General features: G+C 45.2%; 4 protein-coding genes across 4 annotated transcripts; 3 read left to right on the top strand and 1 right to left on the bottom strand.

Moving 5' to 3' along the window:
* The first annotated feature begins 15,983 nt into the window (after positions 1-15,983).
* On the top strand, positions 15,984-24,349 carry LOC125539568 (villin-4-like). Its single transcript, XM_048703058.1, has 23 exons — positions 15,984-16,221; positions 16,520-16,624; positions 17,330-17,429; positions 17,758-17,826; positions 17,929-18,171; positions 18,245-18,422; positions 18,499-18,631; positions 18,776-18,938; positions 19,486-19,636; positions 19,728-19,828; positions 20,116-20,271; positions 20,516-20,584; positions 20,651-20,719; positions 20,803-20,940; positions 21,020-21,148; positions 21,574-21,721; positions 21,832-21,845; positions 21,934-22,074; positions 22,162-22,287; positions 22,478-22,543; positions 23,248-23,551; positions 23,649-23,800; positions 23,889-24,349. Exons 2-23 carry the CDS (start codon positions 16,569-16,571, stop codon positions 24,000-24,002), a joined length of 2,820 nt encoding a protein of 939 aa, XP_048559015.1. The 5' UTR covers positions 15,984-16,221; positions 16,520-16,568; the 3' UTR covers positions 24,003-24,349.
* A 3,295-nt stretch (positions 24,350-27,644) lies between these two features.
* LOC125533955 lies at positions 27,645-29,210 on the top strand. The gene is made up of 3 exons (XM_048697273.1): positions 27,645-27,842; positions 27,906-28,403; positions 28,481-29,210. The coding sequence occupies exons 1-3, from the start codon at positions 27,764-27,766 to the stop codon at positions 29,023-29,025; spliced, it is 1,122 nt and encodes a 373-aa protein (XP_048553230.1). The 5' UTR covers positions 27,645-27,763; the 3' UTR covers positions 29,026-29,210.
* Positions 29,211-35,348: 6,138 nt separating this feature from the next.
* Positions 35,349-36,434, bottom strand: LOC125533956 (WD repeat-containing protein 87-like). Its single transcript, XM_048697274.1, has 2 exons — positions 36,303-36,434; positions 35,349-36,040 (listed from the first exon to the last, which is right to left on the bottom strand). The coding sequence occupies exons 1-2, from the start codon at positions 36,372-36,374 to the stop codon at positions 35,447-35,449; spliced, it is 666 nt and encodes a 221-aa protein (XP_048553231.1). The 5' UTR covers positions 36,375-36,434; the 3' UTR covers positions 35,349-35,446.
* A 1,640-nt stretch (positions 36,435-38,074) lies between these two features.
* LOC125537742 (probable plastid-lipid-associated protein 12, chloroplastic) lies at positions 38,075-48,015 on the top strand. The gene is made up of 12 exons (XM_048701061.1): positions 38,075-38,166; positions 42,756-43,179; positions 43,301-43,354; positions 43,942-44,016; positions 44,155-44,274; positions 45,423-45,614; positions 45,799-45,882; positions 45,959-46,048; positions 46,746-46,805; positions 46,900-46,979; positions 47,548-47,658; positions 47,795-48,015. The coding sequence occupies exons 1-12, from the start codon at positions 38,075-38,077 to the stop codon at positions 47,871-47,873; spliced, it is 1,461 nt and encodes a 486-aa protein (XP_048557018.1). The 3' UTR covers positions 47,874-48,015.
* The last annotated feature ends 18,729 nt before the right edge of the window (positions 48,016-66,744 follow it).

Consider the following 66,744-nt stretch of genomic DNA (forward strand, 5'->3'; position numbering starts at 1 on the left):
TCGGTTATTGTATGCGGATGAGTTGGTTGTATGCATCTCCGATGCAGAGACGTGGCAACGAAAGCTTCCATTCACGAAATGAAAACGACGTCTTGCAACTTCTGGGAGTTGTGCCCCTTTTCCAAGAAAATGGGAGTAAAAACATCATTTTCTTTTGAAAATGGATGATCCTCAGCCCCCGCGCCATTTTGGTGCACACCGTCATTCATATTTAAATGGTAAATATCAAAGGCCTAATCACAACCGCCCGATAATAGAATCACTGGCTTATCAACCAGACCGATTGATATATCACGTGTTACCGTCTCCCAACATCCGGTAGCAATAGATAGCACGGATGTGACCCGCAGAAGATAATCTCCAAAAGAATTACAGTTGCTGTTTGTAGTAAAATGTAATCCATACGGTAATTCCAAATTTGGACAAACTTCAGCCAACCAACTCCAAACATATTTGGTGTTCTAGTTGCTGATCAGCATAGATTAAAAGCTCCATGAACAACCGGCCAGTGAGTTTAGTGATTGGCGTGGGGGAAGACAAAAGAATGTTGATTTGTTTCCTCCTAGTCACAGAAACACCACTTCTTACTGCTTGCGCTTTGCAAGTCATCATTCATGAGTACAACACCATGATCTAGAAACCGCATGATCGTTTTTATCTTATGTGGGAGTTTTGTCTTTCAAATGCGGTTATTTTGGAGGGCTGGTCCAACGTTCATCTAGGTTGCACCGATATAGATATATGTGTCAGTATCGAGTTGATGTGTATAAAAATGCATTTTTGAAGCATTAAAATGAGGATATGTTTGACTACTTTTGAGTATGTATTTAGTTTGTGTGGTCCATTCTCTTATATCATTGTACTCTGAATTTCAACAAAAGTCAATAAGGCTGGTCATAGTGGGAGTAACTTAGCAAGTAACATAGCGCATTCCAAGACAAGTTTGCTTATGTGGCATATAGTTAATGAGGAGAGAGGTGTTTGGAGTAACATAATATGTTACTGTAACATAACGTAAACCAAAGCAAAATGAGTCTATAATGTAATAAATGCAATCATCTATGATACTACTTGTATGTTACTTTGCACTATGAAGGTAGTAACAAAGACTAGTGTCATATGCATGACACTAGTCTAAGTTACTCCCCACTATGACCAGCCTAAGGCTAACCATAGTAGGGGTAACTTAGGTAGTAACTTAACACATCCCAAAACAATTTTGCTTATGTAGCAAGTATTTAATGAGAAAAGAGGTGTTTGTGGTATATGTTACTGTAACATAGCGCTTTCCAAGGCAAAATGAGTCTATGAGCTAATAAATGAAGCAATTTATGACACTACTATTATGTTACTTTGCACTATGAAGATAGTAACTTAGGAGTAGACTAGTGTCATATGCATGACACTGGTATAAGTTACTCCTCACTATGACCAACCTAACTAACAGCCAAACCGCAACATCAAATTTGACTGAGCTAGGTCGTATCAAGGAAGGATCAAAGGAGTATTGAAAACGCATCCACATTAATTTTATTGCATATATTCATCGCTACTTTATTGCTACGTATCAAGGAAATATCGAACTAATAATATTGATATCGGATATAAATACGATGGTTGTTGATTATGGGTGGTTCTGAGGTGTTCATGAGATTCACATACATGAATTTAACCAAGAAATAAACTACAAGTGTTCTGCCAACGGAATACATTTGAACCTCTAGTTAGGTTGACCGTCATCCACATGCTTACCAGGTGGAGCCAAACAACTCAAAACTAAGCTTTCTATTCGGCAAGTGCTCTGAACTTGTAGTAGTCTGAATTTTGATAAGGTCCCTAAATTGCCGCAAAGAAAAATATAAGATCCCTAAATACAACCTACCACCGACAGATTGAGTTCTGTCAAATTTTGATCTTGCCAATCAGAAATTTGCCATTTGGAACGCCCAAGTGGATAAATATAGCTTGTGTCCACATTAAATTCTGTCATATTTTGATCTCACCAATGCATGAAAGAGCAAGGGTCATGCATGTGGCATTGACATGCTCGTTATTGATGTGAAGCACGGCAAACAGGAAAGGAGTGAGTCGTATTGCAAGTCAGGCAACTACTAGCAGCAAAGTTTGCATGAGGAATCCAATATCTCCTACTACAATCTGCAAGGTGCCTATGAATCCGACTAACATCCGTGCAAAATCAGGCACCCATGCCACCACGGGATGCTCAGCTCCGGCGCGCGGGGCACGTGCACGCCCCGACGCCGCTCCTCCGGTACGGATGATGGCAGCGGGACCGCGACGACGTGCGCGACCCAGCGTCAGCTGGCACCGGCGGCGACGGAGGAGACGCGCAGGGGGCGCGGTCAGGATATGCCGCCGCGCGCTGGGGACGCGTCGGGGGCGTGTGCTGCGGGGACGCCGCGCGCCGCCACGGAGCAGTCGGCACGTACTCCGGCGAGGCCGCGCGCCGCGAGGAGGCCGACGGGGAGTAATCCGGTGACGGCGAGCGCCGCAGAGGAGATGTCGACGCGGCGTAGTCCGGCGAAGGAGGTCGCTGCTCCAGAGGTGTCGACGGGGTGTCGTCGGCGGGGAACACCGCCAGCGCGCGCCTCCAGTGGTCAGCCAGCGGCATATATTCCGGCGACGCCACGCGGCACGGCGAGGTAGGAGGGGAGTAATCCGGCGACGACGAGCTCTGCCGCCCAGGCGCCGACAACCGGGTGTGCTGGCTGGCCGCCGCGCGCCCGCGCCACCAGGGAGTCGACGGGACGTACTCCGGGGACTCCGCGCGCCACGGGGAGGTCGACGGCGCGTAATCCGGTGACGCCGCGCGCCTCCAGTGGTCAGCCGACGGCATATACTCCGGAGACGCCACGCGGCACGGCGAGGTGGACGGGAAGTAATCCGGCGACGACGAGGACGAGCTCTGCCGCCCACCTGCCGACGACCGGGTGCGGTGGCTGGCCGTGACCGTCACGCGCCCGCGCCACCAGGGAGTCGACGGGACGTACTCCGGGGACTCCGCGCGCCACAGGGAGGTCGGAGGCGCGAGGTCAACCGACGCCGCTCGCGACTGATGGCACGACGGCACGTACTCCGGCGACCCCGGGCGGGGCGGGTAGTCCGGCGACGACGCGGATCTCTCGCGGCCGAAGACGGGGAATGGATCCATCGGGGAAGGGGTGGGTAGTCTGGGGAGCAAGAGACGCCGCAGAAGTCGCCGGCGGGCGCCGGATCCAGAGAGGGTTGCGTGAGAGCGTGGCGGTCAAGAATCCGAGACGGCGGAGGCCACTCGCGAGAATTTCTAGGGGCGATGTCGCGTGGATAGCAAGTCCGCGGCTCTGCGCTGGCCTCGAGTTTAAAAGCTTGCTCGAATTGGCTTCGGCTGTAGCTAGTGCTCAGATCGGTTCATCTGCGAGTGGGCCAGACTGGCATACCGTCCACTCACCCGTTCCTCTGAGCGTGGGCCAGGCTGCCGTACGGGTCCACTCACCCGTTCCTCTGAGTGTGGGCCAGGCTGCCGTACGGGTCCAAAGACCAGGCTCGCTGTATAAATCATGAGGGCACTTTCTTTTTATCAAATGGTAAGTGCCACACGTGTGACACGAAGTAACACCCCGTCATTTTTCTACGCGGTACATGCTTAGATGAGATGCTAAGTGCTAAATACACGAAAGGGCTTAGTACCAATTTGTAATTTTTTAATGTATATATACGTGCTTAGCCTTTTGTAACTAAGCTTCCTTCATTTAAATTGTTTAGCAATTAAACTATTTCATGCATAAGTGTTTGTGTAGGCGGAAGTACTCTTCTAGTCCCACGCTTGAATGAGCTCGGTGAACAGTAAAATAAAAAAAAGCATAAAATTCTTTGAGCTTGGGACATTTGTAGAGTTCATGGCGACACAATGAACTTTTTTTTTGCGGAAAGCGACACAATGAAACTTGCAAGCGTAAATTTTTTTTGTCAATGTTTGTCACAATTTTATTCAGAATTGTTTGATTTTTTTTCATTTTTACTGTTCAACGACCTCGTATGAGCTCGAGCTAAGAAACTTCATGTCCTTATGTAGGTACCATTGTTTCTGCTTTGAGTCATTAAAATGTTCTCTCTTCTTAATTACTTTATCACATTAGTTTTTCACCTACGTGCTATCCTTCACAACTTTACATCTTCCCATTCCTCTGAGCATCTGACCGTAGGCCATACTAGTGTACTGGTTAGAGGAGATGCTAAGTGCATGAAAAGATTTATCAACTCAACTTTTAAATGCATAAGTGCTTATCTTCTTATTGCTAAGCTTTCTATTTAATTATTTAACAACTAAAGTCTTTCATGCATAGTTGTTCTGCATAAGTCGATGTGCTTAGCATGGTTTCTTCTTCGAATCACCAAAGTGCTCTATGCTTTGTCACGTCATTTTTTTTGTATGTGTGACATCCTTAGAGCATGTACACACTGAGAAGGGCCAAAAAAGGCGTAGAACCATGCTAGTACGTTCAAATAAAACATAAAACATGGTTAAATCTAAGGCCAGACTGCCATCAAGGCGTATTAATGATGCTGTTGTTGCCAAAATGGTAGAAATGACCCCGTGATTTTATTGGATTTTTTACTCCATTTATTAATTACTAAAAAAATAATGAGTTTAATTGCATTTCAAAACTAGGGGAAACGGAGGAGGATAGTTTAATCTCTATGTATTAAGTGACCCAGATGGTTTAGAACCCATGACACAATTGGTTCCCTCACATTATCATCTTTGCTAGATGATTAGTGGCATGATCGAGGTTCCATGAAAAAGCCAAGCGGTTCTTTTGTTCTATATTTCCCTATATACATGCATGTTGAGCAACATCATCGCTTTCATTTGGTGATTAGTGTTGCTAGCCATGTGGACCCATCAACTTCACATCAAGTTCTCATTTTCCATTGATTTATGTCAAGTTTAATAATCCCTAACCAGCCCCTAACAATGATGTTGAAATGTTGCAACTGGAATTAGCCCATGATTATGATGTTGAAATGTTGCAAATGGACTTGGTTGGAATGATCAATTGGAAACAATGGAGGTGAGTGTATTTGGTGGAAGACCATCTCAAGGCGATGGTGTTTTAAAAATATATTCAAAGTTAGGTATTTTTAAAGTTCTTAATGTGACATGTTGGCAGAATTTGAGTATCTAGCTTGAAGGAGCTAGATGCTGTTGGAAATATGCCCTAGAGGCAATAATAAAAGGATTATTATTATATTTCCTTGTTCATGATAATTGTCTTTTATTCATGCTATAATTGTGTTATCCGGAAATCATAATACATGTGTGAATACATAGGCACCAACATGTCCCTAATAAGCCTCTAGTTGACTAGCTCGTTGATCAACAGATAGTCATGGTTTCCTGACTATGGACATTGGATGTCATTGATAATGAGATCACATCATTAGGAGAATGATGTGATGGACAAGGCCCAATCCTAAACATAGCACAAGATCGTATAGTTCGTTTGCTAGAGTTTTTCCAATGTCAAGTATCTTTTCCTTAGACCATGAGATCGTGTAACTCCCGGATACCGTAGGAGTGCTTTAGGTGTACCAAACGTCGCAACGTAACTGGGTGACTATAAAGGTATACTACGGGTATCTCCGAAAGTGTCTGTTGGGTTGACACGGATCAAGACTGGGATTTGTCACTCCGTATGACGGAGAGGTATCTCTGGGCCCACTCGGTAATGCATCATCATAATGAGCTCAAAGTGACCAAGTGTCTGGTCACGGGATCATGCATTACGGTACGAGTAAAGTGACTTGTCGGTAACGAGATTGAACGAGGTATTGGGATACCGACGATCGAATCTCGGGCAAGTAACGTACCGATTAACAAAGGGAATTGTATACGGGGTTGCTTGAATCCTCGACATTGTGGTTCATCCGATGAGATCATCGAGGAGCATGTGGGAGACAACATGGGTATCCAGATCCCGCTGTTGGTTATTGACCAGAGAGCCATCTCGATCATATCTACATGTCTCCCGAACCCGTAGGGTCTACACACTTAAGGTTCGGTGACGCTAGGGTTGTAGAGATATGTATATGCAGTAACCGGAAAGTTGTTCGGAGTCCCGGATGAGATCCCGGACATCACGAGGAGTTCCGGAATGGTCCGGAGGTAAAGAATTATATATAGGAAGTGCTATTTCGGCCATCGGGACAAGTTTCGGGGTCACCGGGACCACCGGAAGGGTCCCGGGGGTCCACCGGGTGGGGCCACCTATCCCGGAGGGCCCCATGGGCTGAAGTGGGAGGGGAACCAGCCCCTAGTGGGCTGGTGCGCCCCCCTTGGGCCTTCCCCCTGCGCCTAGGGTTGGGAACCCTAGGGTGGGGGTGCCCCACTTGCCTTGAGGGCACTCCACCCCCACTTGGCCGCCGCCCCCTTGGGAGATTGGATCTCCAGGGCCGGCGCCCCCCTTGGGGACCCTATATATAGAGGGGGGAGGGAGGGCAGCCGCACCCCATGCCCCTGGCGCCTCTCTCTCCCCTCCAAGACCTCCTCCTCCTCCGTAGAGAACGGCGAAGCCCTGCTGCGGTGACTGCTGCATCCACCACCACGCCGTCGTGCTGCTGGATCTTCATCAACCTCTCCTTCCCCTTGCTGGATCAAGAAGGAGGAGACGTCACGCTGACCGTACGTGTGTTGAACGCGGAGGTGCCGTCCGTTCGGCGCTAGGATCTCCGGTGATTTGGATCACGTCGAGTACGACTTCCTCATCCCCGTTCTTTGAACGCTTCCACGCGTGATCTACAAAGGTATGTAGATGCAATCCGATCACTCGTTTCTAGATGAACTCATAGATGGATCTTGGTGAAATCATAGGAAAATTTTTGTTTTCTGCAACGTTCCCCAACAGTGGCATCATGAGGTAGGTCTATGCGTAGTTCTCTTTGCACGAGTAGAACACAATTTGTTGTGGGCGTAGATGTTGTCAACTTTCTTGCCGCTACTAGTCTTATTTTGCTTCAGCGGTATTGTGGGATGAAGCGGCCCGGACCGACCTTACACGTACGCTTACGTGAGACTGGTTCCACCGACTGACATGCACTAGTTGCATAAGGTGGCTAGCGGGTGTCTGTCTCTCCCACTTTAGTTGGAGCGGATTCGATGAAAAGGGTCCTTATGAAGGGTAAATAGAAGTTGACAAATCACGTTGTGGCTTTTACGTAGGTAAGAAAACGTTCTTGCTAGAACCCTATTGCAGCCATGTAAAACTTGCAACAACAATTAGAGGACGTCTAACTTGTTTTTGCAGCAAGTGCTTTGTGATGTGATATGGTCAAAGTTGTGATGAATGATGAATGATATATATGTGATGTATGAGATCATGTTCTTGTAATAGGAATCACGACTTGCATGTCGATGAGTATGACAACCGGCAGGAGCCATAGGAGTTGTCTTTATTTTTTGTATGACCTGCGTGTCATTGAGAAACGCCATGTAAATTACTTTACTTTATTGCTAAACGTGTTAGCTATAGTAGTAGAAGTAATAGTTGGCGAGCAACTTCATGGAGACACGATGATGGAGATCATGATGATGGAGATCATGGTGTCATGCCGGTGACAAGATGATCATGGAGCCCCGAGATGGAGATCAAAGGAGCTATGTGATATTGGCCATATCATGTCACTATTATTATTTGATTGCATGTGATGTTTATCATGTTTTTGCATCTTGTTTACTTAGAACGACGGTAGTAAATAAGATAATCCCTCATAATAATTTCAAGAAAGTGTTTCTCCTAACTGTGCACCGTTGCGACAGTTCGTTGTTTCGAAGCACCACGTGATGATCGGGTGTGATAGATTCCAACGTTCACATACAACGGGTGTAAGACAGATTTACACATGCAAACACTTAGGTTGACTTGACGAGCCTAGCATGTACAGACATGGCCTTGGGACACAGAAGACCGAAAGGTCGAGCATGAGTCGTATAGAAGATACGATCAACATGAAGATGTTCACCGATGTTGACTAGTCCGTCTCACGTGATGATCGGACACGACCTAGTTAACTCGGATCATGTTATACTTAGATGACTGGAGGGATGTCTATCTGAGTGGGAGTTCATTATATAATTTGATTAGATGAACTTAATTATCATGAACTTAGTCTAAAATCTTTACAATATGTCTTGTAGATCAAATGGCCCACGTTGTCCTCAACTTCAACGCGTTCCTAGAGAAAACCAAGCTGAAAGACGATGGAAGCAATTATACGGACTGGGTCCGGAACCTGAGGATCATCCTCATAGCTGCCAAGAAAGATTATGTCCTAGAAGCACCGCTAGGTGACGCACCCGTCCCACAGAACCAAGACGTTATGAACGCTTGGCAGACACGTGCTGATGACTACTCCCTCGTTCAGTGCGGCATGCTTTACAGCTTAGAACCGAGGCTCCAAAAGCGTTTTGAGAGACATGGAGCATATGAGATGTTCGAAGAGCTGAAAATGGTTTTTCAAGCTCATGCCCGGGTCGAGAGATATGAAGAAAAATAGTTCTGTCAGTGAGCACATACTCAGTATGTCTGGATTACATAACCGCTTAACTCAACTGGGAGTTAATCTCCCGGATGACGCGGTCATTGACAGAATCCTTCAGTCGCTTCCACCGAGCTACAAGAGCTTTGTGATGAACTTCAATATGCAGGGGATGGAAAAGACCATTCCTGAGGTATTTTCAATGCTGAAATCGGCAGAGGTAGAAGTCAAAAAGGAACATCAAGTGTTGATGGTCAATAAAACCACCAAGTTCAAGAAAGGCAAGGGTAAAAAGAACTTCAAGAAGGACGGCAAGGGAGTTGCCGCGCCCGGTAAGCAAGCTGCCGGGAAGAAGCCAAAGAATGGACCCAAGCCCGAGACTGAGTGCTTTTATTGCAAGGGAAGTGGTCACTGGAAGCGGAACTGCCCCAAATACTTAGCGGACAAGAAGGCCGGCAACACAAAAGGTATATGTGATATACATGTAATTGATGTGTACCTTACCAGTATTCGTAGTAGCTCCTGGGTATTTGATACCGGTGCGGTTGCTCACATTTGTAATTCAAAGCAGGAGCTGTGGAATAAACGGAGACTGGCGAAGAACGAGGTGACAATGCGCGTCGGGAATGGTTCCAAGGTCGATGTGATCGCCGTCGGCACGCTACCTCTACATTTACCCACGGGATTAGTTTTAAATCTCAATAATTGTTATTTAGTACCAGCTTTGAGCATGAATATTGTATCAGGATCTCGTTTAATTCGAGATGGCTACTCATTTAAATCCGAGAATAATGGTTATTCTATTTATATGAGAGATATGTTTTATGGTCATGCTCCTATGGTGAATGGTTTATTCTTAATGAATCTCGAACGTAATGCTACACATATTCATAGTGTGAATACCAAAAGATGTAAGGTTGATAATGATAGTCCCACATACTTGTGGCACTGCCGCCTTGGTCACATAGGTGTCAAACGCATGAAGAAGCTCCATGTAGATGGACTTTTAGAGTCTCTTGATTATGAATCATTTGACACGTGCGAACCATGCCTCATGGGTAAGATGACCAAGACTCCGTTCTCAGGAACAATGGAGCGAGCAACCAACCTATTAGAAATCATACATACTGATGTGTACGGTCCAATGAGTGTTGAGGCTCGTGGTGGCTATCGTTATGTTCTCACCCTCACTGATGACTTGAGTAGATATGGGTATGTCTACTTAATTAAACACAAGTCTAAAACCTTTGAAAAGTTCAAGGAATTTCAGAGTGAGGTTGAGAATCAACGTGACAGAAAAATCAAGTTTTTGCGATCAGATCGTGGAGAAGAATACTTGAGTCACGAATTTGGCACACACTTAAGAAAATGTGGAATAGTTTCACAACTCACGCCGCCTGGAACACCTCAGCGTAATGGTGTGTCTGAACGTCGTAATCGCACTCTATTGGATATGGTGCGATCTATGATGTCTCTTACCGATTTACCGCTGTCATTTTGGGGCTATGCTTTAGAGACTGCCGCATTCACTTTAAATAGGGCTCCGTCGAAATTCGTTGAGACGATACCGTATGAATTATGGTTTGGGAAGAAGCCTACGCTGTCGTTTCTAAAAGTTTGGGGATGCGATGCTTATGTCAAGAAACTTCAACCTGAAAAGCTCGAACCCAAGTCGGAAAAATGCGTCTTCATAGGATGCCCTAAAGAAACTATTGGGTATACCTTCTACCTTAGATCCGAAGGCAAGATCTTTGTTGCCAAGAATGGATCCTTTCTAGAGAAAGAGTTTCTCTCGAAAGAAGTAAGTGGGAGGAAAGTAGAGCTTGATGAAGTACTGCCTCTTGAAGCAGAGAGTAGCGCAGCTCAGGAAAATGTTCCTGTGGTGCATGCACCAATTAGAGAGGAAGTTAATGATGATGATCAAGATATTTCTGATCAAGCTCCTACTGAACTTCGAAGGTCCACAAGGACACATTCCACACGAGAGTGGTACGGCAACCCTGTCTTGAAAATCATGTTGTTAGACAACGGTGAACCTTCGAACTATGAAGAAGCGATGGCGGGCCCAGATTCTGACAAATGGCTGGAAGCCATGAAATCCGAGATAGGATCCATGTATGAAAACGAAGTATGGACTTTGACTGACTTGCCCGATGATCAGCGAGCCATAGAAAATAAATGGACCTTTAAGAAGAAGACAGACGCGGATGGAAATGTGACCATCTATAAAGCTAGGCTTGTCGCTAAGGGTTATCGACAAGTTCAAAGGGTTGACTACGATGAGACATTCTCTCCCGTGGCAAAGCTGAAGTCCGTCCGAATCATGTTAGCAATTGGCGCATACTATGATTATGAGATATGGCAAATGGACGTCAAAACGGCATTCCTTAACGGCTTTCTTAAGGAAGAATTGTATATGATGCAGCCGGAAGGTTTTGTCGATCCTAAGAATGCTGACAAGGTGTGCAAGCTCCAACGCTCGATTTATGGGCTGGTGCAAGCATCTCGGAGTTGGAAAATTCGCTTTGATGAGATGATCAAAGCGTTTGGGTTTATGCAGACTTATGGAGAAGCCTGCGTTTACAAGAAAGTGAGTGGGAGCTCTGTAGCATTTCTCATATTATATGTAGATGACATACTTTTGATGGAAAATGATATAGAGCTTTTGGACATCATTAAGGCCTACTTGAATAAGAGTTTTTCAATGAAGGACCTTGGAGAAACTGCTTATATATTAGGCATCAAGATCTATAGAGATAGATCAAGACGCCTCATAGGTCTTTCACAAAGCACATACCTTGATAAGATATTGAAGAAGTTCAATATGGATCAGTCTAGGAAAGGGTTCTTGCCTGTGTTGCAAGGTGTGAAATTGAGCTCAGCTTAATGTCCGACCACGGCAGAAGATATAGAAGAGATGAGTGTCATCCCCTAAGCCTCAGCCATAGGTTCTATTATGTATGCCATGCTGTGTACCAGACCTGATGTAAACCTTGCCGTAAGTTTGGTAGGTAGGTACCAAAATAATCCCGGCATGGAACACTGGACAACGGTCAAGAATATCCTGAAGTACCTGAAAAGGACTAAGGAAATGTTTCTCGTTTATGGAGGTGACGAAGAGCTCGTCGTAAAGGGTTACGTCGACGCTAGCTTCGACACAGATCTGGATGACTCTAAGTCACAAACCGGATACGTGTATATTTTGAATGGTGGGGCAGTAAGCTGGTGCAGTTGCAAGCAAAGCGTTGTGGCGGGATCTACATGTGAAGCGGAGTACATGGCAGCCTCGGAGGCAGCACACGAAGCAGTCTGGGTGAAGGAGTTCATTACCGACCTAGGAGTCATACCCAATGCGTCGGGCCCGATGACTCTCTTCTGTGACAACACTGGAGCTATTGCCCTTGCCAAGGAACCCGGGTTTCACAGGAAGACCAGGCATATCAAGCGTCGCTTCAACTCCATTCGTGAAAGTGTTTAAAATGGAGACATAGAGATTTGTAAAGTACATACGGACCTGAATGTAGCAGATCCGTTGACTAAACCTCTCCCTAGAGCAAAACATGATCAACACCAGAATTCCATGGGTGTTCGATTCATCACAATGTAACTAGATTATTGACTCTAGTGCAAGTGGGAGACTGTTGGAAATATGCCCTGGAGGCAATAATAAAATGATTATTATTATATTTCCTTGTTCATGATAATTGTCTTTTATTCATGCTATAATTGTGTTATCCGGAAATCGTAATACATGTGTGAATACATAGACACCAACATGTCCCTAATAAGCCTCTAGTTGACTAGCTCGTTGATCAACAGATAGTCATGGTTTCCTGACTATGGACATTGGATGTCATTGATAACGAGATCACATCATTAGGAGAATGATGTGATGGATAAGACCCAATCCTAAACATAACACAAGATCGTATAGTTCGTTTGCTAGAGTTTTTCCAATGTCAAGTATCTTTTCCTTAGACCATGAGATCGTGTAACTCCCGGATACCGTAGGAGTGCTTTGGGTGTACCAAACGTCGCAACGTAACTGGTGACTATAAAGGTATACTACGGGTATCTCCGAAAGTGTCTGTTGGGTTGACACGGATCAAGACTGGGATTTGTCACTCCGTATGACGGAGAGGTATCTCTGGGCCCACTCGGTAATGCATCATCATAATGAGCTCAAAGTGACCAAGTGTCTGGTCACAGGATCATGCATTACGGTACGAGTAAAGTGACTTGCCGGTAACGAGATTGAACGAGGTATTGGGATACCGACGATCGAATCTCGGGCAAGTAACGTACCGATTGACAAAGGGAATTGTATACGGGGTTGCTTGAATCCTCGACATTGTGGTTCATCCGATGAGATCATCGAGGAGCATGTGGGAGCCAACATGGGTATCCAGATCCCGCTGTTGGTTATTGACCGGAGAGTCATCTCGGTCATGTCTACATGTCTCCCGAACCCGTAGGGTCTACACACTTAAGGTTCGGTGACGCTAGGGTTGTAGAGATATGTATATGCAGTAACCCAAAAGTTGTTCGGAGTCCCGGATGAGATCCCGGACGTCACGAGGAGTTCCGGAATGGTCCGAAGGTAAAGAATTATATATAGGAAGTGCTATTTCGGCCATCGGGACAAGTTTCGGGGTCACCGGTATTGTACCGGGACCACCGGAAGGGTCCCGGGGGTCCACCGGGTGGGGCCACCTTTCCCGAAGGGCCCCATGGGCTGAAGTGGGAGGGGAACCAGCCCCTAGTGGGCTGGTGCGCCCCCCTTGGGCCTCCCCCCTGCGCCTAGGGTTGGGAACCCTAGGGTGGGAGGCGCCCCACTTGCCTTGGGGGGCACTCCACCCCACTTGGCCGCCGCCCCCTTGGGAGATTGGATCTCCAGGGCCGGCGCCCCCCCTTGGGGACCCTATATATAGAGGGGGGGAGGGAGGGCAGCCGCACCCCATGCCCCTGGCGCCTCCCTCTCCCCTCCAAGACCTCCTCCTCCGTAGAGAACGGCGAAGCCCTGCTGCGGTGACTGCTGCATCCACCACCACACCGTCGTGCTGCTGGATCTTCATCAACCTCTCCTTCCCCTTGCTGGATCAAGAAGGAGGAGACGTCACGCTGACCGTACGTGTGTTGAACGCGGAGGTGCCGTCCGTTCGGCGCTAGGATCTCCGGTGATTTGGATCACGTCGAGTACGACTTCCTCATCCCCGTTCTTTGAACGCTTCCGCGCGTGATCTACAAAGGTATGTAGATGCAATCCGATCACTCGTTGCTAGATGAACTCATAGATGGATCTTGGTGAAATGTAGGAAATTTTTTGTTTTCTGCAATGTTCCCCAACAGATGCCATATTTGAAAATACTCATGTCGGTGGGGAAACAACCTCCATTTATGCAGCAGTGAGGTATAAGAAAACGATGATTTGGAAGCTCATGCAAAATCATTGAAGATACAGAGGGGAAAACATTGGGTAAATACAAGGCTAAATCCAACATAAAAGTTGAAGAGGACAAGCACCAATTTCTATGTACGTAGCAGCAAAGCTTGGGTAACATAAACTAAAGAGTGAGTGGTGAAGCATCAACCAACCATGTCCCCAAGATGATTGCTCCTGCCATGGACAAAGTATTTAATTTGTTAGTGGAGTGTGGAACTACGGAAATGACCTTGTCATTCCACACCGCCACCAAGATCCTGATGAAGCCGGAGTATGGTGAGTTGTTCATGTTGATCAAAGACAAGGAGAACATGTTTCATTGGGTACCGAAAGACCATGAAGCAATAAGCAAGCATTATGTTGTAATCCACGCATTAATTATTGTTGTCATTTTGGAGTTATCTATATTTTTATGTATGAACTTTGATACGAAGTTTACTCCCATTGTTATCAGATGGACAGATTCACACATGACACAAGGATTTTCAATTATACCTTGGTGAAGTGTACACGTAAGTTTCAAAAGTATCTGATTTAGACACAACATAGAAGTATCGGAAGTCCCTTTCTACACCGAGCTCAAATGAGCCCGGGATGAACAGTAGCTTATTTTTTTAAAAATGTTCAAACAAATTGATTTTTTATGGAAAACTTTGACAAATGTTTTAAGAGATTGCAAAGTTTCATCACAAAATAACATTTGTGGTAGTTGTGAAAGAAAACAAAATTATTACTCTGAAAATGCTTGTCAAAGTTTGCCGTAAAAAGAATTCAGATTTTTTGAAGAGTTAAAAAAAAAACCGTTCACCCGAGCTCATTTGAGCTCGGGTGCAAAAACTTCATGACAAGTACGCACATAAGTCGGCCTTTTACTTTGTTCTGAAATATAAGATGTTTTTTCCTTGAAAAGTCCAACTTCTTTAGGTGTGATCAAATTTATAGAGAACAAAGGGCATCTTAGATTTGATTAATACCAAGGAAAACAAAGGCCAATATAATGGATGAATAACTAGACGTATAACAATTCACAAATAATAAAATTACATTAAAAAGTATACTAGTCTTTTTCTTCATTTGATTTTACGCTACCCGCCAGAGATTGAAAATTGCACTGAACCAACAACAAAGAAAAACGACACTTGCAAACGCCCTGGCCATACCAGGCTTTGAAGACTACAATAGTCACTCGTCCTTTGAGATGAGATCTAAAAATCGATGAAGCAACATCGGCTGGAGAATCACGCCATGTAGAAACAGGCTTGCAATCCATCACCACCAATCCAGAGGGTTAGAGAAATCAGACCAAGTCATAGAACAACACCGAAGAAGATCTTGAAGTCGCCACACCAATAGATAACCAAAAGCTCTTCTTGAAAGAAAAACAAACTGCCAAGATCTGAAGTGAACCAACGGATTTTGGGACACAAACTCTCACAGGCCCTTCTTCAACGTCGGATCGGACATCGTAGAAGTAGGCAGAGACCGAAGAGACCTTGTTCCAACATGCCATTGCCGTCGTCGTCTCGTCGATGTTGCTGGAGAAGCAAAACCTACGCAAAAAAAGAGATGGACGGATCCCGGCTGCCGGACGAGGAAGAGGAGGGGGACCGAGGCGGCGGCGGAACCTGTGGCGACCCTTAGGGTTGGGAGGCGGCGGCTGTGTTCTAACACCGGAATGAATCACTTCAATCTCTTCTAACATTTTTTAATACTTTGACCTAGTATCGATGAAAAGCGAGAGATAGACTCTTGGTATTAGAGCTGTCTTCAGTCTCCTTGTGGCTCAGGGGCATTACCCTCACGTCTCTAGCATACGTGTTGTGTGATGTAACCTAAATATGTACTGTACTCGCTATTCCGTTCTTCTATAAATGAAAGGATCCGCAAACTTTGTGTATTTATAAAAAAAGTATATTTTAAAAGGGAGGGAGCCTTTTTGAAAAAGGACAAGTGGAGTGACACAGATAGGCTATAGCCGCCAGCTCAAATCTGATGGTCGTGGACCGCAAATCGCCGAGATGAGGACGAGACGAGCAAAAGGGGTTCCGCTGGAGGCCAACGAACGAACGGACTGGAAAAAAAGCTGAGCTTCCACAGTTTACCTCTTCCCTCTCCGGACCCGATCTCGGCGGATGGCCATTTACTTCGGCCCCTCTCCTTCTCCCCACGGATGCTGCTTCCCTCTCTCTCCACCCCCCAAAATTCCCCAACCCCGTCGACAAGGCCAGCACGGGCGGCCTCAGGTGAGCGACTCTCTGAATCCATCCGTATTCTCTGTTTCTTCCCTCCTCTCCGAATCAATGCGGGCTTTCTTGCGGATTTCGGGACCGAAACATGGCCCGATTGCACGCACGGTTTCTTTTCGCCGATCGTCGTGGCGATTTGGGGGATTATGGGCACAACCTTTTTTATATCGGGGTGTTGGGATTGGGTGGATTGCTGAATTCGGGGGCGCTTGCAGTGTCGCGGATTTTGGCGGCGAATTATTGGTTCTGTTAATAATATATAATGGGTGATCATTTTTCTGTTACCTCTTTGCAGCGTAACGCCAGCGCCCCTCTGATTCGAGGGTTCTTCGGCAACATCCATCATGTCTATTTCTATGAAGAATTTGGATCCGGCTTTCCGCGGGGCTGGACAGAAGGAGTATCCTTTTCATGGCTTTTAATCATCAGTTTTGCTAAAGCACTTTAATCATCGCTATTTCTAGCTTTTTTTTCTTGAGATTATAGGCCGGGCCTGGTCAGGACGATTTTCCTCGGCAGAAGAAGCAGAAATCATCTAGGTCTATTATATCGATGGGATAGAACTGTTTCTAACAGTAAACTTTGTTGAATTTCTATTCTGAATAGTATTAAGGATGTAGACAACAAGTAATGCTTATTTAAATTTCTTCATTCAATTGCCACAAGTCATACCCCCTCCCCATTCCAAGTCATACTAGTAGTTCTTTCATGGTTAAAATGCTGCGCTAACACAGTTCAGTTATTAGCAAGCATGAACTAGAAGACCTATCATGTCGTCAATGCTCATTGTTTAGTGGTAGAAGTAAGGGCCTTTTGTAATTTGTATAATGGTCACAGTGTTGCGTTCTTCTTTCTACAAAGACGCTCAAGCTTTTCTGCATTATGGACAAGAAGTAGAAAAATGGCTAGATACACTATATTGGAACGGTGAGTAAACAAAACAGTAAGGATGATGAGTCTAAAGCAAAGATCAGGCAAACAATAGTAAATGCTGATAAAGAATGCATTTTTTTTCCTTTCGAAGTTCCTTTTCTTCATTGATCCCCATAAGTACTGTTCATAGGAGTGTCATATACGCCCATAGTGCTCCTTAATTACAATACAGCGGTTTGGAGATATGGCGTATTGAAAATTTCAAGCCAGTTCCTGTACCGACATCTTCACATGGAAAATTTTACATGGGTGATTCATATATCATCTTAAAGGTATGGGCATATTTATGCCTTGTTATGCAGGCATTTTTTGTTTGGAACATTGTTGGTGCATAATTGTAGAAGTAGAAGAATTTTTTATTTTGAAAATAAAAAAAACTTAGGTCAAAATATAATATTAGCTTTCTCATCACTATATCAGTACAATGTTTAATCATTTTGGTGCATCGCATTATTCATATCCATAACAAGCTAGGTTGTTTATGCCAATACACTTATTTTATCTTGATGTTCGGATTGTGTATGGCTCGAGTTCAGCTCCTTATGTTATTGCTTACGGCACCAAAAGATCCCGCCCTCATGTTCTTTTGTCTCCCTACAGACAACAGCCTTGAAAAATGGTTCCTTCCGCCATGATATCCATTATTGGCTTGGTAAAGATACTAGTCAGGTATATTCTCAAATCATTTGGCAATGCACCACTTGATTTAGCTATTCCGACCTGTTTCCCAGGCTTTGCGACAACTAACATGCTGAATATTTGTCCTTGAAGGATGAAGCAGGAACTGCTGCAATTTTAACTGTGGAGCTTGACGCTGCACTTGGAGGGCGTGCTGTCCAGTACCGGGAATCGCAAGGCAATGAAACTGAAAAGTTGCTCTCATATTTTAGACCATGTATCATGCCACAGCCAGGAGGGGTAGCTTCTGGGTTCAATCATGTAGAAGTCAATGAGCAGGAGCACGTTACCAGGTTATATGTGTGCAGAGGAAAGCATGTTGTTCATGTTAAGGAGGTAAGCTTTCTAATGTCCTGTTCAATTTAAGTTTAGTTCATTTCTTGATTGTGCTGGCTACTTCACGAACCAGGTTCCTTTTGCTCGATCTTCCCTCAACCACGACGACATATTTATTTTGGATACCAAGTCCAAAATATTCCAGTTCAATGGCTCCAACTCATGTATTCAAGAGAGAGGAAAAGCTCTCGAAGTTGTGCAGTATATCAAAGATACTTTCCATGAGGGGAAGTGTGAAGTCGCAGCTGTTGGTAAGCAACTCTCATAATGTGCCTCGAGTATTTCAAATCACGTTTACAAGATCTGACAAGTGAGAGTCCTCTGTAGAGGATGGAAAGTTGATGGCTGATGCCGAAGCTGGTGAATTTTGGGCTTTGTTTGGTGGCTTTGCTCCTCTTCCGAGGAAGACAGCTTCAGAGGAGACTGGGGAAGAAACAGAAGCTGCAGTCAAATTGCTATGGTAATTGATTACCACTAAATACCCATAGCACAACATCATCAGTAGCCAATAGAGTAATTTGATATCCACATGATTTCATCCATGACTGTGAGATATATTAACTCTTGAATATCCAATTGAGTAGCTATTTTTGTGACTTCTCAGTTTTAATCAAGGACAGCTGGAGCCTATTGGTTTTGAATCGTTGACGCATGATTTGCTTGAGACAAACAAATGCTACTTGTTAGATTGTGGTGCTCAAATGTATGTTTGGATGGGCAGAACTACTTCTTTGCAACAGAGGAAAGGTGCAAGTGAAGCTGCCGAGGTAATTTGTATGCCTAGATTGATTCTACTACATATTAATTACATCTATGCAAAGGTATTATAAAGCCTGAAGGCTCTGATGACCAGAGTGTAAAATTTTCACTAAGTGGGAATATGACAGTGACCCGGTTGTAGGGGGAGGCTGCTTAACCTCCTCACCAACCTCAGTTGAGTTCTGGGAACTGTTTGGGTGCATGTCGCCTTGAGAGCGCTTGTCATTTTTTTTAATATGAATGTTCTCACTTGCTAGCTGATACTATAATATGTCCTGTTGATTCTCAACAGTCAACTATAGTTTTGTAGAGAAGTATGATAATGTTCTGGAGCAACTTGGATGCATTAATACATGTTCTTTTTGACGGTTTACTTATTTCCGTCTCAGAACGACAACAATACATTATATATTCAACTGACTTAAGAAAAAGTACCACCTTGGAGAAATATCATATAGCATTCTCTGGAAATATCTTTCTAATCCTACAATCAAAGTATGCTCATGTTTTATATTTGATGTAGCTGCGTGCTCAGTATGCTTTACTTTTGTACAGAAATTGCTCACTGGTGATAGCCGAACAAAATCGCATGTTATGAAAATGATTGAGGGATACGAAACAGTAACGTTCAAGTCAAAATTTAATGAGTGGCCACCAACTCCTGATTTGAAATTGTCGTCTGAGGACGGAAGAGGCAAAGTTGCAGGTTACTGTCTATAAATTATCAGTTTTGGTATTACGGATTGCCAAAAGATTCATTAAATCACACATATTTATCTAGTATTTTCTTTATACAGCTCTCCTCAAAAGTCAAGGATTAGATGTCAAGGGCTTGATGAAAAGTGCACCTGTAACAGAAGAACCTGAGTCTTATATTGATTGCACTGGTCATTTACAGGTATTCTTTTTGATGACTTCCTATAAATTTGTATTGTATGAGTAGTGATCAGTGGTTATCTGTCTTGTGCATACATGTTTTAAGGTGCTAGTCTGCTAGGTCTCTTTGAATAGTCCACATACAAATTAGTCATCTTGTAAATCCCTAAACCCAGCCATGCCATTGATCTGCACTCGTTTACCTTTCGTGCTCACCCTCCAACAAAATTTTCTTTGCATAACAGCATTCACCCATTTTATCTTGGTCCATGTTTGATGGTGGTTTTGTATTCTACATCTTGACATCAGGTCTGGCGTGTAAATGGAAATGCCAAGACTCTTCTGGCATCATCCGAACAATCAAAATTTTACACTGGAGATTGCTACATTTTTCAATACACATATACTGGAGAGGACAAAGAGGAATGTCTTATTGGAACATGGTTTGGGAATAAGAGTGTTGAGGTACTACCCATACACAAAACCAAGTTGAGATATGAGTTTGGAATTGATATGACACATGGGTGGTAATCAGTAATTGGTATCTGTTCTGAATTTGTTAGCCAAAATAACTGAAGATTAGCAGTCTTAAGCTGCTAGTCGTTTCCTGTTCTCTGTTGATAAGACAACAGATTTTTGGACGAATAGTTGTGTATTTGCCTATTTTAAATGCGGATTTGTGCATTCAAATGATCTTAATTGCTTTCAGGAGGAGAGGGTTGCAGCAATTTCACTGGCTAGCAAGATGGTTCAGGCTGCAAAATTCCAGGCTACCATGGTAGTAACCCATTAGTTTTTCATATGTGAATCTTGTTTCCACTCTCTAATTTATTCTTCTGTGCAGGCTCGCCTTTATGAAGGGAAAGAACCAATTCAGTTCTTTGTCATATTTCAGAGTCTCCAAGTGTTTAAGGTTTGCTTCTGACAGACTGAAGTTGTTAGATAGATAATTCGAGTTGAATGTAACATCTATTATCTCACTAATTTCCGATGTAGGGTGGTCTTAGCTCTGGATACAAGAAATTCATTGCTGAAAATGGTCTGGATGATGATAGTTACTCTGAAGCTGGACTCGCGCTATTCCGGATTCAAGGCTCAGGACCAGAAAACATGCAAGCAATTCAAGCAGATGCAGTAAGTTCATAATCTTTTTTTTTGTGATTAAGATCATATCTTCATATCATTTGCTTTATCTCTACCATCCTTTCACTAGGTGTCTTCATCCTTAAATTCGTCATATTGTTACATTCTACATGATGGAAACAGTGTGTTCACATGGATTGGGAACCTGACTACCTCACTGGATCAGGAGTTAATTGAGAGACAGCTAGATGCAATTAAGGTGTGAACAATCTTTCCTAGGCATTTTTTTTTGTATTTATGCAACTTTCCTCTGTATCAGTTGCAAATTCAGTATCTGAGCTCATTAGTCTTGAAGGAACAATAGATGACATAAAATGAGCTCTTGTTTACATTATTAGTATATGTTCTCCAATTGCCATGAAAAAGGAAAAAAAGAAGTGCCCACAAGAGTAAATGGCGTCTACTCATTTTAATCATGATATATATAATTCTAATAATTATCTGTGGTTATCTGATGTTTTGAATCGTATTGTTTGGTTATCACCATTGTCACCGCCCTCCTTGCTATCTTGGTTGGTTTGATTTGAATTGTGTTATTTGATTATGCTCTGAAATAGCTTTGACTTCGGTTTGGCTATCCATTTGTTTATCTTTTAATTTGTGGTTCCCCTTTTGGTTATACAGTCAGATCTGCCATCCAGATCACAGAAGGAGGGCAGAGAAACTGATAAATTCTGGGAATTACTGGGTGGTAAAGTGAAGTATTCAAACAAGAAAATAGAAACAGAGCAGGAAAGTGACCCTCGTCTTTTTTCATGCATCTTACCCAAAGGTATTCACAAAGTCATTGTATGATGTCCTACTCAGTGGAGTTTGCATTCCAACATGTACTGACACTTCTGTTCTTCCGGTGCCAACAATATTGCTGTTGGGGGGTTCAAGATGGCAACTTGAGGGTAAGCAAAACAACAACGTGAAGGTTTTCTACCTGAGAATGCCCGTTGCATGTCTAATGCCAATTTCTTTCAAATTCTACTTGAACAGGTCAAAGAAGTATATCACTTTACTCAGGATGATCTGATAGCAGAGGATGTTTTTGTTCTAGATTGTCACTCGTACATATTTGTTTGGTTTGGTCAGGAGGTTGATGCTAAAGTGAAAACACAAGCTATGGATATTGGAGAGGTAATAACAAAATCTTGCGTAGTCTAATTAGAACTTACATTTCCTATTTGCTCTCTTACTATCTTTTTTTCATTGCAACTGTGCCAGAAATTTCTCGTGCGCGATTTCCTTAGGGAAAATCTCTCCCGGGAAACAACGATTTTCACTGTCTCGGAAGGAAGTGAGCCTCAATTTTTTACTAGGTTCTTCACCTGGGACTCTGCAAAATCTTTGGTACGTTTTTCTTCTTTTTTGCTTTTTTGGTGAGGCATTGCTTGTTAGTTGGTATATAAATTGCATGCGCTTGTTGTGAAATTAATTGCAGTTTCTGTTTATTTATGATTGCACAAGCACCTAATTATCCCTTAATCCTTATTTAGTTCTAGAATAAAATGCATCTCACTAACTCTTATTTTTGTTGCAGATGCATGGCAGTTCATACCAAAGGAAGCTTGCCATTTTAAAGGGTGGAGCAACTAAATTGCTTGATGTAAGTCTTAATCTAATCATCTTGCAGTCCTCGGTGGAAATCTTAGGTTCCATGGCTTGTAAACGATACTTCCATTCTGTCATTTCTTTGCTTTGTTAGTGGCTGGCTGAGTCTTCCCATGTTTTGTGATATACTCTTGCGTTTGCGGATATTGGTGCTGAAGTGTGCATATATGCATGTGACTACTGACTAATGATCATTACCTCTCGTACAGTCGACAGTCCTATGAATGAGCCCATTGTTCAGCATTTGTAGAGCCATTTTGTCATCTACATGAATGAGCCTAAACACAATGCTGCACATTAGTTTGAAATAAGGAGATAATTGAGTATCACTTAGTTGGATGTCTGTCCTCGCTCAGCCCACCCAGGGTCGATGCCTGGCCTCCCTGTGGTCCTCGGCTGTTTGTTCTAAATAAAAGTACCACAGGTGGCTAGTGCCTGGTGACGAGTTTATTATTTTACTTTATTTTGAAATAAGGAGTACGAACTGGGTAACAGTAGTCCTGTAGTGGAATAACTGTTTTTTTCTTGTTCGATTACATAATTTGGAACTGATCAATACAGTTTTACTTTTCGTCATGTATGGTGGCACTAATATCTTTTAACTACAATCTTAAGTAGTATGCATCTTGGTATTATTTTGTTTTACTGATAAATTGCTTTAATGACCCTCTGCAAAACATCTCTACTCTGTGTTGTCAGAAACCAAAACGCCGAACACCAGCAGTTTCAGGAAGAGGTGCAGCACAAGATAAAGCTCAGCGCTCAAGAAGCATGTCCACCAGCCCGGAGTGCCACCGCGTTCGAGGCAGATCTCCGGCCTTTGCAGCATTAACTTCTGCCTTTGAGAAACCTAGTACCAGGAATCTTTCCACCCCTCCCCCTGCTGTTAAAAAGCTTTTCCCTAAATCAACCGGACCTGATACGTCGAAAGAGGCAGCTATCAGTGAGCTCACCAGTTCTTTGGAGGGTCCCTTGAAAAGAACAATACCGAAGTCAGTAAAAGGTATTGTGCAATACAACTGCTTAGACTTTGTGATGCCAATTGTGATAGCACTTCTGTTGCCTTACATATCTCCTTTCTGGACCTTTGCAAAATTAAGCGAGCCAAGAGGCAGGGAAGGCAATACAGGAGGAAGATGGCGCAGGCGACGACGAGCCAGAGGATGACGAGGGGCGTACAGTCTTCCCGTACGAACGCCTGGTAACCACATCCGAGGATCCTGCGCCCGACATCGACATCACCCAGCGAGAGGTGACTGATGAACTGTTCCTCTTCCACTCCCTACCCCCTCGTGTACTGCTACCTGACATGTGCTGCTGCTTCTGTAAACCGAATGCAGATCTACTTATCGACGGCCGAGTTCCGCGAGAAGTTGGGCATGAAAAGGACAGCGTTCTACAAGCTCCCCAAGTGGAAGCAGAACAAGCTGAAATCTGCAGTGCAGCTCTTTTAGCCCCGTCGAATGCCGACCAATTTTGCGGGGTTCTTCTCTTTTAGCCCCTAGGCTCTGCTTCTTCTTCCAGTAAATATAGGTCTTTGAGGGGTGTTTTTCTCTACTGAATCAGAGCTCAGGCAGGTTCTTTCTGTTGTGGGGCTCAGCGTTTTTGTATTCTTTTAATTTTTTTATAAGGTTGGTCGTTTGTGTGCCTGCCGGGCAGCAGAGATAAACAGGGTTGAAAATGAGTTGTAGCCTGGTGCCTAAACATATATGTACAGCAGACTGTCGAACCTGCTCAGTCGCCAAATTCGTTTTGTTTATTGCATCAATAAAGCCTTATTGCGTGGGTAGCTGACATTAAATCCATCTATGGTTAACTCCTGCTCCATCTGTGGTTTTTGGGCCGTTGGATTGGAAAACGATGGACAAGACGCACACTTTGTAGAAGTAACTATGTATCATCAAAGCCAATCTGTGCTCCGAAACGATGGACAAGACGCACACTTTGTAGAAGTAACTATGTATTCATCAAAGCCAATCTGTGCTCCGATTTCCGCTTTCATTGCTGTTCCTTTGTTTCAAGTTGCTCATGCACAACATTTCAATTTAACTGTGGCTTTCAAATATATATATTTTATAAGGTTAACAAAGATTACTTGAGTCTTAATTTAGGATTCGGTTATTCATTGTATGTCCCCTCTTATTGATGCTTAACTGGAATTTAGCCGAGGTTAAAAAAAGGATTAAGCGAGGGATTCAACTATTCATTGTGCTTTCTCCTCGTCGTCGTCATTTCAATGATGTTTCCCACAACTAGTGAGATTTCAAATAAGTTTCAAAGTCTAAAATGAGGCTTGACAGAAACTCGGTAAAACTCAAACCACAATTTTACCACAGTGAAACCCATATGAAGCCGAGAAATCATCAAGCAATCCTGAAACTTAATGAAACACAAATTGAAACTCCACGAAGAAATGTGTGGTTTTAGAAAATTTCATATTTGTCAATCAAGTTGCAAAAAAGTGAATATTTCAAACTTTGAAAACATATTCGACATTGGTGTTGTTTCAAAGATGATCAAAATGGATTTGAAATTGGACATTCGGTTCAAATTTTATGACTTTTTTGTTTGGACATACAAAATAATACGTTTATTGATGGGATAGTGAGATGCGTTCCACAGGTTGCTTTTGATGAAATAAAAGGTCTATTTTGAAGATGTGTGCTGCCGATATTGTAGCCTCATAATGGCCCTCTATTTTCTGTCCAATTGCTCAAATACCATGGGTGAGGAGTCTTCCATGGGCGGGCTCGATACGCCATGTCCATAAGCCACACCTCTTGCTTTAGGTGCACAGTGTCATCTCTACATTTTGTGGTGACTATATAAATGGACAGAGTTGTGACACTTGAAATTTATGTAGTGGCACGAGGAGTGTGGAGTTATGGGCGAGGCCCCGCAGGCATACAATCCGTTGCCAAACTCCACTTGAGGCAACTTGGTTTTCCAACGTTTTTGCCAACAAGTCGATTTGAGTGAGCTGGATTGGGTTTAGCTCAACCCATAATTTTAAAAAGCGAGCGAGATGGATTCGACTCGATCTACGCAATGTAAAATTTGAGTTCAGCGTGTTTTGTAATGTAAAATTTCTAGGGTCCGCTTATTGTTGCATTGCACAAGAGCTACGGTCTTACAAATGAGAGGCCTATGCAAGTAGGCCCTTTGATACCTTTTAGTCTGTGCATAATTTACCTCAAAAAAATCCGCAATGGTCTGCATGGTTAGATCTTTTGCCTATTCTTTCCAAGAATGCCCCTTCCCTTCCATCGCATTGATTACGCCAGCTCGCTCGCCTCCTTTCTTCCTCGTACGCTACGCCAATCAGCACGCACACCTCCTCCTCCTCCTCCTCCTGTATCTTTGCCTTCTACTACATCGATCTCTTCTCCTTCCAAGCTCATCTTCATGGAAGATAACCTCTTGTGGGAAGACCGCCAGCCCGTCGAAGAATTCGAGATAGCGCTAGCTCATCCCGTGCATGTGTGCGAGGGCAATTTTGTCCACAAAGCATGCAGTGGAGCTTGTCTTGGTATGCGTGTCTCCTATGCGTGAACAAAAAAAAAGGATTGGAGAGAGTACTTATTGCCTTAGGCCTCTTATTTGTACGACTAGCTTAGCCTGCATGAAAGATATTCAAACTGGCATGACGGTGTCAAGCAATGTAAGAGGGTAAAAGTGTAAATCTTGATCAAACTAACAAAACAAACTTTACGCGGTTCATACGAGTTGAGATGGCAAGTGCTATTACAAGGCAAGTACAATGTATTAAGCTACATCAACTACTTCTAGAACCAAGCAATGTGAAAGACATGTTTGTTCATGAAAGAATAAACAAACTACGCCAACGATCGAGAACAACCGCTTAGGAATGTGCCCTAGCTTAGAGGCAATCATGTGATGATCAAGTTCAATGTGCCTTAGCGTAGAGGCAACCATGTTATGGTCAAGTTCCTTGTATTCATGAGATATTAAACACTAGCCCTTGAATACCATCTTAGACATGGAATACGTGATTAGTTCGCGAAACTATATATTGTACCATGACATTATTCTAATGTCCCTGGTTGTGGAGGATGGGGGGGGGGGGGGGGGGGCACATATCCAAAGTGTAGCATGTCTATCAGCTGATGATCATGTTTGAAGGGTCATGGATATAGAGATATCGATCCGATAGATGTGACTGAGTTGGACTATTGTGTTTTCGGATGCAACGAGTAGTGACAGTATAGAAGTATGGATATAGGAAACCGAGATTTGTATAGAAGATCAAGCCAAGCCCAAGAGTTGGAGCTGGGGCGCGGAATGGAGGTCGGCTGCTAGGAAAGTAGGTCGGTCCATCTATGATGGGCCTCTCCATATAACCCCTCAGTTGGTATCCCAAAGGGGAGACTCTTTCGAAAAGCCCTAGATCCAGGTCTTCCCTACCTACCACCACCTTCGACCTCTCCGCTGCGAGGTTTATAAACACTATAGGATTACAATTACCAAAGCATGAGTTTCAAACGGAGGTAAGTGATATTCAGACGTACCTTACACTACAAGGCCACAAGCAAAAACAAACAAACAGAAACCAAACTAATACGGAAGAACACAAGCCGTGGGCCGGTTTTGACCTCCAAATATGCTTAAGTTTAATATAGTACGTACAGTACATAGGAGATGAGGAGACTTTCCGGTGAAGCGAGTTGGTAAAAAAATTGATCCTATTTGGAAATGATCTTGGACAAGGCAAAAAACAAGAGGGAAAATGGTCGGTGGGAACGGCAGCCGAGGGAATCGACACATCGGACGAACAAATACCTTCATCGTGGCTGCATTGTGCGACGCTAACCGGGGCAACCGGCGGGAGCCACGGCGCCGACGCCCTGGCTGGCCCAGATTGCGCGTCGGTGGCCACTAGCCACGGCGCAGGCCGAGGCCGTCGCTACGGCGCCCGAGGCACGAGACGGAGCGCACACAGAAACTGGAGGCGGAACCTTCGCACGCATCGGACGAAACGGAGCGCCACGTGAACCACCCGCAGGGCCGGCCAACTGCAGAACCGAGAGATGCCCGTTGTCCCTTCCGGCTCGTGCCCTCCCGCGGCGCCGCCCCCGGCCGGTGGCCTTGCACAACGGCTACGCCTCCTCGGTCAGCGGCGCGCGGGACTGCTTATAAAGCCACAGCGGCAGCTCCGCTTTCCTCCATTTCCTCCTCCACCCCAGTAGTAGAGATCATGGCGAGGAGCGCGCGCTCGATGGCGTTCTTTGTGCTCGTCGCCGTGGCCGTCCGAGCCATCTCCGCCGTCACCGACGGTAAGAAGAACTCGGAAACTTCATCCCACGAATTTCAGTTTCTGACCATCTTGTCGCGTGCAGGGCTGTTGCCCAACGGGGACTTCGCGCAGGGGCCGGACAGGTCGGAGATGAACGGCACGGTGGTGACCGCGCGCCACGCCATACCGCGCTGGGAGATCTCCGGGTTCGTGGAGTACATCGCGCCCGGGCACAGGGAGGAGGACATGATCCTGCCGTTGCCGCCCGGCGCGTCGGCCGTGCGGCTGGGCAACGACGCCACCATCCGGCAGCAGCTCAACGTCAGCCGCCACATGTTCTATTCCGTCTCCTTCATGGCCGCGCGGTCGTGCGCCCAGGCCGAGAAGCTCAACGTGTCGGTCGACCCCGAGTTCGGCCTGCTCCCGATCCAGACCGTGTACACCAGCACCGGCTGGGACACCTACTCCTGGGCCTTCAAGGCCAGGCACGGCACCGGGTGGCTGACCATCCACAACACCGGCGTCGAGGAGGACCCGGCGTGCGGCCCCCTCCTCATCGCCGTCGCCATCAAGACCCTCTACGCCCCCCACCACACCAAGGGTTCGTCGTACCATATATAATTCCCAGCATGTCACCATGATCAGTTTGGAAGTCTAACTAGCTATCTCGATCGACAGGTAACATGCTGAGGAACGGGGACTTCGAGCAGGGGCCGTACATCTTCCCCGGCACCCCGTGGGGCGTGCTGGTGCCGCCGATCACGGAGGACGTGCACTCGCCGCTGTCGGGCTGGACGGTCATGTCGGACACCAAGGTGGTCAAGTACGTGGACGCGCCGCACCACGCCGTGCCGCGGGGCGCGCGCGCCGTGGAGCTGGTGGCCGGCCGGGAGAGCGCGCTGGTGCAGGAGGTGCGCACCGTGCCGGGGCGGACGTACAGGCTCTCCTTCGCCGTGGGGGACGCCGCCAACGGCTGCAGCGGGTCCCTGGTGGTGGAGGCGTACGCGGGGCGGGGGACCCTGAGGGTGCCCTACGAGTCCCTCGGCACGGGCGGCTCCACGCCCGCGGCGCTCGAGTTCACGGCCGTCGCCAACGAGACGCGCGTGGTGTTCCAGAGCTCCAGCCACCTCATGAAGTCCGACGCCACGCTGTGCGGGCCCGTCGTCGACGACGTCTCCCTCGTCCCGGTGCGCGTGCACGCTGCCCGCCGGCTGCGTTTGTAGCGGATATCTATCTTTTTTGCAGTAGTTTCGGAGTTCGTTGCGTTTGTACCGGCCGGCATTCGGTGCGCCCTGTGTCTGACCGCCGCGCTGGAGGCCTTACGTGTCTCGTTAGTCGCGTGTCTGGGTGACACAATATATAACAGTCTCCGTGAACGGAGACTTCAACGACGCAAAACTCCCCAGCGTGGGCTGCGTAAGTTGCTTGAAAATTTTGCACAGAGAAGAAGTGGGCAGGGCAGAGGCGCGCGTGGAGCTCCGTAGCCGAGGCGAGGACGCTGGAAGATGCATAGGAGCCTTTGGATTTAAATCGGACGGCTCAAATAATCGACCAACACCAAAAAAAAAACAATAGGCAACATGCACATGCATGCATGCCGCGCGCTCCGTGTAGTTAGCACGAACACATTCTAACAGCCGCCCAATGCGCGGCGCCCAAAAAACGGATTTACAGTGCGCAAGTAGATTTTTTTAGAGTGCTAGAAGATGTTTGCTTCAACAAACGCTGCAAAATATGCTGCGCGCGCGAGTCCAACGGTCCCAATCAAGCAGTCCCATCTGCAGCAGCCCAGAGTTTGCAGCGCGCGACCGGGCACATTAAATATGCTGCGCACGATGCCTTTTTGATGCGCGCGCTGCATTAGTTATAGCGCGCACGCTTTTTGTGCGGCCGCTGGAGACTCCAAAACCGGATCCGCGCGCGCTAAAAACAGTTTTTATACCACGCAGTGCTCATATAGCGCTTCTGTCGGAGATACTCTTACACATCAAACATGGGCACTCGTATGATTTAAATGTAATATGTTTGCATCAACATACGAAAGCCAGCGATAGTCCCTACACAGGTACTTGCTTGATCACACATGCGTACGGAGTAAATAGCATAAAACTACTAGTTTACAGGTTAGGGTTCCAAAAAACTACCACTTTTTAATTTTTCTCAGAAAGCTACCAAACGCGTGGTCCGCTGTTTCAAAAAACCCAAACCCGCGGTGACTAGCGATTTAACCGTTTTTCTGACGGATTGGGCCCACATGCCAGGCCACCTGGCCACGTGCGCTCACGGCGCGGCCGTTGACGGCCGTTAGCTGACGCGGTCCGGTCGGAACCAAAGTAGGCGGTCGGGCCAGACACTCTCTCGCTCCCCCTCCTCTCCACCTCCTCTCCCCCACAGTGACCTAGGTGGGCGATGGCGGCGGCGCAGCCAAATGTCGTCGTCGGCGAGCTATTGAGCCAAGGCGGCACCGGCCAGGAGGGCGGTGGACAGTAAGAGGTGGACAAATGGCTAGGCAGCTCGAGCTTCCCGGCGCAGCGGTCGCAGCAGCCATCACCGCCCGCGGCTCCTGTGGATCCGCTGAGCTCAGATCCGGAAGTCCGCGCGGCCAGGGCAGTGGCAAAGCGCATCCACGCTGATCCAGCAGGCGGCCACCATTGGGCGTCGTCCTTTGGTGGAGTGAGGTAAGCACTGTTTGTTCTTAGCATGCTACTGTATTTTTGGGTGCTTTACTTCAAATTAGAACTAGAGATAGTAATTGTTTGTTCTTGGCATGCTACTGTATTTTATTGGTTAAGTCAGTGTAGAAGAAAGTGCATTTGGTTAGTTCATTTGGTCAGTGCATTCACTGTAATTAGAAGAAAGTTCACTAATGTTCAGTGACTTAAAAAACGGTTGTTTGTCAATTTAATCCTACAGCTTAGATGAAGAGATTTGGGACTTGAGGCTACATTTCCAAGGAATAGATAATATGGAGAAAAAGTATTCAGTTTCCTCAGATATCAGTTATCTGACCATATTAGCATTGGTTGAGTTGGAGGGCTATGGCATGGATGCATTTCTTACATATGTAAAGGAAGAGGGAAAGGGGCTGGAGGGTGTGGAGGCCCTGGATAGTGAGGAGGCATTAGAGGAAATGCTTGACTTATTTGTTGATAATAAGGTACTGAACATCAGTGTCAGAAAAGCTACTGATCCAAGCCCAGCAGATGAGGAACAGATCCCCATTGATCATGATGGTGATCCTGTTGTTTACAGAGTTTCACAAGAAGGTGTTCTGTACCCTGCCTCTAATGCTAGTTTGCCAGCTTTAACCCCTGATGAGCCCTACATGAACACACAGCAAAGCATCAATTTTAACAAAGGGAAAACAGTTGTGGAAGAAGAAGATGTGGAAGAAGAAGATGTAGAAGAAGAAGCAGATGAAGAAGAAGAAGATGTACCAGAGGAAGAAGATGAAGTTGAAGATGACAAATCATCTTCAGATTTTGAGTTCTTTAGGGGTGATTACAGAGGGGAGAAAATTTCTTACAAAGCTTGGTGTAGGGGTGAAGATGAGGCTGGCACTGATACTGCAGAGCACTTTTGTGCAGCTAACTCAGAACCTTCTGAGTTTTGGGAGGAAGAACCAGTTGTTTCTGAAGATGAAGTAGTAGAGGATCCTGCTGTAACTACAAAAGCAGCCAAAAAGCTTAAGCCAGTTAGAAAACCTGGCCCAACTAGCAAGTCTCACAGTGATCCTGAGCACAGCAAGTTTGAAGATTATGTCCCTGAAGCTGATGAGTACTGTTTTCCAGGTGATTTTGGCATAAGTGATGAAGATGATGCACCAAGGCTGCCATCTGGAAGGAAGAGTAGGAAGAAGCAGAAGAAGGAGAGGATATGGTATGATCCATCAAGGCCTGATGCACATGAGCAGTTTGCAATGCATTTGTGCTTTGAAAATGTAGTTGAGTTCAGAGAAGCAATTAGAAATTTTCATGTGAGGACTCTTAGGAATTTTGAGTATCACAGAAATGAACTAACTAGGGTTATTGCTTAGTGCTCTGACAGAAAACATGGTTGTGAGTTTTACATAGTTGCCTCCAAGATAGCTCATGAGGCAACTTTCAGTATCAAGAAGATGAACCTGGATCACACTTGTGGAGCAAGTGGAGAGAACACAAAGGTGACAGTCAATTGGGTTGCTAAGGTTTGTGAGGATACAATCAGATCCAACCCTGGAGCTGGTGTTGAAACAATTATGTCATACACAAAGAAGAAGTTTGGTGTGCATGTGCCTAAAAGCTTGGCATATAGGGCAAGGAAGCAAGTAGTTGAGGTTGTGCAAGGAGATCACAAACTCCAGTATCACAGAATAAGGGACTACCTGCAGTGTATGCTAGATACTAACCCTGGCAGTAGGTGCATAGTAACAACACATGAGGACCCACTTAACCCAGCTCCTACCCCAAGGTTTCACTATATGTTTTACTGCTTGTTTGCATGCAAGGAGGGTTTTCTGAATGGATGCAGGCCATTTATAGGTAAGTATTCAGAAATTTATATGCTTTTTAAACATTGATGTACTTAGGCACTCATGTTATCATGTTAGCAGGTCTGGATGGTTGCTTCATCAAGCTAAGCACTGGTCAGCAGATATTGGCAGCTACAGGGAGGGATGGCAACAATAACATCTTCCCAATAGCTTTTGGTGTTGTTGATAAGGAAGAGACAGACAGTTGGACATGGTTTCTCACACAGTTGAGAACAGTCATTGGAACTGGCAATAAGTTTGGCAAATACACAATTATGTCTGACAGGCAGAAGGTATTGTTCTGAACCTAGTCTTTACATTTGCCTTTACATTTGCCATGAGTAAAATGTTATTTAGTAGATGAGTAACACTTAAGATTACCTTACATTGAACATGGATTGTTGAATGCAATATATGATGTATTCCCTAACTCTCCACAAAGGTTTTGTCTTAGACATATTTATGCCAATTTCCAATCTGCTGGTTTCAGAGGAGAGGAACTTAAGAAACATGTAGATCAGGCTGCCTATTCCTTTACCAAACATGGACATGATTTAGGCATGGAGAATTTGAAAAAAGAAAGTTTAGAAGCTTGGCAGTGGTTGTCACAGATACCAGAGCATACCTGGGCTAGGTATTAAATGGACACTGTGTGCAAAACAGACCTGGTAGTAAACAACCTTAGTGAGGTTTTCAATAAAATGATATTGGATGTTAGGAACAAGCCAATCAGGACTATGTTAGAGGGCATAAGAACAAAGCTAATGATTAAGTTTCAGAAGATCAGAGAGAAGATAGAGATATGCAGATGGGAAATCACACCTACTTATTCAGAGATTTTAGAAAAGGGGAAGAAGTGGGCTAAATATTGTGAAGCATACATGGCAGGGCCAGGGATATGGCAGGTCACAAGTAGCTCTGAAAACACATATTGTGTTAATTTGAACAATGAGACCTGTGACTGTAGGAGGTGGGACATGACAGCTATCCCCTGTAGTCATGCCATTGCTGCAATGCAGAAAGTGAAGATACACCCTGAAGACTATGTTTCTACTTTTTTCAAGAAACCCATGTATTGTGAAATATATAAGCACATAATATTCCCTGTGCCAGGTCCTGACCATTGGCCTCATACACCTGGTGATGATATTTCTCCCCCTGTGTTTAGAGAAAAGAAAGGTAAAAAACAAACTGCCAAGAGGAAAGGCCTGTTTGAGGTACCAACTAAAAAGGATACTTCTAGGATTGGTACAGTGACATGCAACAACTGCAAGAAGCAAGGGCATAGGATCAACAATTGTGGTGTCCCTTTGAAACCTAAGTTCCAGATGAGGCTGAACAAGCACCAGGTATGTCCATTCATTCCATTGTTATATTCATTGCATTGTTACATTCATTTCATTTGTAGGAAAATAGTTCTAACTAATATTGTTGTGTAGGAAAATAGAGCAAACTACTCTGAGGCTGGTTCTTCAATGGCTGCAACTACACAAAGGCCACCAAGGGTACCTGCTGCCTCTGCACTTGCACCAACTCCTCCTCCAACAACAACTGAGTCAACACAGACAGCTTCTAGGTCAAGGAAGAGGGAAGCACCAGCTACAACAGCAGCAGCACCACCTCTCAAGAAGAGCAGGACCAACACCTCTTCTGCAACAGTAGTACCACCTCCCAAGAAGAAGAACACAACTATTTCTGGCAATGGATCAAGGTCTTCTCCAGCAAAGACCACCAGGTCATCAAGGTCTTCTCCAGCAAAGAACACCAGGTCATCAAGGTCTTCTCCAGCAAAGAACACCAGGCCAGCTGCTGCCAATAGAGCTGGCACTGGATCAAAGAGGGTCAGGAAGCCATCTAATAGGCTGAAAGATTACTTTCATGCAAGTGGTAACTAGCTGAAGTTGTTGAACTCCAAGTGCTTGATACTGTTTGATTTGGTTTGTAATAACATTGCCTCACTAAGTACTTGATACTGCACTGTTTGATTTGGTTTGTAATATGGTACTGTATGTGGATTCTGCACTTGTTTGCAACTTCATTTCATCTGTAACTTTTATCTATATGTGGATTCAACACTTGATATACACCTTACAGATAGAAAGATAGTCTCATAGATAGAAAGATAGATCTCTAGAAACATAGATAGAAAGATAGTCTCATAGATAGAAAGATAGATCTCTAGAAACATACATAGATAGATCTCTAGATAGATAGATAGTCTCATAGATTACATAGATAGATAGTCTCATAGATTACATCAAAATCTCACAAAAACTACCAAAACTCTCTCTCAAATTGACTTAAAGATAGAAAGATAGATAGCTAGATCAGTCATAGCGCTCAAAGAAACGGACCCACTTGGCCCTAGTTGCTGGATGAGGAGCCATGACTGCCCTAATCCTTGCCCACCTAATTATCTCCATGAATGATCTTCCCCTGCCTCCAGTGAAAACCAGCTCTAGTTCTTCATCATTGCACTTATCCAGTACCTTGTTGGCGAGTCGGCGGTTGAAGTCCTCTTGCTGCTCATCCTGGGCCGCCTCTAGGGCCCTCTGCCTGCGCCTCCTCCTCCTCCTCCTCTGTGCAGCTGCTGCTGTCCTAACCTCCACAGCCTCCCCCTCTTCCTCTGTGACATCTCCCATGTCAGGATCCATCTGTAGGGTTTATTTTGGGTGGCGGCTGGTGGAGTGACTGCGAAAGGGTGGGGGTGGGGAGGGGTTTATATTGACAGATGGATGGGGTTGGGTTTAGTAGGCCTAGGGTTGCATTTGGTCAGAGAATAGTGGGCCACCAAGCCCAATTAACCACAGAAATAATATATGTAGGCTAACAAATAACATCTAAAGGATAGAAGATCGAGTTGAACACTTAATAGCATACAAGATCCATTTCCACAACTTAGTAGCATAAGAGATCCATTTTCCACTACATAATAGCATAGGAGATCCATTACAACACTTAATAGCATAGGTGATCCATTACAACTTAACAACATAGTAAATAAGGTTCTTACACTATGTTAAACTTCACATTCCCCCAAAATGTACACCCATAATCACTTGCAGTCATGCCAGGCCACATCCTTATATAAAGGCCTTTGGATGTACTTACTTCACCAACATATCAAAGCCACTTCAAGAATCAAGGATGACCTTGATTTGCTCTAACTTCTCCTTGCTGCCATACCCTTCTTTCAGCAGCTCAGCAACAACAAGCTCAAGCTTTGCCTTCTCCTTCTTAAGAACATCTCTGTCAACTTGAACATCCTTCATAGCCTTCCTGGTGTTCTTGATGATATCAGCTTGGCTCTGCAAAATGCACCTCTGCTCTTTTGCAAGTTTGAGCTTTTCCATCTGCACCTCCAACATAGCTTTCTCCTCTAGCTCCTTCTTCTTCTTCTTCTTCTTCTCAAGTTCTTCCTCCTCCACTTGTTTCTGGTGCACCTTCTTGTCCACCCTATCATCCTGCCAATCAAACATCTTGGATACATCATCAACAAGATTGGTGTACTCAATGCAAAGCTTGTCATTTTCAGCCCTAAGCTTGGCCAACTCCCTTTCATGTTCACTCTTAAGCCTGGCCAACTCCTTCTCAAACTTCTCCTTGTCCTGTACCCTTCCAAAGTTCTGCTCATGGAACATCTCCCATAGCTTGCACAAACATCTCTGAAGAACAGTTGGCCAAGGCCCATCAACCCACTCTACAACACCACAATTCACACCATTTTCCTGCATTTATAAATGTGATAAGTTATTACAAATGGACTAGGAGCTTATTTCAGTTCCATGATTAACTTGTATATACTTGATAATTTCTAACAATGAATAACATAAATGAGATATGATAAGTTATTATAATGCCATGATTAAGTTTCCAAAGTAACAAAAATACATAGCACAAAAATGTTTATTGGCATCATATCAAACAAAGTGCTGCATCATATCAATCATCAGTGACCATACATAGCAGAAAAGTTTATTGACATCTAACCTGGACTGGGCAGCCATAGAAATGCCTTCCTGTTAAAGGCCCTTCAAAAGCAACACGCTTAATAGGCCTCATTTGATGCAAAATGCACTTGGGATGAGCAAGCTCAAGTTGGCCACAGAAAAGGGGCTCCACAGTGGTGTCTGGTTCCTCCTGCAACCAAAATAACCAGCAAACACTAGTTTCAATCTGCACTCAACACCAGAATATACTTGCACGCTTCATTAAACATGAACACTAAAAAAATCCCCAACTCAGCATGAACCCTAACACTGTACTGAGATGAACCCTAGCTTACATCAATCCTACAATCAAACCCCAGCCTCACTATTGAACAAGAATCCTACAACACCAACACTACACTTAGCAAGATCCATGGCGGTAGCCTAGGCCTACTCGGCCTACTAGCACCTAACCCTAACCCTAGGTGGCAAAGAACTTACCATAAGTCCCATGTCCATGCTGACGACCTCGCAGTCCTCCTCCGAGCTAGTTTCCTCGTCGTTCCAGGAAGGCATGGTGGCAAGGAGGTCAACGGCGAGCCACCTCAAAGACGGCGAGCGGCGGCGAGCTCGTACTGGAGCAGGGGAGTGAGAGCAGGGGAGTGAGCGAGCAGAGCAGGGAGAGAGTGAGTGAGCAGGAGCGACCGACCGAGGGGGTTTATTTACCCCTGTTCCGACCGGGCCGCGTCGGCTAACGGCCGTCAACGGCCGCGCCGTGAGCGCGCGTGGCCAGGTGGCCTGGCATGTGGGCCCAATCCGTCAGAAAAACGGTTAAATCGCTAGTCACCGCGGGTTTGGGTTTTTTGAAACAGCGGACCGCGCGTTTGGTAGCTTTCTGAGAAAAATTAAAAAGTGGTAGTTTTTGGAACCCTAACCTGTAAACTAGTAGTTTTATGCTATTTACTCATGCGTATGTGACATATATGTGTACGTCCCAGCACAGGTTTGAAACCAATCAATTATCGAAAACAAACTTCTCATACAAATAATATCGGAAATGTTAACGCCCACACGTGTGGCATTTAGAAACCCGCCCACACGCATTCGATGCCGTTCGATCCATCTGCACGAATTTTATAGCAATTGCAATCGGGGTCAAAAGCCACGTAAGCAAACGGTGTTGTGTGGGAGAAACACTCCTCGCCCGAACGCGTGCGGTAGTTCACAATTCAGCCCGAACGTTTAGGGCCTCTTTGATTCGTAGGATTTTAAAAATGTAGGAATAGGAAAAGTATAGGGTTGGAGTGGCATGCCCACTTGAATCCTATAGAATTAGCAATGAGTGTTTGATGTCACAGAAAAAACAAAGAAATTGTAAAAAGAGGTTGGAGTGGATGTTAGGTTTCCTATGAAATGTAGTACAAAATATTCCATAGGAAAAATTCCTATGAAATCTAATCCTATGAATCAAAGGACCAACATAGGAAAAAATTCTAAGGATTTCAATCCTCTAGAAATCCTATAAAATTCCTTTGAATCAAAGAAGCCCTTAGATGTTGAATCTTCAAGCATCTGCCGAAGGACCAGCGCACCTTATCCTCTCGCCTCAGGCCCCCACCCCCACTCCACTCGCTAGAGCGGCTGTGGCGGAGCCTTCCCCCCGCATCGACGGCGGCCTCCGCGTCAACAGCGGCGGGCATGGAGGAGTGCAGCTACGCGACGAGGAGCTCCGCTGCTCCCGCGAAAGCCTTGCGCCGAGGAGCTCCCCTCCACCCACCCCGCATCGACGGAGGCCCCTGCTTCGACGGCTGCGGCCTCCCATGACGGCCTGACATGGAGGAGTGCGGCGGCGGCGCTCTTCCTTCGTCTCCGTGCGCGGCGGTGGCGCTCTCCCTTCGTCTCCGTGCGTGGCGGCGGCGGCGGAGGTGTGCATGCGCACAGTAGAAGGATGGTGCCACGAGCAGTTTTGGCGGCGGGTTCGATTCCGGCGAGGACAAGAAGGCCGCCGCGCTTGGGGCTGCACGGTCCGACGACGTTTCTGCTACGCAGGCGATTTGGGCTCGGCTCCACCCCTTGCAGAGGCTGGTGCCCCCGACGACTATCGCCTCTTGCCGTGAGCCCGAGCATCAGTGCTACCGCGGCGCTCTTGGTACTGCTCGTCGCAACCCCAGAGCAACCTCCTCCCACTCCTCTAGCTGGCGCCACTGCCCTCCATGGTGAGTCCATCCCCTGCTAGATACATCCGGGGGGCTAGCCGCTGGATGCTCTGCTTCAACAGTGTCGCACTGCCCCCAAAATTTGGCGCTCTGCATTTTGCTAACTGTTGCTGCTAACTGCTATTTTGGTCCATGTTCTGTAGCGTTGTTGCTGACTAATGTGTGCTAGTAGCTAACTCATGGAGATGATAGGGGGAATGGAACGATGTGCATTGGTCAGTAGAGATTCCCCTGGCTTCCTCCTAGCCTTGCTTTTTTCTGTAGCAACTTCATCATGTGAGAGGAAGCCAAGGGGATCACGAAGTTATGTAGTGGAGTTGCCATGAAAAATTTGTTGCCATGGGCATAATATGTTACGAGTAGTTGCCCTGGCTTTGATAAAAAAAATTCATGGCAAATTTTGAACATACATTTGCCATGGTAATTTTTCATCATTTTCCTTATCATTTCATATTCGTGGCAAATTATTCTATGAAACCATGGTAAATTTGAAAAAAAATCCAACTACAATTTTTGATTATGCATTTTTTCCATGGCAAATTTGATCATTTTTTGCGTTGTTTCACCTACACAACAATTTAATCATACTAAAAGATGGCAAATATTGGTAAAATACCATGGCAAATTTGAACATGCATTTTTGCCATGGCAAATTTGATCATACATTTGCCATGGCAAATTTAAAATATGCATTTTTTTTCCATGGCAAATTTGAAATATTCATTTTTTCTGCCATGGCAAATTTGAATATGCATTTTGCCATGGCAAATGTGAAGTATGGAAGTTTTTGCCATGTCAAATCTGAATATGCAGTTTTGCCATGGCAAATTTAATCATTTTTTGTGTTGTTTTCTCATACATGGCAATTTTAATCACATAAAATATGGCAAGTTTTGGTAAATACCATGGCAAATTTGAACATGCTTTTGCCATGGCAATTTTCTCTTTCTTTTTAACATGGAAAAATTGCTTCATATTTTTTGACCATGGCAATTTACTTTCATGGAGCATGGGCAACTGTAGTTTACGGAGCATGGCAATTTCTTTTGTTTGCAACATGTCCAAAAATCACTTTTGTTTGGACCACAGATTTTAGTTTAATAGATCGTGGAAAATATAGTTTATGGAACATGGCAATTTTATTATATGGACCATGGCAAATGTCTTCTCTTTTTTTTTGCAGCATGGCATTTTTCTTTTTGAACGGGCCCATGGAAAATTTAGTGAATGCATCATGGGACTTATAGTTTATGGATCATGGCATTTTTTAGTCTATGCCTCATACAAATTTTCTATTTTTTGAACGGGACCATGGCAAATTTTCTTTCATGGCAGTTCGTGGAGCGTGGCAATTTTTCGTCCTTCTTTGCAACACGGCAAATTTTCTTTTTGAATGGGACCATGGCAAATGTAGTTTACGGGGCATGGCAAATTTTTAATTATATGAACCATGGCAAATTTTCTTTCTTTATTGCAACATGGCAAATTTTCTGTTTTCAATGGGACCATGGCAATCTCAGTGCATCTTTCATGGCAACGGTAGTTTATGGAGCATGGCAGATTTTCTTCCTTCTTTTACAAGCTTGCAAATTTTGTTTTCGAACAGGACCATGGCAAACTTAGTGTGTGTATCATGGCAAATGCAATTTTCGGAGCATGGCAATTTCCAATTTTAAGGACCATGGTAAATTTTCTCCTTTTTTGCAACATGGCAAATTTTCTTCTTTGAAGGGACCATGGCAAATTTAACGGGACCATGGCAACATTAGATTTACTCATGTTTCAAAAATAGATACCATCGCAATTTTATTTGCCCCATGGCAAATTAAGTTCAAGCATGGCAAATGTAGTTTAAGGGTCATGGCAATGTTCTTTTCCTTTAGCAACACGGCAAAATCTACTTTCCATTTGACAATGGCAATGTAACTCCTCCCCGGCCTAGACGTCGACTAAGATGCCGACCAGGAGGTCGTCCTCCATGATGACGACCATGATTTTTTGTTTTGTTTTTTGAAAACATGGCATTTGTTTGAATTTTTATGTGATGGCAAGTTGATATGCACCCCTGCTGCAAAACTTGCCATGTTTTTAGCTTGGGAAACAACAATATTTTCCATGGCAAATTCATACAATTTGCCATCATATAGCAGTAGAGATGTCATGGCAAATTTTCAACCAATTTTTTTCCTTGGGTATAATCAATATGTAGTTTTTGCGTTGGCATTGTTTACTGCTTAGACCATGGTAATTCCAATACTTTTAGACCATATTTTTCATAACCAGATCAATAACAGCAATTTTAATAGAAATCATTCGTATACAGCAACTCTATCAAACTTGTTGCGCCATGGCATTACATATATATGTATATATATCATTTTATACAATACTTTTCCATGTACACTTTGCAAACTTGTTGCCATGGCAAAAAAATTCTGACACAAGTCAAATTGTTTTTGTTGGCACGTATGTACTATACGGCAACTGTATTGTTTTTAATTTTTATAAACACATGTTCCTGGTGCTGTTTTTTGGCTTGTTTTAGTGAAGCAATAGGTAACTGGGCTGCATGTGCTTTTTTCGTTGCCAGCGTCATGTTGTGCCAACAGGAAATCATTCGGTCTAGGTTCGATCCCGCACGAAACATGTATGTTGATACAGGGGTGTGTGGTAGGGTGTTCCTCCTGCCACACGTGTGGGCGGTTCTAATATTCGCCCACACATGGCACGTGTGGGCTGTCTTCTACTCACACCACACACGGTGTGTGGGCGGGTGTTGCTCCCACCACACGTGTGGCAGTTATTGGTTTCCAATAATATCTGCATTCCAGGTGGGTGGGGCTCGCCCGCATGTCTTCCAAGGCAATGGAGCAAGTCTGGACGGCCGCCTCGTCAAGAAGCTTCCGCTTGCATGATTGAGCCAGCGTCGGCATGCTCGACATGGCAACGTTCCACTTTCATGTTCGTGCGGCCAGTGTCATCCGTAAAGCAATTTCGAAGCTAAAGTCGTACCCTCCATGAAATTGCAACCGTCAACGCTTCGCCTCTTCGACGATCTTCCTCACAATACCATCGAGGGTGATCATCTCCCACTCTTTGTCATTGAGATGTAAATGAGTGAGTGGATCCATCAGCCGCGAACTGCACACCAACATTTTGCGTTCGTGTTGGACGGGTCCCCATGCAGAAAAGGCTCTCCAATTGTGAACTGAGGGCCATGTAAGGGTATTGATCATGCATGTTAGAATCCCCTTCTACCCTTTGGATCTTGAACGACGTGGTCACGTCCAGTGGCGGAGCTAGCGAGGAAGAGCAGAGGGGGCAAATGACGAAATACAATTTGTGCCACCCAAAATAGAGTTTCTTTAGAAAAAGTTCATGGACTGGGGGGGGGGCATGGCCCCTGTAGCAATAGAAATAGCTCCGCCAGTGGTCACATCACATCCAACGGTCAAGATGAAACGTTGGTTGTTGTCGCCTATGGCCTTCCAGGTTGTGAAGAAAGCAGTGGACTCGGCTTCTAGGTATCACTTCCGAACAAAATCACCGCCCATCTCTATGATGCACGTTGTCGTACAAACTACACCAATGACCGTCATCATGATATAGTCGACATTAGTGGGGAAGGAAGTCAAGCAATGATTAGGGTGATGATTTGGAGAGGAGTAAGGTGGTTTCAAGAGTATACAACAAAGATGACGACAGTTAAGGGCGAGAGGGGGTGGGGGTAGAAAAGGCAACACCTTCATAATTGGAATTTTTATCGATCATGTGGACGTGGAAAACCACATGTTACATTTTCGATAGTTGTTGATGTGTCGATCCAATCCGAGCAATCGCCCGAGAGCTGCATCTTATCATTAATTACACTCAACTGACAAAAATATGGCATGGTTAGCCAACCAATAAAACTGAAGTAAATATTATGTTCGCCTCCCTCACACGTATGGTTGGTCCGGCATGTCACACTAGAAACCAATGTTGCCTCCGTTGTGTCGCTCATCGAAGGCAGCAACGTCGTCGGCTTATTATATCACCGGCATGTGAGACTGTTTGTGTGCAAACATAGTAAGCCAAAACTCATCTCTCCATTGCGTATGAAAATTTCCCGAAAATCCTTCTCCACCATGCTTGAAAATTTCATTATTTTTTTTCATGTTTTCTTTTTAGTTAAGTGTTAAGAGTTGTCTTTTTCAAGGAGGAAAAAGTGATGTACTGAAGGACTCACACAAGCGTTGGATAAAAATTGAGCGGTGGAGAGTACCGATGGGAGCATGTACACGGAGAAGGTAGAGCAGCGTCCGTGTAAATAACGGCCGTGGCAACCATCCCGTCCACGTGGCGCCCAACTGCTGGTCCAGCAGATCGATTGCCCATCCAACACCGGCGCACTACACCCGGGAGGCGCGAACGAAAGCCACAAACAAACGACGCGCCCCCGTTCTTCTTCTACCGGGCGCCATGGCCGCCGCATTAGCAGCGCCTACAGGCCTCCTCAAGCTCCCTCCTTCTTACGCGCCGCCTTCTTCCCCCTCTCCCCCTCTCTCCAGCACCTCCTACGGGCGGCGCTCGCGGAGACGGCCTCGCCTTTGGCGCCGCGGAGCCCCGCTGCTCGCGGTGGCGGCCGGGGAGGTGTCGTACACTGAGCCGGAGGAGGCGCTGCTGGAGGCCCTCGTCGGCGTACAGGGCCGTGGCCGTGCAGTCGCGCCGCGCCAGCTCCAGGCAAGGAGCCAGCCCACTTGCCTTTGAGACTTGAGCACACGCGTGTTCTGCGCAGCCGCGCGCCATGTGCTTGTTGAAATGTTAGTGTTACTGATGCAAGCGTGGTGATCCGCATGTGCAGGAGGTGGAAAGCGCAGTGCAGACTCTGGAGGCGCTGGAAGGTGTGCCCGATCCGGTAGGTGGCCTTGTGCTTTTTTTCTGTATGATTTGTGCTTGAAGGTAGGTATTGAGTTACCTGATGAACTCATGGAAGTGTATATTTGTGTTTTACAAAAAAGGACAAAAAATAACCATCATTTGTCGGCAGCATGTGCATATTTGTCTCGAAATACTTTGATCTTTAAATGGGCACAACTGAAGATATGCATATTGTGCCATGAAGTGAATTGCCATCAACAATTTTCATTATTCTAGAAAAAATAAAATCAAATGATCCAATCATGTTTAACTAATTAATTGTACCAGTTCAGAAGATGTTCTTCCTCCGTTTAAGTTTACTTGTCACTTTTGACTGTAGCATGGTTACCAAGGAAACAAATTCATTCATCCAGTGTGTCAAGAACTGAAATGCATCTATAACCGAAGATGAAGTATGGTGAATGAAGTATTACATTGTTCTTAGCATTTATCGAGGTGACTATTAGAGAAACTACAAATAATGAATACCTCCATTAGCATGCATGTATTTGACTGCTGTAAATTTTCTAGAAAAATATATTAGAAAACAAAGGTTGCTGCTTAGCATTTATGGTTTATATGCAGACCTCTTCAAGTTTAATTGAAGGTAGTTGGAAGCTCATATTCACTACAAGACCAGGGACGGCATCCCCCATTCAGGTAGAATAAAACTAGCATGCTCATGTGAGCAACTATATGTTCCATTTTGTATTTTATCTATGCATTACGTATTCAGCTGTTGGATTGTTCACACCTGTAAAAGTGACTAAATTTGTTCTCAATTCACATTTGATGCAGAGGACATTCGTTGGAGTTGACTCTTTCAGCGTCTTTCAGGAAGTTTACCTTAGAACAGATGATCCAAGGGTGGTCAACGTTGTCAAGTTTTCAGAAACAGTTGGTGAACTGGCAGTACAGGTAACTGCTCTGTCGATAACTCAATGTCGCCTTAGCTTCAAATGTATAGGGAAGCTTTGTGTATTTTGATGTTTCCTATTCAACCATAAATATGCTCGTGATAGTCTTGCCCCAAATTCTGCTGCTTCATTTATTGCTGCCCTCAGTGTCTAATTGTGTCTTCCAGAGTCTGGTTCTATATAGAAACTCATCGGGTTGTAGAAGAATTATATAATAATATATGTAAAGTAAGCTTCAATGTCATGCTAGAGGGAAGTGCATGGGTATTTCCTGCACAGAGTAAATACAACGCTGGAATTAATATGAGGACCAATATTATCAGGAGCTAAACAACAAAATTAATAAATATAAATTCACTTGATCATCTGATTTTTTTGCTAATAACAGTGTTTTAGGATAGACCGGAGGGGATACGGTAGCGCTATACTGAAACACGTTGTATAATACATGATACCATTATGGGTGTCCTGATCTTTCGATGAAAACCATGATATTGATTCGGTGGAGTAGACTTTGACAACTGGATTACTCTGTGCCCAAGAATTCTTTTTTACCTTCATGGAGAGGCTTCATTTTATAATATAAGTCACCAAGCAACACATTGTCTTCATGCACTGTCTTCATCTTGAGTGACATGATCGTCATTTTCTTCTTGGTCTTGACATTGATTCCTCTTTTGAACTTAGATTCTTGGTCTTAACTTGTGCTTGAACCTTCTTTTGACCAGCAAGTGGAAGTAGAGGTAGTAGTGGTTCTATCTACGGTGGTCATGTCCTCGTTAGTACATTACAAAGCCGGTAGTAGAGCCAAACACATAAATATCGTTCATTTTTCTTAGTGTGGTTCTTTCATAAGACTTGGCGGATAGAAGATTACTGCTGAATTAATATGTATTTTTTTATTATTGGAAATGTTGAAGACTCACTGAGTGTTCAATTGATCTATTGCCATAGTAAAAATGTAGAATGTTGGGAAGAGATGGCTTCTGCTCCCTTAAATATGGATACCTAAACTAGTAGTCTGGAACTGTTGATTATATTCAAGGAGGATATATGCTCTTACTTATGCTACTGCTAAGTGGTACATCTATAGTGCTTTAAGGATGTTCTACATGATTTTGCAATGAGGTTTGTTAAACAAAATATCAGGCAGAAGCAACTATAAACGATGGGAAGCGCATTCTCTTCCGTTTTGACCGAGCAGCATTCGCTTTCAAGTTCTTGCCATTTAAGGTTCCATATCCGGTGCCATTCAGGCTTCTTGGGGATGAAGCAAAGGGTTGGCTTGACACTACATACTTATCTCGTAGTGGGAACATACGTATTTCAAGGGGAAACAAGGTATGTAATACATTGTCTGCATGTAACGTTGCAGCCATGGATTTAGGGTTTTGAATTGCATAATTATTCTCTCAATTTTGTTGAACCCATGGTGGAGTATATGTAAAGCACTTCTCCATAAAATATGCGGTTTTTCCAGACCTCCTTGTATTTTATTAGCTTTCCAAAACAACATGTAGTGCAGGGAACCACATTTGTTCTCCAGAAAAGTGCAGACCCAAGGCAAATGTTGTTGTCAGCTATATCTGCAGGAACCAGAGTAAAAGAGGTGTGTTATTATATCTTGGACGTCCGTTATAGCAGTAACATGAGGTATTCATTTGTACAATATGCTTGTTGGCCAGGCTATAGATGATCTTACTTCAAGCAGAAAAGGGGTTGTGGTTGATATGAATACCCTAGCGGGAGAATGGCAACTGTTATGGGCTTCAGAGGTCAACCTTTACATAAGCATTACAACAGCGATTTGAGATTTCTATGCATGCCATTTCTTTTCTGTAGAGCTTGATTTCTTGTTGGTCATGATTTTATTATGATTGATTAGTTGACTATGGAAATCAAAATATAACAAAGCACTCCCAGACACTTATGAGTAACATCATTTTTCTCTATCTTCTTTTCCAGTAATCATATTGTACAGTTTGTTATGATTTCTGTGTAAATCTATTTACACTAGGGTTCTTCCCAGCCACCCTTATAAAAGAACATAAAAAATTGTACGGGTATCAGACCGAGATTGAAGTTATGATTCTCGCTAGAGTCAAAGAAGGTGGATGCTTTTCTGCATTTTTGAAGGGCCTGAGAGCTAATGCATATTTATGTTTGACGAATGCAACTGACTTGGTAGTCATGACTCCTGTTATTCACAATTTTTTTGGCTGTCCTGAATGCAATCTAATGGTTCAGAGACTAATTCTTTTCTGTGTAAAAATACGAAGGTTTTAAGAAAATGGGTTCAAAACTATCTGACTCCTGTGCAATTTTCCATGTAATCGCATAAGTAATTAAGTATTTTCAAAATGATACAGGAGAATATATACTATACTTTAGAGATGGCATATGAGGGGTAGGGGTAACTTCCACTGCTTGTAGGATGTGTTTTCCCTTTCATATATTTAGTTGTATCTGCAGAGTGAGAGTGGAGGTGGAAGCTGGTCATCTGTTGCATCTGCCGGTCTCAAGGATTTCCAGGTAAGCTACAGAACTTCAGAAAAGCCGAGGAAAAAGATGATATGATACTCTCGTGTGTTTCTTGGTACTTGACGCGAATCAACTATTCATTCAGACCATAAAGGAAGATGGGCAACTGAAGAATTTGGTGAACCCCTTTCCAGGTGTCAGCCTCAGTGCAAGAGGCAACATATGGTAAGTTTGAAGAACTGCATATATGTTTATGTGTATTTCCTCTCTCGGATCGTTTCAATCGTCAACGATAATGAAGCAAATATAGTGTGAGTATCTTTACTCCATTCCGTCAGTACATGTGATGTACAACTCTTAAAACTAATATGTTGACAAAATCAAATAAAACGGTAATATATTTCCTTAATGCCAGAAGGAAATGCGAACATGCATTGACTGTACAGTACAATATTCTGTACACATGGTCACATGCAGGAGAGGTGATGTTACACGTGCTGCGTAAAGACTATAAGAATGGTACATACAAATGACTTCATAGATGTTTAAACCATCGGGACATTGACTCACTTCATGACTACTTTCATACATCAATACGCTGTTGCCGCACAAGCTTCATACAGCAGTCTGTTACTATCCATTATGGACATGTATCAAAATTCGGGTCACACAGATTTTTTCTGTTCCTCTCTTGGAGTTCCCTTGTGATCCTGATTTATACACCTCCACTTCAACACTACTACAAAAGGTACACTTATATTTTTGTGCTAAGTATGTTGTGTTGAACTTGCAGCAAAACTGGGAACAACAATACCTTCAGCGTGTCCATGAATGAAGGCGTTACTCAAGTTGGTGGCGTACAGTTTCCTTTAGAAACCGGAGGAGAATTTGTCATGGAGATCTTGTAAGACTCGACTCCCATTTCCCTTTTTTGACTTAAAAGATAAGAGTTATGGACTGACCAATTTGTTGGTGGTCATTGTTGGCTCGACATATTTGATAATTAATTCTTGTCCTGACACCTATGAATTTCCTTTCAGGTACATTGACAATAAGATAAGAATATCTAGCCTCAACCAGCACAAGCTTGTTCATTTATGCATTGTAAATAAAACATAAATGGCCAAATTGCTTGAGCTTATTGCTGTAGAAATTGTTGTATATAACACAGTACTTATATTGATGAAATAACTGTATTTTAATGTAATATAAGAGATTTCTCAAATCATTATGTGATACACCCATTTTTTATTTTCCCTAATTATCATTTCCCCTGGATTTATGCTTTTAGCTAGGAATCTTTTTCTCTGCTAGTCATGATGTTTGAAGAATGCCAAGACCTCCACCATATATAAATCTTGTTATGACATTCCTCAATCCGCATCCACCAAAAATACCTCCCCCCAGTTCCCCATTTTACCCCTTGGTAAAAAGCCTCCAAAAATAATATGAAGAATTCCACCATTTGCATACACTCACAAAGACTCTTATAGGTATAGCATCACGAGGGTAAAAAATATGTCTAACCATATCCTCATCCCAACTCTTTGTCCCGGAGAGGAACATGTTACACCCACTTAATCCTTCATCTATCTCTCTTGCTAGAATTTTTTAGTCCAGACTTTCTTGGCAGCCAATTGTTCAGCAAATATTGACATTCTTTCCACATACACTCTCCACATGACTCTTTTTTCAATAATTCCAAACCATGCATGATTTACTTGCCACAACAGTGAAAAAAATAGAGGAAAAGGATTGTCCAATAAATGATCATTAGGATAATATTATCTCTTAGTAGTCTAGCATAAAAAGGTATGGGATTCACTAGGAGGTGTCAAGCCTGTATTGCCAAAAGAGCCACATTAATAAATGTAAGTCACGAAAACCCATGCCTCCATGCCCTTTTGGCTTGATAGTTTTTCCCCATGAGTACCTTTTGTGCTTTTCTCCTTCTCCCCCACTAGTAGTCCCTAATCAAATGAGACAAGTCGTCGCATAAAGCAGCGGGAAATCTAAAAGTCCCTATCACATAAGTTGGCAAGGCCTAAATGACAGATTTAATCAAACTCTCCTCAATCGCTCTAGAAAGATACTTCTTCATCCAATTCACTAATTGCTTCAGGAATTTGTCTTTTGTAGATTGAAGTTTGCCATCTTTCATGTGTCCCTCGAGAATTGAGAGTCCCAAACATTTGCCCTCGAAATTGTCCGTGACCACCTGAAGAATCACCATGATGCCTACTTGGTCCTCAAACTGCACTTTTTGCCAAACATAATATAAACATTTGGATGAACTTAAATTTCCGTCTCGCACCCAATTCTTACGAAGCCAGTATATTCTTGATGACCGGCAATTGATCAACGAATGTTTTACAAAATAATTGCATTCGAAATTTCCATTCGGTCGGTCGTGAGTTTGATTCCACCACTTTTAATTTTGGCGAAATGTGTTCTATCGCTGCATTCGAAAAAGTTTTTTTTGGGGGGGTAAAATTCAGAAAATGATATTTTTTGACTCCTCCTTGTATGAAAAAAAAATAAAACTACTTTGCCCCCTTGTACGCGTTTTTTTTTGCGGGGTTCGGCTACATGTTAAGGTGTATAAAAAGCTGATGTGAATGTGATGCTCAGTTGGAGCAATAATTTTATCTTATAACTAAGGCTGTGAAGCAAACCAATATGTAGTTGTATAGTTAGGAGGAATAGTTAGGAGGACAGCAATATCATCAGCCCATCACTTAACACCAATACTCGTATTTTTCAGTACTTATTTCAGGCCTTGAGACGATGTATCTTCAATGGAAGAAGACATTTTTGTTGTGTTTCCCAACTTTCCCAAGGCGAGGCACAAAGGCCATAATCAATAAGCCATACCATAGGAGGTAGCGCTTGTGCGCGTCAAACTTCACCAAACTCTTTTGATGCAACGGAGCGGACGGCGACCAGTGCTGCTCGTCAGCGTACGGCCACACCGCCGGAGGTCGCCGTCGCCGAGCAGCTCCGCCCTCGTGCGGATATACAATAGTAGGCCCAATACTACTCCGACGATATCATATTGGCAGGAGACGACGACGCAGGTCGCGGTCGGGCCGGTCAGTTCCCTGTCCCCACCGGCCGGGGTCCGGCAACGCCCGCGCCGCACGCACGCACGCACGCCACGCGCGCGGCTCACAGGCGTCCGTCTCGCCGTGCCGCCACGACCCATCGCCCCCTCCCCCGACGCACGCATGAGCGGCCGCGGAGGCGTGACCGGTCGGCTGTCCCGTTCCGGATGCCCACCTACGTCGGCGGATCTCCATCCGGGAGATATATGTCTGCGTACGGTTTGCTCGTTATGGCCACAGGACTTTGCCGGTGCGTACAAACCATCGCACGTTCGAAAGATGCTACCGGCACATGCCCGCTCCTCGAGGCGGGCGAGATTTCGAAGATACCGGTACACACGTAGCCGGCCACGGGAGACTGAATTGAAGGCGCAGAAATTTCAGGATTTTTGAGAAGAATGTTCGGGTCTCACAGAAACGTGCTCTCGGAAGGAGAGTATCGGCGGGTGGAGTGCGCCGTGGTTGACTTGAGCGAACAGGAGCTCCACACGTGCCACCATGTGAGGCGGAGGTTGAAGCCCCGTGCGTGGGCCTGAAAACGGTATGCTGAAAATGTTGTGGCCACGCACGAGAGTGAAGAAGAGTCGGTGATCTGCTCATCATCGTCATAGCAGTGACATGCGGGCCCATGGGTTGGTACAAAGATATATAGAACCAAAAAATGCACTATGTAGATCTATGGACTACTTCCTCAGTTCACAAGTACTCCCTTTGTAAACTAATATGTCACGACGTTATAAGATGTTTTGAATATTTTGGTAGGAACTACATACAGACCAAAAAATTAGTGAACAAACACACTAAAACGTGTCTACATACATCAGGTTCGGAAAAAAATTTAAACCACCGAAAGGAGTACAACACTTAAAAATGTATGAACCCACGAAAGATTCACATTATATTGTGTGCTTTCAACATCTTTAAAATTTATGGAGCATCGAAGAAGAAAAATATCCGGAACATGTTTCCTAAATTTTATAATACGTTGGCCCCTTGTACATTGTACGGTGAAGAGCTATGAGCGCGCCGACACGGTATTATTTCTACTCCCTCTATTAACTTTTATAAGGCTTTGTAGATGTTTCAGACAGTGTGCAAACCAACTCAATTTCACTTGTCTGAAATGACTTATAAAAATGAACGGAGGGAGTACAATTTTCCCACATCTGAATGCACCATCGTCTTCCTTTTGGCAGTAACATCCAAGTAGATAGTCCGTCAATAGTCCGCGACAAGCCACAAAATGTACACAAACCTTGCATCGCACCATCTTCATATCTCATGGATCATAGAAGAAACCAAACTCTAGAACGTGTTTTCTACAAAATTTAATAGGTCATGACATCTTCTGTAGAACTTGCATTCTACTGAATTCATTTTATTTTGTGTTCTTTCACCCTCTTCAAATCTTATGGATCATCGGAGAAACCAAACTACAAAATGTATTCTCTACAAAATTCTATAGGTCAAGACATCTTCTGCAGAACTTGCATTCTACTAAAATTGACTTTTCTTTTGCGTGCCTTCACCCACTTCAATTTGTATGGGCACATAAAAAAAACAATCTCGAAACATGTTTTCTACGGAATTCAACATGTCACACTCTAGAATTTTCCATAACTGAAATGCTTGATATGCTTGTGTGTTGCCTTGTGCCTTTTGGCAATACCATCCAAGTAGCTAGCCTGTCAATAGCCCGCGACGAGCCACAAAATGTACATCTCCTGCAAAACTTGCATCATACTAAAATTCACTTTTTTTGTGTGCCTTCAACATCTTCAAATATTATGGATCATGGAAGAAACCAAACTCTAGAACATTTTGCTGAAGTTCAATATGTCACGACATTGTCTGCCAAACTTGCATTCTACTAAAATTGAATTTTATTTTGTGTGCCTTCACCCTATTCAAATTTTATGGCACATAAAAAATTATCTCAAAACATGTTCTCTACGGAATTCAACAGGTCATACTGTAGAATTTTCCATAGCTGAAATGCACGATATGCTTGTGTGTTGCCTTGTGCCTTTTGGCAATACCATCCAGGTAGTTAATCCATCAATAGTACGCAACGAGCCACAAAATGTACATCTCCTACAAAACTTGCATCGTACTAAATTCACTTTATTTTGTGTGCGTTCATCATCTTCAAATCTTATGGATCATCCAAGAAACCAAACTCCAGAACATAATGCCTACGAAGTTCAATACGTCATGACATCTTCTGCCGAACTTGCATTCTACTAAAGTTCACCCTTTTTATGTGTTCCTTCACCCTCTTCAAATCTTATGGACACGTACAAAATATATCTCAAAACGTGTTTTCTACGGAATACAACAGGTCACACACTAGAATTTTCCATAACTGAAATGCATGATATGCTTGTGTGTTGCCTTGTACCTTTTGGCAAACCATCCAAGTAGCTAGCCCTTCAATAGTCCGCGACCAGCCAAAAAATGTACATCTCCTGCAAAATTTCATCGTACTAAAATTCACTTTATTTTGCGTGCCTTAACCATCTTTAAATCTTATGGATCGTCGAAGAAACCAAACTCCAGAACATGCTACCTATGAATTTCAATACGTCACGCCATCTTCTGCCGAACTTGCATTGTACTAAAATTCAGTTTATTTTGTGTGCCTTCACCCTCTTAAAATCTTATGGATCATTGAAGAAACCAAACACCGAAATGTGTTTTCTACGAAATTCAATAGGTCACGACATCTTCTGTAGAACATGTATTCTACTAAAATTGACTTTTACTTGTGTGCCTTCTCTTCAAATTTTATGGAAACATAAAAAAGCCAATCTTGGAATGTGTTTCATACAAAATTCGACATGTCACGCTCTAGAATTTCCATAACTGAAATGCACGAGATGCTTGTGTGTTGCGGCGTGCCTTTTGGCAATACCATCCAAGTAGCTAGCTCATCAATAGTCCGCGACGAGCCACAAAATGTACATCTCTCGCAAAACTTGCATCATACTAAAAATCACTTTGTTTTGCGTGCCTTCACCATCTTCAAATCTTATTCATCATCAAAGATACCAAATTCTAGAACATGTTGTCTATGAAATTCAATATGCCATGATATCTTCTACCGAAATTGCATCGTACTAAAATTCACTTTACTTTGCGTGCATTCGCCCTCTTCAAATCTTATGGACCATCGAAGAAAACAAACCCTTAACGTGTTCTATACAGAATTCAATAGGTCACGATATCTTTTGTCGAACTTGCATTCTACTAAAATTCACTTTATTTTTGCGTGCCTTCGTCATCATCAAATTTATGGACATATCGGAAAAAACAATCTCCGAATGTGTTTTCTATGGAACTCAGCGGGTCACTTTGTAGGAATTTCCATAACTTAATGCAGGTGAAGGTTGTGCACTGCTACCTTTTTTAGCACTGCGTTGGTTTTCCCCGAAAAGGAAAGGATGATGCACCAGAACGTGATAAAATAGTGATTTCAATTGCTTCTGGTCAATAAACAAATTTCCTAGGTCTTCCTAGTTTGGCTGATTTTTTGTAGTTCCAGAAGTTTGCGTTATTTACAGATTACTACAGACTGTTCTGTTTTTGACAGATTCTGTTTTTCGTGTGTTGTTTGCTTATTTTGATGAATCTATGGCTAATAAAATAGTTTATAATCCATAGAGAAGTTGGAATATAGTAGGTTTAACACCAATATAAATAAAGAATGAGTTCATTACAGTACCTTGAAGTGGTCTTTTGTTTTCTTTCGCTAACGGAGCTCACGAGATTTCTGTTGAGTTTTGTGTTATGAAGTTTTCAAGTTTTGGGTGAAATTATTTGATGGATTATGGAATAAGGAGTGGCAAGAGCCTAAGATTGGGGATGCCCATGGCACCCCCAATATAATCCAAGGACACCAAAAAGTCAAAGCTTGGGGATGCCCTGGAAGGCATCCCCTCTTTCGTCTACTTCCATCGGTAACTTTACTTGGAGCTATATTTTTATTCACCACATGATATGTGTTTTGCTTGGAGCGTCTTGTATGATTTGAGTCTTTGATTTTTAGTTTACCACAATCATCCTTGCTGTACACACCTTTTGAGAGAGCCATACATGAATTGGAATTTGTTAGAATACTCTATGTGCTTCACTTATATCTTTTGTGCTTTATAGTTTTGCTCTATGTGCTTCACTTATATCTTTTGAGCTTTATAGTTTTGCTCTAGTGCTTCACTTATATCTTTTAGAGCACGGTGGTGGATTTGTTTTATAGAAACTATTGATCTCTCATGCTTCACTTAGATTATTTTGAGAGTCTTAAATAGCATGGTAATTTGCTTAATAATAATAATATGCTTGGTATTCAAGATTTGTAAAACTTTCTTTTGAGTGCGTTGAATACTAAGAAAAGTTTGATGCTTGATAATTGTTTTGAGATATGAAGATGGTAATATTAGAGTCATGCTAGTTGAGTAGTTATGAATTTGAGAAATACTTGTGTTAAAGTTTGTGATTCCCGTAGCATGCACGTATGTTGAACCGTTATGTGATGAAGTCGGGGCATGATTTATTTATTGATTGTCTTCCTTATGAGTGGCGGTCGGGGACGAGCGATGGTCTTTTCCTACCAATCTATCCCCCTAGGATCATGCGCGTAATACTTTGCTTTGATAACTTCTAGATTTTTGCAGTAAGTATATGAGTTCTTCATGACTAATGTTGAGTCCATGGATTATACGCATTTTTCCTATCCTTCCACCATTGCTAGCCTCTCTAATACTGCACACTTTTCGCCGGTATCATACACCCACCATATATCTTCCTCAAAACAGCCACCATACCTACCTATCATGGCATTTACATAGCCATTCCGAGATATATTGCCATGCAATTTTCCACCATCCCGTTTATTATGACACGCTCCATCATTGTCATATTGCTAGCATGATCATTTAGTTGACATCGTATTTGTGGCAAAGCCACCGTTCATAATTCTTTCATACATGTCACTCTTGATTCATTGCATATCCCGGTACACCGCCGGAGGCATTCATATAGTCATATTTTGTTCTAAGTATCGAGTTGTAATTGTTGAGTTGTAAGAAAAATAAAAGTGTGATGATCATCATTTTTAGAGCATTGTCCCAAGTGAGGAAAGGATGATGGAGACTATGATTCCCCCATAAGTGGGGATGAGACGCCGGATGAAAAATAAAAAAAAGGGAAAGAAAAAAAAGAGGCCATAAAACAAAGAGAAAGGCCCAAATAAAAAAAAGAGAGAAAAAAAGAGAAGGGACAATGTTACTATCCTTTTACCACACTTGTGCTTCAAAGTAGCACCATGATCTTTATGATAGAGAGTCTCTCATTTTGTCACTTTCATATACTAGTGGGAATTTTACATTATAGAACTTGGCTTGTATATTCCAATGATGGGCTTCCTCAAAATGCCCTAGGTCTTCGTGAGCAAGCGAGTTGGCTGCACACCCACTTAGTTTCTTTTGATGAGCTTTCATATACTTATAGCTCTAGTGCATCCGTTGCATGGCAATCCCTACTCACTCACATTGATATCTATTGATGGGCATCTCCATAGCCCGTTGGTACGCCTAGTTGATGTGAGACTATCTTCCCCTCTTTTTGTCTTCTCCACAACCACCATTCTATTCCACATATAGTGCTATATCCATGGCTTAGGCTCATATATTGCGTGAAGATTGAAAAAGCTTTGAAAATGTCAAAAGTATGAAACAATTGCTTGGCTTGTCATCGGGGTTGTGCATGATTTAAATACTTTGTGTGGTGAAGATAGAGCATAGCCAAACTATATGATTCTGTAGGGATAACTTTCTTTGGCCATGTTATTTTGAGAAGACATAATTGCTTTGTTAGTATGCTTGAAGTATTATTATGTCAATATGAACTTTTGTCTTGAATCTTTCGGATCTGAATATTCATACCACAATTAAGAAGAGTTACATTGAAATTATGCCAAGTAGCACTCTGCATCAAAAATTCTCCTTTTATCATTTACCTACTCGAGGACGAGCAGAAATTAAGCTTGGGGATGCCTGATACGTCTCCAACGTATCTATAATTTTTGATTGCTCCATGCTATATTATCTACTGTTTTGGACCATATTGGGCTTTATTTTCCACTTTTATATTACTTTTGGGACTAACCTATTAACCGGAGGCCCAGCCCAGAATTGCTGTTTTTTGCCTATTTCAGTGTTTCGAAGAAACGGAATATCAAACGGAGTCGAACGTGATTTTCTCAAAAAATATGATCCAGGAGACTTGGACCCTCCGTCAAGAAAGAAGAGAGGCGGTCACGAGGGTGGAGGGCGCCCCCCTAGGGCACGCCCCCCTGCCTCGTGGGCCCCTCAAAGCTCCACCGACGTGCTCCTTCCTCCTATAAATACCTACGCACCCCCAAACGATCAGATACGAAGCCAAAAACCTAATTCCACCGCCGCAACCTTCTGTACCCACGAGATCCCATCTTGGGGCCTGTTCCGGAGCTCCGCCGGAAGGGGAATCCACCACGGAGGGCTTCTACATCATCACCATAGCCCCTTCGATGAAGTGTCAGTAGTTTACCTCAGACCTTCGGGTCCATAGTTAGTAGCTAGATGGCTTCTTCTCTCTTTTTGGATCTCAATACAATGTTCTCCCCCTCTCTCGTGGAGATCTATTCGATGTAATCTTCTTTTTGCGGTGTGTTTGTTGATACCAATGAATTGTGGGTTTATGATCAAGATTATCTATGAGCAATATTTGAATCTTCTATGAATTCTTTTATGTATGATTGGTTATCTTTGCAAGTCTCTTCGAATTATCAGTTTGGTTTGGCCTACTAGATTGGTTTTTCTTGCAATGGGAGAAGTGCTTAGCTTTGGGTTCAATCTTGCGGTGTCCTTTCCCAGTGACAGTAGGGGCAGCAAGGCACGTATTGTATTGTTTCCATCGAGGATAACAAGATGGGGTATTTATCATATTGCATGAATTTATTCCTCTACATCATGTCATCTTGCTTAAGGCGTTACTCTGTTTTCTTGAACTTAATACTCTAGATGCATGCTGGATAGCGGTCGATGAGTGGAGTAATAGTAGTAGATGCAGGCAGGAGTCGGTCTACTTGTGTCGGGCGTGATGCCTATATACATGATCATACCTAGATATTCTCATAACTATGCTCAATTGTGTCAATTTCTCAACAGTAATTTGTTCACCCACCGTAGAAATACTTATGCTCTTGAGAGAAGCCACTAGTGAAATCTATGGCCCCCGGGTCTATTCTCATCATATCAATCTCCAATCACTTTATTATTGCTTTGCTTTTTTACTTTCCCTTTTATTTTACTTTGCATCTTTATATCAAAAATACCAAAAATATTATCTATCATCTCTATCAGATCTCACTCTCGTAAGTGACCGTGAAGGGCTTGACAACCCCTAATCGCGTTGGTTCCGTTGAGCTATTTGTTTTGTGTAGGTACGAGGGACTCGCGCATAGCCTCCTACTGGATTGATACCTTGGTTCTCAAAAACTGAGGGAAATACTTACTCTACTGCATCACCCTTTCCTCTTCAAGGAAATCCAATGCAGTGCTCAAGAGGTAGCAGCAGCCGAGAGCGGAGGGTGGTGTAGCTGTGGTCGAGGTAGCCGTGCGAAGAATGTCGTGGTCGATGTCGAGTCAGGGAGCCGGTGTCGAGGATGTCGTTGTGGAGCCGCGGGCGCAAGGGGGCGCCTAGTTAGTATGGGCGCAGTGGTGTCGAAATAGTGGTGCGCCGGAAAGGAGATGTTGTTGACGACGCGTCGCGCCGGGGTTGCCAACCCTGGGGACATAACGTAGACGAAGGCACGCGTCGGTGTTGCCAGCACCGGGCATACGTAGACAGACGAAGACGAAGTTGACGAAGCACCGCACCAGGCTTGCCAGGCCCGGGGACATGTCGTGGACGAAAGCACGCGGCAGTGTTGCCGGCACCGGGCATGCGTAGACTGGGACCTGCATGAGCTGTACGCCATGTCGAAGAAGTATGAGGCCAGCAGAGAAGGACTCAACGACGGTTGCGGCGTCCATCGGCGCGGGGCTGAAGTCACCCACAGTTGTCGGAGTAGACGAAGTGCTCGGGGTAGATGACGGTGACGCTGGTGACGGGCTGGTGCTGGACGAAGATGAAGGAGGTGGACGGGCGGCGGCGGCTACGTGGGTAGCGGCGGCGGCGGCCAAAGAAGAGCGGCGGCGGCGGCGGTGCTCGAAGTAGGCGAAGAACCTGACAACATGACAAAGACCGGCGCAGACGGTGGCGTTCCCACGCCAAGGGAGGTGGCACAACGCATACCACGGGAAGTTGACGCGCGGGGACGACGAAGTGGACCGCCGGCCGCCGCGCTACGGCCCGAAGGGGTGACGCAGCGGCGGCGGGCAGGTTGGGGCGATGACAAGAAGACCTCAGGGTGGCGGCACGGACCGCGGGCTGCGGCGCGACAGCCCGAAGGGGCGGCGCGGCGGATTAGCGCGGGTCACTGCAACCGCGGGGACGGCCTCAGGACGGCGGCGTGGACCGCGTGCCACGCTCGCTATGGCCCGTCGGGGCGACGCAACGGCGGCGCGAGGGTCCGTGCTACCACGGGGACGACTTGGAGCGGACGGCCTCGGGGAGGCGGTGGACCGCGAGCTGCGGCACTGCGGCCCGAAGGGGCGACGCAGCGGTGACGCGGGTCGGTGCAGCCGGGAGAGGAACCACGGGGCGGCGACGCTGCGGCCCGACGGGGCGACGCAGCGGCAGCCCGTTGCTCGATCGGTAGAGGGGCGTGCTAAACTCGGGACAGTCTTCACAGGGCCTGCGGAGGCGTGTGCAACCGACGGGCCAGGTCGGTCGCAAGGCATAGATGAGGCAGACCGCAGCGGCGGGCGGGGGATCAATCTGATCGCGCGCGAGGTCCGGGTCGCTGCTCGATGGAGACGGGGTGGCGGCGGAGTCCGAAATGAAACCAATGACGATGGACGGCGTGGGACGACGTGCGAACGAGCGCGTCAGCACCGACACCCGAGCCACCAAAGCAGCGCTGGCGCCTAGGCAGCGAGACCCGAGCGACCAATGGAGCAGCGGCGCCCAAGCTCAAGGCAGCCACGGGCCTGATGCAGCTGGGGACGAGGCCGGCGAGGCAACCCGCAGGGCTGCCGTGCAAACGCGGCGGAGGCGGGTGGCGTGGATCAAATGGCGGGCCGATGCGCGAGCGGCGGCTATGATTGGCCGCTGCATGGCGCGAGGCCGCCGGGTGTAGGCGATGTAGTTGTCCCGGTCGGAGCAGGGCGGTGATGGCCGGCGCGCGGACGACGGCCTTGAGGGGCCGCCTGTCGCTCGAGGCCGCCTGGTCGGTGAAGTAGCCGGCCGGTCGCGCCGGTGTTGGAGTAGAGGCGCGGGGTGTCGACGGCGGCGGCGAGTGACGTAAAACGATCAAGCAGAGATCGAAAAACCAAAAAGAAAACACCGATCAAAACGACCGGCGAGAGAGCGAAAAAACCCGGTGCTAGGCCTCGGTGAAAGGATCGAGAAGAGGTGTCTAGAGGGGGGTGAATAGACTCTTAGCAAGAAAAGTGGCAGTTTTTACTTTCTTCAAGTTGAAGTGGAGTTTTAGCACATGTTTCACAATTCACAATACATATCAAGCAAGCATGATAAGAGTATATGAGCAGCGGAAAGTAAAGCATGCAATTTGCAAGAATGTAAAGGGATGGGATTGGAGTGTGCAAACGCAATTGGAGACACAGAGATTTTTGGCGTGGTTCCGATAGGTGGTGCTATCGTACATCCACGTTGATGGAGACTTCAACACACGAAGGGTAACGATTGCGCGAGTCCACGGAGGGCTCCACCCACGAAGAAGCAACCTTGTCTATCCCACCATGGCCATCGCCCACGAAGGACTTGCCACACTAGGGTAGATCTTCACGAAGTAGGCGATCTCCTTACCCGTACAAACTCCTAGGTTCAACTCCACAATATTGATGGAGGCTCCCAAGTGACACCTAACCAATCTAGGAGACACCACTCTCCAAAAGGTAATAGACGGTGTGTTGATGATGAACTCCTTGCTCTTGTGCTTCAAATGATAGTTTCCCCAACACTCAACTCTCTCTCATAGGATTGGATTTGGTGGAAAGATGATTTGAGTGTGGAAAGCAACTTGGGGAAGGCTAGAGATCAAGATTTATGTGGTTGGAATGGAATATCTTGACCTCAACACAAGTGTAGGTGGTTCTCTCTCAGAAAATGTATGTTGGAAGTGTAGGCATGTTCTAAACCCATATATAGCCTCCACACAAAATCTAACTGTTACACACAATTTACCAAACTCGGTGGGACCGAATCAGAAAACTCGGTCAGACCGATTTAGTTCATAATGTGACCGTTAGGCATTTCGGTGGGACCGATATGATCAACTCGGTAGGACCGATGTGCTAGGGTTAGGGTAAAGCGTCATCTCGGTTTGACCGATTACACAAACTCGGTGGGACCGATTTGGGTAATAAGTGAAACAGAGAGTTGACCAAGAAAACTCGGTGAGACCGATTGCATATTTCGGTGGGACCGAAATTATTGCAATAGGCAATAGAGAGTTTGTAAGCCCATCTCGGTGAGACCGATATCCCATCGGTGAGACTGAATTGACTAGGGTTTGAAAGGATCGATATAGTTGACTAGAGGGGGGGGGGTGAATAGGCAACTAACAATTTTTAGCTCTTCTTTACCAATTTAAACTTTGCATCAAAGTAGGTTGTCTAGATATGCAACTAGGTGAGCAACCTATATGATGCAACAACAATAAGCACGCACGCAAGCAAGAGATATAGCACAAATAAGCTTGCACAAGTAAAGGCGCGAGATAAACAAGAGTGGAGCCGGTGAAGATGAGGATGTGTTACCGAAGTTCCTTCCCTTTGAGGTGAAGTACGTCTTCGTTGGAGCGGTGTGGAGGCACAATGCTCCCCAAGAAGCCACTAGGGCCACCATATTCTCCTCACGCCCTCACACAATGCGAGATGCCATGATTCCACTATTGGTGCCCTTGGAGGCGGCGACCGAACCTTTACAAACAAGGTTGGGGCAATCTCCACAACTTAATTGGAGGCTCCCAACGACACCATGAAGCTTCACCACAAAGGACTATGGCTCCGCGGTGACCTCAACTATCTAGGGTACTCAAACACCCAAGAGTAACAAGATCCGCAAGGGATTAGTGGGGGAATCAAATTTCTCTTAGTGGAAGTGTAGATCGGGGCCTTCTCAACCACTCCCAAGCAAATCAACAAGTTTGATTGGCTAGGGAGTGAGATCGGGCGAAAATGGAGCTTAGAGCAACAATGGAGCTTATGGGTGGAAGAGGTAGTCAACTAGAGGTAGAAGACGCCCCTTTTATAGTTGTGGACAAAATCCAACCGTTATCCACCTAACCAGCCCGCGACTTGCGGTACTACCGCCCCTAACAAGCGGTACTACCGCAAGGCCATGCAGTACTACCGTGAGGGACCGTGGTACTACCGCAGCAATGGCAGGAACTAGAACAAGCCCGAAGCACGGAGGCGGAGAACGGTACTTCCATAAGCGCGGTACTACCGCTCCCCCTTGCGGTACTACCGCAAGGCAGGAAAGTCCTAGCCTCGGAAGGGCGCGGATGAATAAAAATACATCTGTGCCTACTTCCGCTGGAAAACAAATGATGCAAAAATCTGACATGGTACTACCGCTCAGGAGCGGTAATACCGCATGGAAGCTGAACCAGGCCGCGCGCGGTACTACCACGCACGAAGTGTGGTACTACCGCGGTGGCACGGATGTAAAAAATTACATCCGCCCCTACTACCGCGATGCAGCGGCACTTGGCCTGGGGGCCACAATACTACGGCTCCAGAGGAGCGGTACTACCATGGGCTCTTGCGGTACTACCGTGCCGAGGTACGGTACTACCGCAGGTGCCTGCGGTACTACCACTCCAGGGAGCAGTACTACCGCAAGCCCAATATCAGCAGCCAGGACAATTGCATAGAGGATAAATGGAAGATGCTCCAAAGTGTAGGGGAAAGGTCGAGACAAGGAAGAAAACATGTACGTGATGATTCCACCCGAACCTTTCCGACACGGACTCCCTCTTAATAGTACGGCTTCCCTACGACTCAAATCCACCAAAAAGAAACGTAGAAAAATGCCGTCTTCAATAGTCTTCGAGGGGCACAAAACCGTCTTGTGCCTAGTGATGAAACGTCTGAGAAACTCAAGGCACACGATTAGTCCGCAAAAGCATTGTCATCAATCACCAAAGCACCTTAGGAATAAATATGCCCTTACAATCTCCCCCTTTTTGGTGGATTGATGACAATACAAGATTTGCACAAAGGGAAATGATATTGAGCAAACGCAAACCCCTCCTCTCTAAAATATAGACGGGCTCCCCCTAGATGTGTGCAATCTAGATGGATGCTTTGGACTGCACAGCACACAAACTAGGATCAACACTCCCCCTATATTTTAGAGACAAGGCATATCTTGCAATAGTAAGGCTAACATTAAACAAGAGCATAACATAAGTAGCACAAAATGTCAAAAGCTCACTAAGATAAGATAGAGTGCATATATCTTACACCATATGAAGGATAAGTCTCAAGACCGCAAACCAAACCAAAGAAAACAAGGTTCAAACTAGAAAGCAAACACACCGAACATGACACACGACTCGCAAGCACGCAAATCCCTACACTCTCTCTCCCCCTTTGGCATCGAGACGCCAAAAAGGCAGAGAGGACACCTACACACAAGGGGTGGCTCAGGCAGAGTAATCATCCCAATGCTCCTCGTCAGACTCGGCGGCGGGAACGGTCTCCTCGATGTCCTCCTCAGAATCAGTCCACTTGTAGCCTTGCTTCGCCATCCATTTGAGCTCCGGAGTGATGTGCCTCTCTGACCCGCTAGATTCTGCCTCACCAAAGACCTTCATGATCCTCTTGTCACGGCGGCGAACCTCCTTGGAGGCAACGTGAGTCCTGTACTGCCCCTTTACCTGCATGTAGAACAGAGTCTTCATCTTGTCCTTCAGCTTCTTGGCCCACGAGGGCTCAGAGGAACGACGGGTATGCCCAGCACCACGGTCCTCAGCAACATCCTCTTCTCCAGCCTCCTCCTCATCAACACCCCTCCTAGCAGCAGACGCCTCAGCACGAGTAGTAGTGTTGGCGCACTTGGGCTTCACACAGAGACTGATGGACTCATGCCGAATCCAGTCCGGAGCAAGGAACTCATCACCAGGGAACAGCTTCTCCCAAGTCTTGGAGATCAACAGAAACAGGTATGGTCCATATATAGGTACCTTGCGGTTGAACACCGCGAACCGAAGCTCACACCACATGATGTGTGATACATCAAGTGGTTGAGTCTGAGACACACGTGCCTCCTCACACAGGAGCATCATATCCACCAGATAGGTATGAACCTTGTCCTTGTCGCCAATGCGAGGAAACAGAGAGTTGCGGAAGATGCGATACATGATATCCAGAAATGGGTTCAGCACCCACGTTGACTTGCCACTAGGAAGCACCTTCTCAACATAGTACTGCCGGATCTTGTTCTTGCTAGAGGACTCAGGATTGGCATGGGGGCGAACACCAACGGGTGTGGTGAGCCCGTCATCAGGAACATGTAGCAGATCCATGAACTCCTTCCAGGTAGCAGTCAACTGACGACCATTGGACATCCAAGTCATCCTCCACTCCTCCCCAGGGTGAAAGTGAACAGAGGCAAAGAACTGACAGATAAGCTCAGGGTCATAGTCCAGGTGGAAAGAGATCACATGTTCAATACCAAACTGCTCCACCAAATCCAAAGCCTCTCCAAAGTACTCACGAAACTTGTCCTTCCTCATGTGATTCATGTCAATCCACTTGACATCCATGTAGGTATTTTGCTTGCCCTTGATCACATCCAGATAAATGAGAGCCTGCTGCTTGGTCCAAAACAAGTCATTTCCTCTGAAGGTAGCATGAGCATTCACATATGGGTTGATTTGCCTGCGAGGGATAAACTCAGCGAGGGGAATCTCGTCCATGCCCTTAGCGGGTTCCTTGTACTTTCTAGCTGAGGTCTTGACATTGCGCTTGGGGGCACTGGAGCCCTCTGGTGCTTCATCTTGATTACGCAGTCGCTTGGAGCCAGTGTCACGACTGGGATTGGAACGGCGAGAGCCACCACCTAAGATACAAGAGAAGCACACACAAAGAGTGAGAAGAATCAATGCAAAGACCTTAGCAAGACAAGAGAAACAAATAGAAAGCATACGTGGTAATTGCCACGAGAAAGACTGGACAACAACGGTAGTACGACCAGGTCGTGCGGTACTAAAATTTTAGTACCGCTCCTAGCCGCGGTAGTACCGTGTGAGGGCACGGTAGTACCGGGGCTTGGAGCGGTAGTAGGATTTTAGTGCCACAGCTCGTGCGGTAGTACCGCACCTGATAGGCGGTAGTACCGGATCTGCGGTAGTACCGCATACTAGATGCGGTAGTACCGCACGGCGGTAGATCCAAATCACTTTGAATCTGAGAAAAGCCGCGAAAACATGGCGGTACTACGGTTGATCAAATCTACCACAAGACAACATATCAAGTATAATTTCTACGCAGCACTACTCTCCTACATCCTACTCTTGCATAAATTTGGCCTAAAATCTCAAGAACACATGCATCTCCCCAAAAACCTAGAAGCAAAAGAACAACCAAAAGAGAGAGGGATTTGGGGAGAAACCTTGTTCCATGGCAAGAGGAGGTGGTGGGGAACGATCCCACTGGTCGGAATCCGAGGAGAGTGGCCGGAGACGGAGATCCGGCGAGGATCTCCGGCGCCGTTCTTGAGCGAGAGAGAGAGGCGGCGGGGAGAGAACAAAGTGAATGGGTATGGGGAGTTGGAACTCCCCTGCCCGAGTCATAACCCCCACGCACACTCGTCAGCGCGGTAGTACCGCGCTTCATCGCGGTACTACCGTTTGGGCGGAAGTACCACACCAAAGAAGTAGTACCGCTCTCCCAGGCGGCAGTAAAAAATTACTGCCGCGTTGGGGCGGTAGTACCGTACTCTCGACACACGGTAGTACCATGGCAGGCCGCGGTAGTACCGTGAGCTCAAGAAACTGCATGTTTCAAACACAAGAAAAGAGAGGTCTTTTCATGGAAACTTCAAGCAAACAAGACACCACCAAAAGATGCTCAACACAAAGAGAAAAAGGGGCAAAACGACAACAAGAGACAACCACGAGACACCACCTCTCCAAAGAGAGGGCGGTGGCCAGAGCCACCTATGTTTGAGTCAATTGGTATGGCACTGCGAAGAATTATCCTTGGGCCCATGACCAAAGCTCGTCTTTGAAGCACAGGTTGTAACGCCCCGAGACCGATGTGCCAGGTGTCGTCCATTTATTCACTGTTGTTGCGTGTCATTTGCTTGCATGTCATGCATTGCATATCATGTCATCATGTGCATTTCATTTGCATACGTGTTCGTCTCATGCATTCGAGCTTTTTCCCCGTTGTCCGTTTTGCATTCCGGCGCTTCGTTCTCCTCCGGTGGTCATTTCTAGATTTCTTTCGTGTGTGGGGATTAAACATTTCCGGATTGGACCGAGACTTGCCAAGCGGCCTTGGTTTACTACCGGTAGACCGCTTGTCAAGTTTCGTATCATTTGGACTTCGTTTCATACTCCAACGGTTAACCGAGGGACCGAAAAGGCCTCGTGTGTGTTGCAGCCCAACACCCTTCCAATTTGGCCCAAAACCCACCTAAACCCTCTCCATCATCTCGGTCGTTCGATCACGATCGCGTGGCCGAAAACCGCACCTCATTTGGACTCTCCTAGCTCCCTCTACCTATAAATATGTGTCTCCCTCCGAAAATTCGTGGTGCAAACCCTAAAAACTCCTCCTCTCGTGCCGCCGGACGCGTCCACGCCGCGCCTGACGTGTCCATCTCGCTGGCCACCTACCAATAGGAGCCCGCCACCTCAGCTCCACCGCTCCGCTCGACCAACCGCGGCTCGCCACCTCAGCGCCATCCTCCCTCTCTCTCCTCCACACCCCGCCGCCGGCCCACGGGGCCCGCAGCCGGCTCGCGCGGCCCGCGCGTCTCCCGCGTCCTCGGCCGCCGCCGGACGCCGCCTCCCTGCCTCTTCGCCGTTCGCCGCCGGCCACCGCGCCCCGCCGCCTCGCACCTCGCCGCCGCCTTGCGCCTGCGCCGCCGCCGCCTTGCGCCTCCCCGCGCCGCCGCACTTGCCCGAGCCCCGCCGGACCCTAGCCGGCCATCTCCTCCGCCACTCGCTGCGCCGCCCCTCATCGCCGGACGTCGTCGGAATTCGCCACCTCGCCGGCGTCTTCTTCCATTCCGGCGAGATCCCGGAGGGTGGACCAGATCCACCACTCCCCCGATCCAAACGCCCCGTCCAGATTCGGATCCCTCCGTCCCGTACCACTTCGTCCCGGTTTGACTTTTTCCGGAGGTATAATTTTCACTAAGTCCCGAGAATCTCAGATCCATGTGCCCATGTTCATCGCATCACAACTTTGCATCCGTAGCTCCGATTCATGCATATAGCATATCAAAATGTCCACCTCAGAGAGCACATCATTTCATTCCATTGCATCATTTTCATTTGAGTTCATCTTGATGCCCGAAATGCTGTTAGAAGAGGGCTACTTGAGATATTTGTCAGATCTGCTGCTCCATTTAGCTATTTGTCATTTTTTCCATGATTAATGTGTGCATGATATGCCCTGATGCTCTTCATATGTTTTGTTAAGGGTTTTGTCATCTTTCCAGAGGTGCAACCCATGTATTTTTGTGATGTGTGTGGTGGC

The sequence above is a fragment of the Triticum urartu genome, chromosome 2 (genome assembly GCF_003073215.2).
Source record: "Triticum urartu cultivar G1812 chromosome 2, Tu2.1, whole genome shotgun sequence".
Lineage (NCBI taxonomy): Eukaryota > Viridiplantae > Streptophyta > Magnoliopsida > Poales > Poaceae > Triticum > Triticum urartu.

Excerpts from the sequence above, each read along its gene's own strand:
- LOC125539568 (XM_048703058.1), top strand. The coding sequence starts at position 16,569 with ATGTCTATTTCTATGAAGAATTTGGATCCGGCTTTCCGCGGGGCTGGA. Across the intron at positions 16,625-17,329 it reads CGCGGGGCTGGACAGAAGGA|CGGTTTGGAGATATGGCGTA; the intron begins GTATCCTTTTCA and ends ATTACAATACAG. Across the intron at positions 19,829-20,115 it reads ATTGCACTGGTCATTTACAG|GTCTGGCGTGTAAATGGAAA; the intron begins GTATTCTTTTTG and ends TCTTGACATCAG.
- LOC125533955 (XM_048697273.1), top strand. The coding sequence starts at position 27,764 with ATGGCGAGGAGCGCGCGCTCGATGGCGTTCTTTGTGCTCGTCGCCGTG. Across the intron at positions 27,843-27,905 it reads CATCTCCGCCGTCACCGACG|GGCTGTTGCCCAACGGGGAC; the intron begins GTAAGAAGAACT and ends TGTCGCGTGCAG. Across the intron at positions 28,404-28,480 it reads CGCCCCCCACCACACCAAGG|GTAACATGCTGAGGAACGGG; the intron begins GTTCGTCGTACC and ends CTCGATCGACAG.
- LOC125533956 (XM_048697274.1), bottom strand. The coding sequence starts at position 36,374 with ATGAGGCCTATTAAGCGTGTTGCTTTTGAAGGGCCTTTAACAGGAAGG. Across the intron at positions 36,041-36,302 it reads TCTATGGCTGCCCAGTCCAG|GAAAATGGTGTGAATTGTGG; the intron begins GTTAGATGTCAA and ends TTATAAATGCAG.
- LOC125537742 (XM_048701061.1), top strand. The coding sequence starts at position 38,075 with ATGGAGGAGTGCGGCGGCGGCGCTCTTCCTTCGTCTCCGTGCGCGGCG. Across the intron at positions 43,355-43,941 it reads TGGAAGGTGTGCCCGATCCG|ACCTCTTCAAGTTTAATTGA; the intron begins GTAGGTGGCCTT and ends GTTTATATGCAG. Across the intron at positions 47,659-47,794 it reads GAATTTGTCATGGAGATCTT|GTACATTGACAATAAGATAA; the intron begins GTAAGACTCGAC and ends ATTTCCTTTCAG.